Source organism: Schistocerca serialis, chromosome 5 (genome assembly GCF_023864345.2).
Source record: "Schistocerca serialis cubense isolate TAMUIC-IGC-003099 chromosome 5, iqSchSeri2.2, whole genome shotgun sequence".
Classification (NCBI taxonomy): Eukaryota; Metazoa; Arthropoda; class Insecta; order Orthoptera; family Acrididae; genus Schistocerca; species Schistocerca serialis.
Window position 1 is genome coordinate 546,492,843 of NC_064642.1, and position 72,089 is coordinate 546,564,931.

Below are 72,089 nucleotides of genomic sequence, written 5' to 3' on the forward strand. Positions count from 1 at the left end.
GATGTCTTGATTGGGCCCCATGTTCTTCCACCTACGCTCTATGGAGCACATTATCATAGTTTCATACGGGATACTCTACCTATGCTGCTAGAACATGTGCCTTTACAAGTACGACAAAACATGTGGTTCATGCACGATGGAGCTCCTGCACATTTCAGTCGAAGTTTTCGTACGCTTCTCGACAACAGATTCGGTGACCGATTGATTGGTAGAGGCGGACCAATTCCATGGCCTCCACGCTCTCCTGACCTCAACCGTCTTGACTTTCATTTATGGGGGAATTTGAAAGCTCTTTCTACGCAACCCCGGTACCAAATGTAGAGACTCTTCGTGCTCGTGTTGTGGACGGCTGTGATACAATACGCCATTCTCCAGGGCTGCATCAGCGCACCAGGGATTCCATGCGACGGAGGGTGGATGCATGTATCCTCGCTAACAGAGGACATTTTGAACATTGCCTGTAACAAAGTGTTTGAAGTCACGCTGGTACGTTCTGTTGCTGTGTGACTCCATTCCATGATTAATGTGATTTGAAGAGAAGTAATAAAATGAGCTCTAACATGGAAAGTTAGCGTTTCCGGACACATGTCCACATAACATATTTTCTTTCTTTGTGTGTGAGGAATGTTTCTTCAACGTTTGGCCGTACCTTTTTGTAACACCCTGTATATTCCTCACCTCTACGATACTGTGGTGAGCTCCCTCATTCCAAATACTTTATCTGTCCACCTAATTGATTTGTTGTCTTCTGTTCCCTATTTACCATTGTCTCTAATTCACTACAATACAGTGCTGCGCTCCAGATGGACATTCTCAGATATTTCATCCTCAGATTAAGGTTAATACTAATGGAATTGTCTTTGGCTGGGATTGCGTTTTTGCCTTGGTAGTCTATTTTTCATGTGTTGCGTGATTCGTTCATCGTGGCTAATTTATCATCCAAGGTCGCAGAATTTCTTAACTTCACAGACTTAGTGATCACCAGTTTTGATGTTGAGTTTCTCGCTATTCTTAATTCTGGTACTTCTCATTTTTTGTCTTCGGTTTACTGTCAAACCATTTGCTGTATTCTTTGAACTGTTCATTCCAGTCGAAAGACTCTTCACCTTCAAGGAAGATAGTAGTGTCAAAAGCGAACATTATTTTTGATATTTTTTCATCCTGAACTTTAATCCTTCTCTCGAAGCTTTCATTTACTTCCATCATTGCCACTTCGATGGATTTGTTGAACAGAAAGGGAGAAAGACTGCACTCCTGTCTTCCCTATTTAAAACGCTCAGTTCGTTCTTGATCCTCTAGTCTTCATGTTCCCTCTTGCTTCTTGTGCATCTTATTACCTTGTTTCGCCACAGATTTCTCGAATATTTCTCATAATTTCCAACATCTTGCACTACCTATCATTGTCAAACGCTTTCTCCAGGGTGACAAATCTTACGGACGTGCCCTGACTTTTCTTCAGTCTTGCTTCCATTTTCAAGCGCAGTGCAGGACTGTCTGTCTTGTACTTTTACCTTGTACAAAGTCAAATGAATGGCGATGTAACAGATCCACAATTTTCTTTCCAGTTCTTGGGTATGTATTGTCAGCAACTTGGATCCATAATCTGTTAAGCTGACTGTGCAATATTTCTCGCACTTATGAGCTCTTGCTTGCTTCGTAACTGTGCGGATGATGTTTATTTTCCGAAAGTCTGATGGTACGTTACCAGTCTCATAGTATCTACACATCAGCTTGAACAGTCGGTTGCCACTTCCGCCATTGATTTTAAAAATTCCAGTATAATTGTATGTATCCATTCTGCTTTATTTGATTGCTAATCTTCCAGAGCTCCTTCAAATTTTGACTGATATTGGATCCGCTATCTACTCCGTACTGACTCCAATTTCTTGTTTTTCACGCCATCAGACATCTCATCCGCCTCAAAGAAGCCCTCAGTGTACTCTTTTCACTTATCCGTTTAACAGCAGACTTGGCACTCCTCTCCTAACCTTGGAGCACTAGGTTTTAATTTCACGGAAAGTTGTATTGGCTTTTCTACATGTTGAACCAGTCTTTCCGACAATCATTTCTTTTTCTATTTTTTCACTTTTTCCTGCACCCATTTCCCATTGGCCTCTCTGAACTTCCTACTTATTTACTTCATTCCCAATTGATTTATATTGGCATCTTGCCTTCCTCCTTTTGTCTATCAACTGAAGCATTTCTTACAAGGCCTAAAATTTCTTCGCAGTTACCTTCCTAATACCTACGTCTGTCTTTCGTACATCTGTATATGCTCTGTTTAGAGATGCCCGTCCCTCTTGATCTTAACTTCCAACTGTGCTATTCTTTTACACGGTATCCATATCTTAATCGAACTTAAAACGTATCTCGTCATGCCTCAGAACTTCAGTATGACACTTCCTTCTTCACTGATTCTTAAACTTCAGCCGGCTCTTCATCATTACTAAACGGTTTATAATTCTATATCTGCACCTGGGTGCGGGTTCTAACTAGTATCTGACTTCGGACTCTCTGTCGGACCATAATGCAATCCAGGTGGAATCCTTTCGTATCTCCGGATTTTTCCATGTGTACGTCACCCACGTGCGATTTTTGAGCAGAGTAATCGCTGTTCGCAGTTGAAATTTATTGCAAAAGCAGAATACTAAATTTGTATAAAGCCATTATTGAGTCAGTTACCATTTATGTTTCGGAGTGCTGGACGATTCGAGAGGAGAGCCGCAACAAGCTCGAAGTTGTAGAAAGTGACTTTCTAAGACGGGTATTTCGTTGAAAACACAGTACAAATGAGGACATGTGGGTAGTAACAAACACGAAAGATACCATGAAACAGAACGCAGTGAATTTTCCCGTTTTCGGCACTTAGGAGAAGGGGACAAGAAATATGTACTGGTATGTAAACCTGCGAAAAGGAGGCTCGGGAAAAGGTCACCACTCAAATGGACTGACGGGTTAGAAAGGAGTATTGCCAATACACATTTGACAGCTGAAGGCGCACTAAATAGGTTGGTATGAAGGATGAGATGCGGTACGTTTAGGAATACTTAGTGTAGGCCATCTAGCAATTTATCATCATTACTTCCATCTTTCAAAGGGTCGATAGCAAGAATTTTGTAGGTCTAGTCTCATCGCAAAAGTCTCGTTTCAGCTGTTTATTTAGAAGACACTCCGAATCTTAGTCCTCATTTGTTTAAGATGCCGGTATGCGCTATTTAATAAAAAGTATCCGGACATCTACTCATGGACATTAATATAGCGTGTATCTGCCTTTTTTTTAATAACTGCTTGACCTCTGTTCGGAACACTTACAGTGAGGTGTCTAGGTGTCTCAATGTCTATCGAGGAATGGTAGCCCGTTCCACCTCAAGAGCCGAAACAAGAGTAGGTAATGAAGTTGGACGCTGAAATCTGGAGAGAAGACGACGTTCTAACTCAACCCAAAACTGTTCCATTCGGTTCAGGTCAGGACTCTGTTGGGCAGGCCATTCTATTTCAGGAATGTTATTGTCCACTAACCATTGCTTCATAGATGCTGCCTTATGACAGGGTGCATCGTTAAGCTGATACACTCATCGTCTCCGAACTGTACCTCGCTGTATACTGTGCACAATACTGTACAATGTGTTCATATCCTTCCGCAGTTAGCATTTTGTTGAACGCAATAAGGGGACCAAATAATAACCATAGAGAAACACATCTTGCTTAGACGATGGTCAACAGCACGTACAAATTTTACAAAACGCATTACACTTTGCTCTCTGTGATTATGTTATTCATGCTGCCACCGGTTTCGGTTCTAAACCATCATCAACGGCCGAAAAATTATCACAGATATATTGTGCCATTATATTTTAATCTTTTTACAATTTTAGATTTTAATTGGCAGTTATAATTTTCAGTAGTCATATGTCAAAACATGTATGATATGTGATATATCTGTGATAATTTTTCTGCCGTTGGTGACAGTTTAGAACCGAAACCGGTTGCAAAATAAATACCATAATCACAGACAGCACAGAGTTATTCACTTTGTAAAACACAGAAAAACAGCTCTGCATCGTAACACCACAAGCTCTGTACCTCACTGTTGGCACTACATGTTCTCAGGCCATTCACCAAACTCAAAACATTCCATACGACAGCCTCTGGGTATAATGTGATTCATCACTCTATATCAGTTTTCTACAGTCTACGCTGTTCAGTGATATCGCTCTTTCCACCACTTCAAGCGCCGCTTAGTTCTTACCGCAAAACTGAGTGGGCCATAAGGAGCTGTTCAATCGTTCTACCCCATTCATTTTAACCACCTACGCAGAGTAATTGTGCCAGCACAAGTGCTGGTAGCAATTAAGAACTCAAGAGTTTTTCCTTGTAATGGAGTACATCGACTCTTTTAGAACTATGCTCCGCAATGCCCAACGCTCTCTGTCCGTCAGTACATAAAGTCTAAATAAACATTCAAATGTGTGTGAATTCCTAAGGCTCTGAGCACTATGGGACTTAACATCTAGAGGTCATCAGTCCCCTAGAAGTTAGAACTACTTAAAACTAACTAACCTAAGGACATCACACACATCCATGCCCGAGGCAGGATTCGTGAATTCCTAAGGGACTAAACTGCTGATGCCATGGGTCCATAGACTTACACACTACTTAAACTAACTTAAACTAACTTATACTGAGAACAACACACACACCCGTGCCCGCGGGAGTACTCGAACCTCCGGCGGGATGGACAGAACAGTCCGTGACATGGCGCCTCAAAACGGGCGGCCACTCCTCGCGGCTTACATAAAATCTGCCTGGTTTAGCAGGGAGTACTAATTCTTGTTTGCACCTCTCAGTCATATTACCAACAGTCGAACTGGGATGCTTTAGAAGCTTTGATAAGTTCCTAATAGCCGGCCGTTGTGGCCGACAGATAGTAGGTGCTTCACTCCGGAACCGCGCTGCTGCTACGTTGGCAGATTCGAATCCTGCCTTGGGCTTGGATGTGTGTGCTGTCCTCAGATTAGTTAGGTTTAAGTAGTTCTTAGTCTAGGGGACTGATGACCTCAGATGTTTAGTCCCATAGAGACAGTTGAACCATTTGAAGTCCCTAATGGCCGGCCGCGGTGGTCTAGCGGTTCTAGGCGCGCAGTCCGGAACCGCGCGACTGCTACGGTGGCAGGTTCGAATCCTGTCTCGGGCATGGATGTTTGTGATGTCTTTAGGTTAGTTAGGTTTAAGCAGTTCTAAGTTCTAGGGGACTGATGACCACAGATGTTAAGTCCCATAGTTCTCAGAACTATTTGAACCATTTTGAAGTCCCTAATGGATAAGTTACTGGGAGGACATCCGATGACTAGCCCGCATTCGGATTCAGTGAGCTCTCCCGGCCTATCTACTATGCTACCACTGTTCCTCTATTGACAACAGATCACTCGCTGCCTTCTTTCATACTGCACGTAGTACACACTCCAGATGGCTCTAAGCTCTATGGGAGTCAACATTTGAGGTCATCAGTCCCCTAGAACTACTTAAACTTAACTAACCTAAGGAGATCACACACATCCATGCCCGAGACAGGATTCGAAGCTGCGATTAAGAACTCAAGAGTCATTCCTTCTACTGGCGTCAAACGATTTTTTTAGAACTACCCTTCGCATTGCCCAATGGTCTCTGTCTGTCAGTACGTAAAGTCTAAATAAACGTTCAAATGTGTGTGAATTCCTAAAGAACCAAACAGCTGATGTCATCAGTCCCTAGACTTACACACTACTTAAACTAACTTATGCTATGAACAACACACACCCCCATGCCCGAGGCAGGATTCGAACCTGCGAACGTAGCAGCAGTGCGGTTCCGGACTGAAGTGGCCGGCTACACACCCTAGGAACAATCTCGAGCACGTGGTATGAGACAGAACCAGAGATCATACTTTTACCAGCTAGTAGCTCCCTCTGTCCCTCTGTGCACCACATTGATGGTGATGGAGGTGGTGATGATGCTATCCTCTGAGTTGTGCCACAGCACAAAGTTGAGTTAGCAACACCGAGTAGAGAAGAAACTACTAAACGATCCGAGTAAGCGCACAAACAGCAAGTAATGGTAGTGTTTGTGTTTCAGGCGGTGGTCGATGGCCCGCAGCCATGTACACGGTAGCGGCGCACCAGGGCTACGGCCGGTCGGAGCGGCGGCAGCAGCAGCAGCAGCGGCAGCAGCAGCAGCAGCAGCCGGCGGCGGCCCAGCAGGCGGGCTCCCCCACCGGCCAGGCGGGCGCCGGCGCCGCCAGCCCGGGCCAGGAGCAGCCGCAGGGCGCGCCGCGGCGCAGCAAGCGCCAGCGCCAGTCCCTCACCGCCCGCCTTCTCACCTACATCAAGCAGCGCTTCAGCCCCGAGGAAGGTACGCTTCCATGCAACGCCTCACTAACATGACAATCGAGACTTACCCGATCCTCTCCTCGCAGCAGTTCAGGGTAGGACCTCAACCTCTCCACGGCTGCCACCTTTATCTTCATCAGGAACAACTGACTGTCGAGTAACGTACATTAAATTTGGCTTCATTTCACTCACCTTCATCTTATCCTCGTGTTGATGACGTTTTTGTCGTCTGACCACACGGCGTCGAAGCCCCTGAGCAGTTCCTTGAAAACATCATCAACACGCATCCAGTCATACAGTTCACTGTGAAAGCAGAGAGAGCAGTTTTAAAGATATTTATGTACAGGGTACGTACTCGTGGGATACGCATTGTGTCCCATGTTCGAAATCAGCCATGTTGAATAAAAATTGTCAGCGATGTCAGTGGAAGACTTCCTTCTGCCAACAGGTGGAGGAGAGGACAGAGATTCAGTTTACCCATACCCTTCGGGGGGGGGGGGGGGAATTCACCCTAAAAGAGGGATGAGTCTGCAGTGATCAATCCATGAGGATGCAGAAGGCAGTGGAAACCACAGCAGTAAAGATCCATGATGCGGGGTTAGTGTACTTACACACATGTGGCATGTAATTTGGAAGTGTCATGATGATCTCTCCATTGGCAAAAGATTCCGGAGTTGTTTGTCAAACGGATCTCCGTGAGAGAACTGCCAAAGGGGAGGGGACCATGAGAAAAACAACAAAAAAGTAACATTTTACGATTGTGGGTGGGGGGGGGGGTGGTTGAGGTGGGGGTGCGATAACAAAACTTTGAACGTGATAGGGAGCCTAGAATATATATGAAATGGGAAATGGAAGGGCTCACGCTATATGTATTCAGAGTCCGTCAAATGGAAAGGAAAGAGGACAAGTTCTTCTGTTCAGACGAATATAGGGTAATAACCACAGCGCAGAAAATGGTATACAGGGAGTAGGATATTTAATGAATAGCGAATCAGGAGAGATATCGACATATTAAGACCAATTCAGTGATATAATTCTCATCATTAGAATCGACAGCAAAACGACACTGACAACAATATTTCAAGAATGCTTGCAAGCGTCGCAAACAGATGATGAAGGGACAGGCATGTCAACTAGGTGAGGGAGGGAACAGAAGAGAGGATTTCGCGGAAATATGGTGTAAGCAGTTGTAAAGAGAGACGAGAAACACTAATTCATTTCTACTACAAATTTCAGTTGGTAATAGTGAATGTTTAAGAAACACAAGATGAGGAGGTATACTTGGAAAAGACATAGAGGGAGGGGAAGATGTCAGTGCCAGGGATGTGGTAAACTGATGAATGATGAAACGTGTTTGAAGTTCACTAGGGTTGTGGATACTATGATAAAGAATACAAGAGTAGGCATTTCAGTTGAAGAAGGGGGACACCTCTAAAAAGGGGTATAATAGATGTTGGACAGGCAAACAGTAGTACAAGGAAGGCAACTGACAACAGATCTTCGGTAACAGAAAGACTATTTCAATTGATTCACAAAAGCAAGTACGACAATGTTTAGGAGACGACAGGAATACAGCAATATAAATCCCGTAGGAAATAAATAAATCAAAGAGCAGCGCAGCCGAGGCGATGAGACTAAATGGTAAATGTGTAGATATCAAAAAGGAACAAAAACAACCTTCGATGAAATTAAAAGGAAGAGTGGTAACATTAAAATGTAAAAGGGAATTCCACTGTCAGATGCTGAGCAGATAGCGGTTAGGTAGAAAGAGTACATTAACGGCCTGCATGAGGGAGAGAACTTGTCACATGACGGGATAGAAATAGAAACTAACCAATATGGAAGATATAGAGGCTCCAGTACTAGACAGTGAGTAGATTTAAAGAGTTCTGGATGACTTGAGATCAAATAAGACAGAATGAACACTCCATCGGAATTTCTAAAATCATTGTGGAAGAGGCAGTAAACCCAGTATTCACGTTCGGGAGTAGATTAAATGAGACTGGCGATATATCATCAGACTTTGAGGAAAATGTCCTCCACACAATTCTGAAGATACCAAGAGCCGCCAAGTGCGAAAATAATCTCACAATCAACTTAACATCAAATGCATCCAAGTTGCTGACAAAAGTAATATATAGAAGAATAAAGACAAAATTTACGGCGTGTTAGATGACGAGCAGTTGGGTTTTAGGTAATGTAATAGCACCAGAGAGGTTATATTGACAGTGGAAGCAAGACAAGAAGTCGACGTGGAAAAGGCATTCGACGGTGCGAAATGGTGCACGATGTTAGTAATTCTGATGAAAGTAGGAGTAAGCTATAAGGAAAGACGGGTATAAGGACCAAGAAGGAACAATAGGATTGTAAGAGCAAGAACGAAGTGCACGGATTAAAAAGGATGTAAAACAGGGATGCCATCTTTCGCCCGTACTGTTCAGTCTATACATCGAAGATACAATGACGGAAATAAAAGAAAGTTACAAGGGTGAGCATAAAATCCAGTTGATGATCTCCTCTCCTAAATAAAAGTTAAGACGAATTGCAGGATCTGTTGAATGGAATGAACAGTATAACGAGCACAGAACACAATTTGAGAATAAACCAGAAAAAGAAAAAGGTTATGAGAAGTTGCGGAAATGAGAATATCGAGAAACTAAAAATCAAGATTGGTGACTACGAAGTAGACGAAATTACCTTGGGACAAAAATAATTCATGTGGACGAAGCAAGGAGCACACACGAAACACATCATCATAGGCAAAGAGGGCAATCCTGGTCAAGAGAAATCTATTCATATCAAACTTGGCCCTTGATTTGAGAAAGAAATTTCTGAGAATAGACGTTCGGAGCACAGAATGGTATGGAAGCGAACCATGGGCAGTGGAAAAAGCGAAACAGAAGAGAATCGAAGCGTTTGAGATCTGGAGCTACAGAAAAACGTTGACAATTAGGTAGACTGATAAGATAAGGAAAGAGAAGGTTCTCTTCAGTTTCGACGAAGACTGGAACATAATGAATTAACTGACAAGAAGAAGGTACTGGTCGATATACCATGCGTTAAACATCAGAGAATAACGTAAATGGTACGTGAGGGGGCTTTAGAGGATAAAAAGAAAAGGCTAAGACACAGATTGAGATATATCCGCCAAACAATTGAAGACACAAGGGGAAAGTGCTACTCGGAGTCGCAGAGATCTGCCTAGGAGAGGAATTCGTGGTGGGCCGCATCAAAACCATTCAGAAGACTGACGACTCAAAATAAATAAAATACAGAGCTAATACCGTTTCTGGGCGAGGACCACTTGAACTCCGAAATTAACCATCTGAATTACGTGTCCGACAAAACGGCTACGGTTGAAGTGATATAAAATGGACTCTCTCCAAGAACTGAAAGGAGATACTATTCAACAATCACTCGGCGAGCCGCCGATACTACACTACTGGCCATTAAAATTGCTACACCACGAAGATGACATGCTACAGACGCGAAATTTAACCGCCAGGAAGAAGATGCTGTGATATGCAAATGATTAGCTTTTCATAGCATTCACACAAGGTTGACGCCGGTGGCGACACCTACAACGTGCTGACGTGAGGAAAGTTTCCAACCGATTTCTCATACACGAACAGCAGTTGACCGGCGTTACTTGGTGAAACGTTGTTGTGATGCCTCGTGTAAGGAGGAGAAATGCGTACCATCACGTTTCCGACTTTGATAAAGGTCGGCCTATTGCGATTGCGGTTTATAGTATCATGTTGGTCGAGATCCAATGACTGTCAGCAGAATATGGAATCAGTGGGTTCAGGAGGGTAATGCGGAACGCCATGCTGGATCCCAATGGCCTCGTATCACTAGCAGTCGAGATGGCAGGCATCTTATCCGTATGGCTGTAACGGATCATTCAGCCACATCTCAATCCGTGAGTCAACAGATGGGGACGTTTGCAAGACAATAACCATGTGCACGAACAGTTCGACGACGTTTGCAGCAGCATGGACTGTCAGCTCGGAGACCATGGCTGCGGTTACCCTTGACGCTGCATCACAGACAGTAGCGCCTGCGATGGTGTACTGAACGATGAACTTGGGTGCACGAATGGCGAAACATTTTTTCGGATGAATCCAGGTTCTGTTTACAGCGTCATGATTGTCGCATCCGCGTTCGGCGACATCGTGGTGACACCACATTGGAAGTGTGTATTCGACATCGCCATACTGGCGTTTCATACGGCGTGATTGTATGGGGTGCCATTAGTTACACGTCTCGGTCACCTCTTGTTCGCACTGACGGCACTTCGAACAGTGGACGTTCATTTCAGATGTGTTACGAACCGTGGCTCTACCTTTCATTCGATCCCTGCAAAACCCTACATTTCAGCAGGATAATGCACGACCGCATGTTGCTGGTCCTGTACGGGCCTTTCTGGGTACAGAAAATGTTCAACTGCTGCCCTGGCCAGCACATTCTCCAGATCTCTAATCAATTGAAAACGTCTGGTCAGTGGTGGCCGAGCAAATGTCTTGTCACAATACGCCAGTCACTACTCATGATGAACTGTGCTATCGTGTTGAAGCTGCATGGGCAACTGTACCTGTAAACGCCATCCAAGCTCTGACTCAAAGCCCAAGCGTATCAAGGCCGTTATTACGGCCAGAGGTGGTTGTTCTGTGTGCTGATTTTTCAGGATCTATGCACACAAATTGCGTGAAAACGTAATCAGATGTCAGTTCTAGTATAATATATTTGTCCAATGAATACCCGTTTATCATCTGCCTCAGGATCGCCGGGGTGTACAGTATCCCCAGTGAATGCAGCAGTAAGTAACAACATCAGTGAATCGATGCGTCGATTTCCGAGCGCTGTTCACAATATCTACAGTGCACTAAACGTCGGAAACTAGGAAACCAGCAATTGCGGAACACAGCCTCACGAATAAACGCGAAATAAAGCTTGATTAAACATTTTTTGTCCCTGGTTTCCTCATATAGCGATTCAGCTTTTAAAGATGCGTTTGAAATAGAAATGGGCGAGAGAAGCTTCATCCGAGACAGTGGATGTAATCGTAGTAACCCGCTGAAGCGAGCTCTCGACGATGATAAGAAAAAGAAAAACTGCATTATTAATCTACAATGGCAACGGTGGCGCCATCAGCGCAGACGGTGGCTCAAAATATGGCAACATGACGTTACTGCCGACCAACCACACGCCTTCCAGGCGCTATATAGGGCCTGAACAGCAGCGGCTGAGATTGTCAGTAGCTCTTGAGAAAGACGAAGATGGTAGTCGAGGTTTTACCCAGGACTGACGCTGCAAGAATTTGGAAAATAGTTCACACTTACAAAAATAAAGATAATGGGTAGAAAAGGTGGATCTAGAAAAAGAGTCCCGTTAGTCATCCACACACTTTTTCCAGAGACTCATCCCGGACTGCAACGACAAGTGGTTTCTTCATGGCGCTCTGGATCACTTCGATTGCAGAAAACGAAGTCATTTCTCTTGCGAACAGGATTATGACTTCTGGAGCCAGTTCACGATTGTAGGAAGTTTATGGCAGCTTCGCCAAGTAATCTCCGCCAAGGTCACCCGGGGTGCGAAGAGACATCCATCTCATTTCGCGTTTGTCTGGGCTCGCCACGGAGAATCATCTTGGCTCTTGGGTATGCCACAATCGGTTTCTAGCACTTCATGTAAGGGAGCTTTGACCAACTTAGTGTGATGGGTCTGTCTTTTTGTCATCCATTCCAAGAGATTTCTGACTGCAGTGAACGTGAGTGAGAGGTAGTGACCTTCCTATGACGATAGACGTTTTCCAGCCCATCGTGGAGATAACATTTTCCAAAAGTTTTTTGCGGTTAAAGCAATATTCGTATAGAAACCACTACTGCAGTTTTGGCCATTTAGCTTTCTGTAAGCGAAGTATTGTGAACGGTAGAAACAGGTGCAGATAACGATTCCTATCTCTTAACTTCCACTGCGTCACGCATTTGTGTAATAGAATGACAAATTCTCACATTTTGACATTTTTTCAACAACAAAATATTAGTAAGACCTCCATTTGCATGTTTTTGTATAAGTTAAATGATTCAGTTCTGTATTTGTACGCTGTTGACTTGAAATTGCGAGAGCGGCTTTTAAAAATATAGATATATTTCAAAATTAATTCTTGGAAATAAAACTGCAAAAAGAGGCACCACTTTACATATCAGTACTATTAGTGGAAGCAAGATATGACGAATTAAAGATACTTATATTTTGATAGTGAAGCTTAATGACTGAAAGGTCAGAATGGAAAAATGTTCATGGAACATCCAGCATCTTGGAGATTTGGGGAAACTCCTGTGCCATCTGAGGAGGAGCTTCGGTTTATAATTCTGAAGCAGTTAGTTATGCTTCTTGTTGATCATAAAAATTACTTTTTCACTACGGATGTGCTATAGGAATCAGCGGTACGCTCCAGTGTGTGTGTGTGTGTGTGTACAATTTTGCTATTATCGGTGAGTGTTGTGATTCAGTTCAAATGGTTCAAATGGCTCTGAGCACTATGGGACTTAACATCGATGGTCATCAGTCCCCTAGAACTTAGAACTACTTAAACCTAACTAACCTAAGGACAGCACACAACACCCAGCCGTCACGAGGCAGAGAAAATCCCTGACCCCGCCGGGAATCGAACCCGGGAACCCGGGCGTGGGAAGCGAGAACGCTACCGCACGACCACGAGATGCGGGCTGTGATTCAGTGTTCACATTCTCTCTACGAAGAGGCTTTATATCAGAGCATGAAGAAAGTAGTCAGTTGAAGATGGGCAATAATTACGATTAGGAACGTAAGTCAGATGGCAGTGAGGGAAATAAATTACATTTATTCCTGAACAAACATCGACTGTCGTTTTCTGTATGAGGTCCTCCCTGTTGAATTTAAAGTTTGCCGTGTTATTGGCAGAAATTGCTAGGAACCAGCTGGAGGTGGTGCAGTAACACCTAGGGATGCGTATTTTTCAAACTAGTGGTGAGATCATAATATTGGGTTTGGAAACACTCACAAGTTGTCTCACACATTAAAACTTGTGTATTTATCCTACTTAAGACAGTTTTTGGGTGTTGCAGAGGGTAGAATTAATCCAAGTCCACATATAAACGACAAGCACCTAATCTTCGGAACGAGGCGGTAGCTAAAGTGTTTAAAAACCCTTATAGTATGTTGATACATAGACAGGGAAGTATCTCGCCAGAAAATAGATCTACAGGATACATAAACCAAACAAATGTATTTTTAGCTCTGTTGATCTCCAACATAATCGTAATTTGTGCAAGAGAATGGCGCTGGTTTTAACTTCACTTGTAGGTGTAATGCCTGATTTCGTCTGGACTATCAGGAATCAGAACGTTCCTTCCCCTCCTCCCATGTGTTCAAATATGCAGGTTCAAAATCTCTTGCAATGAATAATGCAGAAAAACCGTCATAAATGGTCTTTGGCTGTCCGTCTGCATTAATTTAAATGATGAGAGGTATGAATTAATTACTTATGGAATAGATACAATAGGTCCAGATCTACTTAGTTTGATATCCGTCATTAGAACAGAAATAAAACAGAATTCTGCGGGATATTGACATATGAAAGAGATACCAAAACTTTAACGAACATGGGATAGAACCATTTGCGTTATTCGTTAAACGGTTGTGGGTGGGTCACGTGGAAACTGGAAAGACAAGACTGAAAGGTAGCATCTATGATTATCTCGGTCACATTTATATTCATTAGTGGCAAAGAAACGATTTCGTCTATCATATCTGGCAGGTATGTTAATCAGACATGCAAGAAATTAAGTGCATGCACTTAGGATGCTTGAGCAACGTTGAAGAAGCTTGTGGACCAAATTCATCAAGATGGCGTCCACTTGCAGATCGGACGACGGAACTAATGGAATCATTGCTGCAGATCTGAAAAGATCTCGCGTCTTCGTAAAAATGCTTTCAGGATTACGAATACCTGCTCGACGCTACATACTATCGAGCAAAATTGCGCTTAACAAACCGAAAGTCGGGTTCAGTGCCAGAGAGCAGCATCAAACCCGTCAGATTTTGATGTCGGAGGGTCCCAGAGCTCGCCCTTGTGAAACTCTGACCCCACAGCCTCACAGCATCTACATTCATGTAGATCTGCCGCGCAGGATTAGCCGAGCGGTCTCAGGCGCTGCAGCCATGGGCTGTGCGGCTGGTCCCGGCGGAGGTTCGAGTCCTCCCTCGGGTATGGGTGTGTGTGTGTTTGTGCTTAGGATAATTTAGGTTAAGTAGTGTGTAAGCTTAGGGACTGATGACCTTAGCAGTTAAGTCCCATAAGATTTCACACACATTCGAACATTCATGTAGATTTGATTTCGAAGATCAAATGACACTAAAGCTTTTCTTCTCTATCCTCCTAAGCACTCCACGAAATAAACAGGACCGCCTAAACTTAATTAGCCAATCAAAACGGGTAACTAGTGACCAGGCATTGAGATTATCAGAGATCGACTCTTCGAAATCTCTTCCTAACAAATTTTTAAAATGTTCCAGCGTAAGTTTCCACACAAGAAAAGAGAGACAGAGAGAGAGAGAGAGAGAGAGAGAGAGAGAGAGAGAGAGAGAGAGAGAGAGAGAGAGAGCTGTTTAATGTTCTGCATGACGTCACTCACTACGTGCCTTTTCTTAGAAACTACTACATTCCATAGTCCAGTTACTTAGACCAACAAGCGTGTCTCATCTTTTGGTGTGGCAGCTGCCTCAAAGGTATCAATGATGATACCTGCTCTTTGATTTGAGAAAATGGCTTCAAATGAACAAGAGCTTTTATTTATTTCATTACAAACTACTCAAAATATGACCGACCCAGTGTCTCTACAAAGGAAGGAGAAAGACATGGGTAACTGTTTATCTCAGTGCCGCTGTGTCATGCCGAGTCTATTTGTAATTAATTCTCAAATGTGTATGCCACAAATTCTTGCAGCACACACAACAGGAACGCATGTCCTAGGTTTGTATATGATGCCATAGTACTCCATAGCAAGCTATCTGTTGCAGAAGTGGTGTCTTTCCTTTGAAGCTGCCCTTTGTAAATGCAAACTAAACAAGGTACTCTCTGTGAAGACACACATAAGGACTTTGTGGTCAAAATGATGCAGATGCTAGCGGTTGCTGAATTACATATTTTGAGAAAAGAAACTTTGTGTCAGAAAAAGTATTTAGTATTTTATGAAACAAGCAACTTACAATTTGTAGCAAAACTTAGGCTCATGGGAACTGTTCAAGTAATGCATTAAAACTGCAGATGAAATGTTTTTCATATCCAAAAAAATCACTTTTTGTCTGTTGTATAATGAGATCTGCATCTAGTATCGCTACATGCAATTTCTCTTCATCGTTCTCTAACATTTTCTACGCCAATGACTTTAAACAGTCCCTGGAAAAAAATCTATAGGGAATAATATCCAGTGATCACGAAGGCTATGGGACAGGATCTCTTCTTCCAGTTCAACAATGAGGTACCTATTGTTAAGGTGTTTACAGATCGAAGAGAGAAGGGCTGTTATTATTTGTAACGTATAATTGTTGAGGCAACGCATATCGAATAAAGCTCAGGAAACCCGATTTTTCATAACTGACGTAATATTTTTAATTTTTGATATAGAAATTGCACCATTCACATGACTTAGCAATAAACAAGCGTTAATTCGTCTTGTAGTACTTTACCTTGTAAGATGCTTGTAGATCGTTGTTGGTAGTCTGAGACGAGTGTGTTGAATGTATTTTCAACTCTATAGTCATGGTTACTGAGGCAGCCGAAACATAATCAGCATTTGAAGCAAACGAAGAATACGAATTGTAGAAACTATGTCCGGTGTTGCAGTATAAAATCCAGGGACCAACTGAACTATGAGTTCAAAATTACTTGCTATCAAGGCATGCACACGTTGTTTATGATAAGGTGACGAAGTTATTTGATACGAACGCCTGCACACGTTTTTGTGATAAAGGTGCAAAGTTATTTGACTCCAATTTGTGCACACGTGAAAAGGGTGTAATTGCCGTCTCGCCACTACCTTTAACGCTGGATTCCTGTGTCAAGTACATAGCTCATTTCTGATAGTGTATTACTTATCGAGAAACGTCTACCAACTATGTAATTTTGAAGCTTTCGTGTAGTGTTACACTGCGGTCACCTTGGTGCTTAACAGCTGTCAGTTTCCGTAGATGTATTGGTTTCCTGTGTTTGCCCGTTCATAACAGAAAGGGTTCATCTATGTATAGTTCCTCCAAAGCTCTGGAGATTTTACATCCGGGCAAGGATAAAAAGAAAATGATTTGATGTAAATCACTGTTGATAGAACAAATATATAGCTACTTTTCGTCCTGCTGGAGATCAGATATTTTTGACAGATAATGATAATCCGTGGCAGGATAGTATTATACAGCTGTTTCGATAGGAAGATGGTCAACAAACTGCGAGAGAGATTGATCTATTTACGTACATAACAAGATACATAGTGACTACGATTCATTTCTATCATCACCCAGAGATTGGAGAAAGTGATGTTTGACTTGTTTATAACAGTGTGATGCTGAATGTCTCTGCATCAATTGCACAATAGCATGAACAACTCTGCCGTTCCAAAATAGTGGCTCCTGCCAGATGGCGTAAATTAATGGCTTTGTGGTATTGTGGTCTGCTTCATTTATTTATTTACTGTAGCTCAAACGTCAGATAATGAGTTTAACCAAATATATGAGGCTTGTGACAGCAAAATGATTAATATACAGTAAAAAATTTTCAAATGGTGATAGGGAACTTGCAACAACATAAAATGTTTGCTATTTGCAACATAGAGGGCCTTTTACCTTAAACAGATAATTATGAAAATCAAAGTTCTGCTCATGTACTGTGCGAGACTCGATAACTGCCATGACACTTATAGACTATGGTGCATATAAACTACTTAAACGTATGATAAAAACTTACACAGAAAATATATAAAGCAAATCAATGTGTAACACTGTACAGTGTAATTTATATATCCATGTATTCACTTAGTGAGTAGAACGAGTGACTCTGCAGACATTGTTTAAAGGAATTTGTGCCTTGAATAGCTTTTCTTTTCACAGGGAGTATTAAAACTTTCAGCTCTACGTGCGATGGAACATTCTGACACATTCTAGTACTTACATGGGTTACATGAGTCTGGTGGTACGGTCATTGACATCACACTTCCTCTGCAGATTTCTGTTGTTATCTATGAAGTACGTACTATTTGGATTACTGGAGGAAGTACATCCTGATTTCAGAGATAGTGTAATTGGATACCATCCATAATGAGAAGTATCAGACGATTCGCTGCGATATGCTTCTCTACTTTTTGTCCATTGTTCAGCTTGGTCGTTGGGTTAACAATGAAATGTGACACAACGAACAGTGATCTTACAGATGCACAGTGACTCCTTTGCGTCATCCACAGTAACAGGCAATTAGCGGTCCTGCACCAACATAATGGTTAGAACGAACCGTAGTTCTTCGTATCTATTAGCAACAAAAAGTCACGCGGGCCATTGGAATCTGTTCCAGCTGAGTACTGTAACGGCTGATAAGCCGGTGCATATCCGACAGAAGGGAACGCCTCCAGTTAAAGCTATAACCCCATAAAACTCACTATTAAAAACAGGAAAGTACAAGGTATTAACTCCCGTAAGTGAGGTACGGCTTGGGACAAAAGAATTAAAAAATGAGCGTGTACATCGAGCCGTGCAGAACCAATTCATACGTAAGTAACGAGACGAGCATTCATAAATGGACACTTTCTTACAATAATATTAGGATTTTGGGACTGCATATCACATTCGATGAGAAGAACCTCCTGTAACTAAACAGTACGCAGGAATGTCAATCATTTCTGTCTTTAATATTTCCTTCAAGAGACGCACATTAATTTCGAATCAAGCTGAAAATGCCTTGAATAAATTAATTCAGATTCTGATTACTACACAAGCGTAAATAAACATCGAGGAGTAATATTCTGGTGAGAAATCGAAGATAATATCCCCCGTAATGTATTACATCACAATGTATTCCTATTTTAACGTAAACTCTGCCCTCTAAACATCGAGAATTATTAATTGAAGTTTTGGTTTCTCTGTACCTGACTGTGTGAGAATGGTCACTGGAGCAACACAACAAATGCCATTACTAGATTATGGGTAGCAGCTCTGTGTTATACGGGCTGTTTCACTAAATGCGTTTGCCTCTGTAAGTTACGAAGTAATAGGCGACGGAAATATTTGTTGCGGTAGGTCACCATAAGAAACGTTATACTATCTGCATAGCTATGAGCATAAATGGTTCAAATGGCTCTAAGAACTATGGGACATAACATCTGAGGTCATCAGTCCCCTAGAACTACTTAAACCTAAATAACCTAAGGACATCACACACATACATGCCCGAGGCAGGATTCGAACCTGCGACCGTAGCAGCGGCGTTGTTCCGGACTGAAGCGCCTAGAACCGCTCGGCCACAGCGAGCTATGAACATAGTTTATTGTGATAGTATCCAAAGAGTTCCAGCAAAAATATACAATTTTTGAAATGGAACAATAGTTTTTTTCTATCATGCACTGGAATCAGTAACACCAGCTGTGTATACATCAATTTAAATTTCATTCCCATCACTTTTAGTTTGGAAGCTACAAACCTTCAAAGTTTCAGGGGAAGATACCACACGCCGTACATAATACATGACTGTATGGTGGGTGATGGATGTTCTGGTGGTGGGAAGTTGATTTAAATGAGATGTTCAAATGTGTGTCCATGTTCCTGAATGCACAATGCAATGCGCCTTCTAAAGGATCTGTGGACGATATGTAACGTAGCGGGTGTCACGGAGCAACATGCGTCCTCGATGCGCCGTTTTAGATCATCTGCGGGCGACCTTGTGGGCCATGAATGAGGATCATGGCGCCCCAACCACCATCCTGCAAACCTTTTGTTTAGTTCTTCCACAACAGCACACGCAGAATGGGCTGGGTGACAATCGTCCTAAATCCACATACGGACTCTAGTGTGTAGACACACATGTTCGAGGAGTCCACCCAAACTGTCGACTGTAGACGCGCGGTATGACTCACCTGTCAGTGTACCTGGGAAGTAGGGTGGACCGATGATTTCATCCCCAAGAATTCAACACCACACATTAATAGAACACCTAGGTGGTTGGTCGTCAGGTCGTACCCACCGAGGATTGTCTGCTGCCCAGTAGTGCACGTTAAGGCGATTCACTGCACCATAATTTGTGAACGTGGTCTCATCAGAGAATATAACACCTTGTAAAGACTCCAGCGTGAAATTAGCCATGGCCCATTCACAGAATGTAATTCTCCCACGGAAATCGTTCCCATGCTGCTCCTGGGTCAATGACAGACGGTATGGGTGAAACCTGTGGCCGTGTGCTATACGCCACACATATGTGAGACTCACACCAGCGACTGCAGCAACGGCTCGTAAACTGACACGAGGATCGTGGTGTACTGCATCTAAAACAAACACCCTCTTCTTCTCAATTCTTGCAGTGCTTTGTCTGTTACTGCAGCGCATTACGAAGCTGCCTGTTTCCCGAAGTAGTCGTTCGCCACGTCAGAACGTTATGGCTGCCGGAGCTCTTCGCACAGAATATCTCACGGAGTACGCCATGGCTGCTTCAGTGGCATCGTTACGGCACTCACCGAGCATCAGAAACATGTCATCGTACTTGTTCGTGTATGCCATTTTCATCCGATGTCAGTAAGTGTGGTCCATTGAGCCCCGTTTTTTTGTGTGGCTCGAACTGACGGGTATACGGCTGTGTGCGGCGACAGCCGGCAGTCTTACAGCGCTTCGAGGAAGCTTCTCCCTCCGTGACACCGGCGACGTTACAACTTAGCTGCACCACATTTGGAAGGCGCATTGGGTTATGCGCAGCGTGTGTGGTATCTGCCCCTGAAACTTTGATGGGTTGTAGCTCCAAACTAAAAGTGATAGGAATGTAATTTAAATTGATGTATAAACAGCTGGTGTTACTGATTACAGTGCATGATAGACACAACTGTTGTTCCATTTAAAAAAGTATCTTTTTGCTGGAACTCTTTGGATAATGTCACAATAAACTATGTTCATAGCTCCGCAGATAGTGTAACGTTTCTTATGGTGATCTAACGCAATAAATATTTCCGTCACCTATTACTTCGTAACTTACAGAGCCAAACACATTTAGTGAAACACCCTGTATATACGAAGAAGACAGTGGCGAAATATCCTTCGTCACACACCGATACTACGAGAAGTCAACGCTAGTGACTTCGTTCTTGATCTCAGAACTGCAGTGTTTTTTGTGACAACAATATGCGTTTGTATATCTCCCTCATGTTGTACTTCTTATCCGTCTTTCGCCGGGATTGGGGGGGGGGGGGGGGGGGTTCAAAAATGGTGCAAATGGCTCTGAGCACAATGGGACTCAACTGCTTAGGTCATTAGTCCCCTAGAACTTAGAACTAGTTAAACCTAACTAACCTACGGACATCACAAACATCCATGCCCGAGGCAGGATTCGAACCTGCGACCGTAGCGGTCTTGCGGTTCCAGACTGCAGCGCCTTTAACCGCACGGCCACTTCGGCCGGCAGGGGGGGGGAGCGCAATGTGAATAGTTGCAGTGAGTAGCTACAAGACTATTCACTGTGACACGAGCATTCAAATTTTGTAACCACTCTCACTTGCCTCCCCTGAATCTGTAATTATAACGTCAATCTGACAAAAAAGCTGTCTGGAAGTAACAGATCACTATGGAATACAAGCGTAACAGCGTCTCACAGGAATCCAATTGATAAAATTGGAGAGACCACTGGAACAATAGTGAGCCGTATCAGAGTTCACCCAAGTTGTACAATTCACTTTAATCTGATTAGAATTACGCTTCATGCCTTAGAACGCAATTTCACTAATCATAGCTCTCAACACCTCTCCAACCATCACAGGAGAACTACTGGCCGTTGCTAATGCACCATTGGCAAAGCGTTAATTGACTTGCAGTCTTCGAGTGGTGTGATACGTATTCGTAATCCTAAGACTGGTGCACCATTGTAGCGTTTTGGATGAGAGGAAGACGCTTGAGTTGGTACCTGCGAAGTACTCCGATAGGTAAATTTGGAAAATTTTGACGCAGATTGATGCCAGTTGGATCACCTCGGTAGTTGTTGAACGCCAAAAGTAAAAATTTTCCATTCTAACTGGTTTCTACTAAACAGTTGAAAGAATATAGCAGCGTATTTTAGTGAGTCACAACTGGTCTTAGAGTTTCATAGTCATTGAAACAGACACATGATATCTTTCGTCTCAGTCGTGACTGCCGATGCAACTACGAAGTGACTCCATGTGTTGCGCTATTTTTAGCCAGAAATTTTTTTTTTTTGACAAGGCTGATCCGTGTTGCCGACAAATCCAAGTTTCTCACATCCATGTGTCAACGTTGTTGAAGCAGCTCTAGTGTTTCCCGTGAAAGATTACGAAGGATGTGTACGTTGGTAGTCGGTTTATAACGAACTATTAGCATCCAACAGCGATTCGGATTCCCCGCCCACCCCGGGCATCGATATGGAGAAAAGGACAGAGACATTCAGTCTACACGCTTCGGTCGTAGTGTGCTGACATGCGAGGCACCGCGACAGCAGCGTGTCATGAGAGGCCAACCATGGATTATAAATATTTATGGAGCGAGCATTCGGATGCACGGAACGAGAATTTTTTCCGCAGCATCTGACTTTGGGACAGTGAATTTTAGCCCGTATAGCTCTTTAGAGGAGTGCGTTTACTTCCCTGCTATGGAGAGATCACCTTCAGTACTACCATGAAGCTTTGTGTAGACTTTTTACAAACGTCTTAAAAATTTGATAGCAGCAAACTAAAGTTGGCTTAAGGACGTGAAGAGTAATGGTACTGTTACTGTGGATGTTCGTCACAGTATCATAGCTCCGATTGCACTTTAGATTTTTGGTAACAGTGTAAATAGTGATAGCCAATAATATTTTTTTTACGTTTTTTGTTTCACTTATATACATTGTCGAATCTCTTTTCCAGTTAATTACGTTACAATGACAATGTACACGCCGTGTAAGTGCCACAAAAAATAGCGCTTTTGAAACTGTGAAATTGTGACAGTAAACAGAGTAAGCGATTTTCAACACCAGCTTTTCCATTGCCATTTTCAATTTTTCTTTATTTACCCTTCTGCTTTTTATAAAAAAGTAAAATATCTATAACATTTTTCCGCTATCTCATCAGAAAAGCAATACCATCCACTATGCACAAAAAATAAAAAATACAAGCTTACTGTTCGAATTTAGGAGTAGTAATAAAAGTGACAACCTATAACTCTTTTAACCTTTTTCTATTGCACTGTTTCATATTGTTTTAATCTGTTACAGTTAAATATGTTACAGTGACCCTGAACAGGAAACCGTCTCAGGCAGAACAAATGCTTAGTTACACACAAGGGTTTGATAATCTGTATAAATTAGAAGAAATTAAACGGAATACTATGTACAAAATTTATCTGCATGTGAACATAGCATCAGTATGTATACAGTGACCGGTAGTTTACTCAGACACACTTGCAAATATAACTAACACTTGTCTCGTAAGCACATGACCATGAAGTCGTAGAAATTGTTTCTACAATACTAGACTTCGTAATAGTGTGTCTCCATATTTCTTAAGATACAAAGTGCATCATACCAATATGACATTACAGTCCTACATTTGTTGTACGTGAGTACGAAAATAACTGGTCCTCCTTTCACGTACTTCTCTGTACATTCGTACTAACGACAATACTGCGCCACAGCAGTCACTAAAGCTCAAACGGGCAGATGCGTATATAAAACAAAGAAAATACTTCTAATATTCTCTTTTACCGCAAATTTTAGACAAGCAGCTCCGTCCAGCAATCAAGTGACTAGCTCGGTTTGGAGTTCGTAACATGCATAACATGAACAGTCGGTTATGATCAACCCATAAATATATACACTATGGGTGGTCAACTGACGCGAGGCTACATGTACATACCGCGGCCCGACGCTTGGCAGTCACTCTCTCTCTAGTCTTTCGAGCCTTTAGCTATGTGACATCAAACAGTGGAGTTTTGATGTTGCCTATACCAAGCTTGGGATTTGGATTGCTCTCCGAACTGTTACACATGCTTGAGACGGCTTGTATTGGTTAGCTATTAACCAGTGAACTCCTCCCTCATCGACCTCCGGAACTGACTGTTGCTCCAACAGTCTCTGCGTTACTAACAGTATGAGTGTTCATAAACTGTGTTCTACCTACGCAGAGTAGGATAGAACAGAAATTGTAATCTATGAGACCCTGCTGCAACCGACAACGATAGTGACGTCAGTGTCGCAGATATGATTTGCTTGCTAGCTCCGTGGGCAGCAGAGAGAAGCTGGATTCTAGCTCTTCGCTGGACGTGTGTATGATTTCGGTTTTGTGGCTGGTTAAATTCAGAAACGTGTTCTGTAATTGAGAAAGTGTCCCGATGATCTCTCCTTGGCAAAATATTCCGGAATAGTCCCCCATTCGGATCTCTGGAAGGGGACTGCCAGGAGGAAGATGACCATGAGAAAAAGATTCAATAACCGACGGAAGGATAACATTCTATGAGTTGTGGCATTTAATGTCAGAAACTTGAACGTGGTAGGGACGTTAGAAAATGTGCAGAGGGTAATGTAAGGTTTCAATCTACACTCCTGGAAATTGAAATAAGAACACCGTGAATTCATTGTCCCAGGAAGGGAAACTTTATTGACACATTCCTGGGGTCTGATACATCACATGATCACACTGACAGAACCACAGGCACATAGACACAGGCAACAGAGCATGCACAATGTCGGCACTAGTACAGTGTATATCCACCTTTCGCAGCAATGCAGGCTGCTTTTCTCCCATGGAGACGATCGTAGAGATGCTGGATGTAGTCCTGTGGAACGGCTTGCCATGCCATTTCCACCTGGCGCCTCAGTTGGACCAGCGTTCGTGCTGGACGTGCAGACCGCGTGAGACGACGCTTCATCCAGTCCCAAACATGCTCAATGGGGGACAGATCCGGAGATCTTGCTGGCCAGGGTAGTTGACTTACACCTTCTAGAGCACGTTGGGTGGCACGGGATACATGCGGACGTGCATTGTCCTGTTGGAACAGCAAGTTCCCTTGCCGATCTAGGAATGGTAGAACGATGGGTTCGATGACGGTTTGGATGTACCGTGCACTATTCAGTGTCCCCTCGACGATCACCAGTGGTGTACGGCCAGTGTAGGAGATCGCTCCCCACACCATGATGCCGGGTGTGGCCCTGTGTGCCTCGGTCGTATGCAGTCCTGATTGTGGCGCTCACCTGCACGGCGCCAAACACGCATACGACCATCATTGGCACCCAGGCAGAAGCGACTCTCATCGCTGAAGACGACACGTCTCCATTCGTCCCTCCATTCACGCCTGTCGCGACACCACTGGAGGCGGGCTGCACGATGTTGGGGCGTGAGCGGAAGACGGCCTAACGGTGTGCGGGACCGTAGCCCAGCTTTATGGAGACGGTTGCGAATGGTCCTCGCCGATACCCCAGGAGCAACAGTGTCCCTAATTTGCTGGGAAGTGGCGGTGCGGTCCCCTACGGCATTGCGTAGGATCCTACGGTCTTGGCGTGCATCCGTGCGTCGCTGCGGTCCGGTCCCAGGTCGACGGGCACGTGCACCTTCCGCCGACCACTGGCGACAACATCGATGTACTGTGGAGACCTCACGCCCCACGTGTTGAGCAATTCGGCGGTACGTCCACGCGGCCTCCTGCATGCCCACTACACGCCCTCGCTCAAAGTCCGTCAACTGCACATACGGTTCACGTCCACGCTGTCGCGGCATGCTACCAGTGTTAAAGACTGCGATGGAGCTTCGTATGCCACGGCAAACTGACTGACACTGACGGCGGCACAAATGCTGCGCAGCTAGCGCCATTCGACGGCCAACACCGCGTTTTCTGGTGTGTCCGCTGTGCCGTGCGTGTGATTATTGCTTGTACAGCCCTCTCGCAGTGCCCGGAGCAAGTATGGTGGGTCTGACACACCGGTGTCAATGTGTTCTTTTTTCCATTTCCAGGAGTGTATATATAGTAGGGGTCAGCGAGGTGAAGTTGAAAGAACACTTTGATTTTGGTCAGATGAGTACCGGGTAATACCAACAACAGCAGAAAATGGCATAACTGGAGTAGAATGCGTCCATGAATAGGAAGGTAGGGCAGAGTGTGCTAGTGTGAACAGTTTAGTTGTAGGGTTATTTTTCTCAGAATCAGCAGCAAACCAATGGCAACAACGATGGTTCAGGTATACATGGCAGCGTCGCATACTAAAGATGAAGAGAAAGAGAAAGTATATGAGGATATTGAAAGGGTAATACGATACATAAAGGGAGATGGAAGTCAAATAGTGATGGGGGACTGGAATGCAGTTGTAGAGGAAGGAGCAGAAGAAAAGGTTAGTGGAGAATATGGGATTGGAACAAGGAATGAGAGAGGAGAAAGACTAATTGAGTTCTGTAATAAATTTCAACTAGTAACAGCGAATACTCTGTTGAAGAATAACAAGAGTAGAAGGTGACTTGGATAAGGTTCCGGTGATAAAGGAAGACTTTAGTTAGATTACATCATGGTCAGACAGAGATACCTAAATCAGATACTGGATTGTAAGGCGTACCCAGGAGCAGATATAGACTCAGATCATAATATATTAGCGATGAAGAGTAGGCTGAATTTTAAGAGATTAGTCAGGAAGAATCAACATGCAAAGAAGTGGGATACGGAAGTACTACGGAATGATGAGATACGCTTGGAGCTCTCTAAGGCTATAGGCAATAATGAATAGTTCAGTAGGCAGGACAGTTGAAGAGGAATGGACATCTCTAAAAGGGGCAATCATAAAAGTTGGAAAGATAAACTTAGGTACAAAGACGATAACTGCTAAGAAACCATGGGTAACAGAAGAAATACTCCAGTTGATCGATAAAGGAAAGAAGTTCAAAAACGTTCAGGTATATTCAGAAATACAGAAATGCAAGTCGCTGAGAAATGAAATAAATAAGAAGTGCAGGGAAGCTAAGACGAAACGGCTGCATGAAAAGTATGAAGAAATCGAAAAATAAATGATAGTCCGAATGACAGAATCAGCATATAGAATAGTCAAAACAACCTTGGTTAAATTAAAAGTAATGGGTGCAAACGGCTCTGAGCACTATGGGACTTAACTTCTGAGGTCACCAGTTTCCTAGATCTTAAAACTACTTAAACCTAACTAATCTAAGGACATCACATACATCCATGCCCGAGGCAGGATTCGAACCTGCGACCGTAGCGGTCGCGCGGTTCCAAATTGAAGCGCCTAGAACCACTCGGCCACTCCGATCGGCTCAAAGTAAATGTGGTAACATTCGGGATTTCCACTGTTAAATGCAAAGGAGAGGGCTGATAGGTGGAATGAGTACATTGGAAACCTCTATGAGGTGAAGGATTTGTCTGATGTGATAGAAGAAGAAAAAGGAGTAGATTTAGAGAAGATAGGGGTCCAGTATTAGAATCAGAATTTAAGAGAGCTTTGGAGGACTTAAGAACAAAGAAGGCAGAAGGAATAGATAACATTCCAGCAGAATTTCTAAAGTCATTGAGGGAAGTGGCTACAAAACGAGATGTTTAGAATGTATAAATCTGGCGAGGTACCGGCTGAATTCCGGAAAAATATCATCCACACAACTCCGAAGACGGCGAGAGCAGACAGATGCCAAAATTATGGCACAGCCAGCTTAACAGCTGATGCAACCAAGTTACTGACAAGAATAATATACAGACGAATGGAGAAGAAAATTGAGGATTTGTTAGATGACGATCAGTTGTATTTTCGAATAGGCAAAGGCACCAGAGGGGCAATATAAAATGGTGCAAGATGTTCGAAATTCTGAAAAAAGTAGGGGTAATCTGTGGAGGCGGGGGGGGGGGGGGGGGGGGGTAATATACAATACGTACCAGAGACGAGAGGGAATAATAAGAGTGGACGACCAACATCGAAGTGCTCGGATTAAAAAGGGGATAAGTCACGGATGTAGACATTCACCACTACTGTTCAATCTGTACACCGAAAAAGCAATTATGGAAATAAGAGAAAGGTTCAGGAGTGGAATTAAACTCCAAGGTAAAAGGGCATCAATGATAAGATTCGCTGATGGCATTGCTATCCTGAGTGAAAGTGAAGAAGAACCACATGATGGAATGGAATGAACATCCTAATGAGTACAGAATATCGGCTGAGAGTAAATCGAAGAAAGGCGAAAGTAATGAGAAGCAGCAGAAATGAGACCAGCGAGAAGCTTAACATGATGATTGACGGTCATGAGTAGATGAAGTTAAGGAATTTTGCTACCTAAGCAGCAAGATAACCAATGACGGAAGGAACAAGGAGGACTTAAAAATCTAGCACTGAAAAAAAGGGCTTTCCTGGCCAAGAGAAGTCTACTAGTATCAAACTAAGCCTTAATTTGAGGAAGAAATTTATGAAAATGTACGTTTGGAGCACAGCATTGTATAGTAGCGATACATGGACTGTGGGAACACTGGAACAGGGGACAATCGAGGCATTTGAGATGTGGTACTACATAAGATTATTGAAAACCAGGCGGACTATTTGAGTAAGGAATGAGGAGGTTCTGCACAGAATCGGAGAGGAAAGGAATATGTGGAAACCATTGACAAGGAGAAGGAACAGGATGGTAGGACATCTGTTAAGATATCAGGAATGACTTCCATGGTAATAGAAGGAACTGTAGAGGGCAAAAACTATAGAGGAAGATAGAGATTGTAATACATCCAGCAAATAATTGAGGACGTAGGTCGCAAGTGCTACAGTGATATGAAGAGGTTGGTACAGGAGAGGGAAAAAATATTCAGACCGTTACATCAGAGTAGCACTTCATATCATTGTAGCACTTACAGTCAACGTCCTCAATTATTCTCCGTACATTCATTTTCCGATGAATTTTTGGACGACACCTATTCTTGTGTCTTATATGTAGTAAGGAGAAAACCGTCTGTTGTATTTACTTGTTTTATTCATACATTTATTCGTTTTATTCATAGGTTTACTGGTTTTGTTCATACCCAACTAGTTCTGGTGTTACAATACACCATCTTCGGGCCCCTCTGTACTTCCCGTTATGGAACACTGATTTTTGAAACTTCTATAAAAAGCATAATAACGACTTCCCGCTATCAACCTGAAAAAGAGGGTGATAGAGGGTCTGAAGATGTTGCACTGCATAAGAATAAATCCGGTAAATACAGCTGATGTTACTTTGAATTATTTTCTGTACATATTAGTATGTAATTTATTATACATTTCACCTCTGTCAGTGTTAATTAATGTAAAAATTTCAAGTTGCACCATGCCTGGGTAAATCATTCCAAAAGTCGGAGGATAGCATATGTCATATGTAATGAAGCACTGCGATGATCAAACCAAATTTTGGGTTGATGAGAAAATTTACTATTTACCTAAATGTATCCAATCTGTCTTCTCCTTACAGTTTTTGCCCATTAGTACTATGGAAGCTATACCTTGATAACTTAAAATGTGTCACTCCTCCTGTCCCTTAATCTTATCAGTGTTTTTTACATATTCGTTTTCTCGTCGATTACTGGGAGAGACTCTTTTTTATGTATGCATTTAAAATTCAGGGTAGTTCTGTCCCATCACACCATTAAACGATTCTATTCTCTTATGTTTCACTTTTCCCATACTCCATGATTAACACCTATCCACTGTCATGATCCTAGCCTAATTTCTCAGAAATTTCGTCCTCAAATTAAGGCATATGTTTGATACTAATAGATTTTCTTTGTCGAAGAATGTCCTCTTTACCTGTTCAACTCTGCCTCTTACACCCACCTTGCTTTGTCCACCATACGTTACTTTGTAACGTAGGTTGATTCTTTCATCTACTACGTGGTCCACTAATTTTCGGGTTGAGGATATCGCTGATTTCCTATCTTTTAATCCACATTACTGTTATACTGCTTTCGGTGAAGTCTCTACAAATATCTCGTGTTCATTAGATAGTTAATTCCATTCAAGTAGTCCTGTGACCTTTTTTCATTTTCACTTTGCACTTCCAACTCAGTATATTATATTTGTGCGTACTGTACCAATAGATATTCTTCTATTCATAACAATATTGAACAAAAATTTTCTTCCACAATTATCGCTTAAGATGTTAGTAAGATTTATACTACATCACTGGAACATACTTTGTTAACTGTAATATAGTTATAGTTACGAACGTGCGAGTATTTCTGGAAATAATATCTGTAGTCCGTTGTAATTGGTGGTGGTGGTGGTGGTAGTAGTAGTAGTAGTAGTAGTAGTAGTAGTAGTAGTAGCAGTATTCGTAAGTAGCGATGATAGGAGTTCAGTCCTATGGCAAGCAGCATTAAAAGAAATATATCATGGTGCCGATGTACTACATACTTGTTAGGAGAGACAATCCAGTTCCCTGGAAATTTGCGGTAGTACAGTTGTCGAATAGGGTATGGAATTACCGAAGAGGTACTTCTGCTTGTTGTACTGGGTCAGCTACTCTGTAAACACGACTTAAGCAGATTGCTGGATTCCTCATCTCACTGTGTATACTGCCAGTAGTCCAGCCTCGAGTAATTACGACCACCACGTCAAAGCTTTACACAACAGGTTTTATCATAGCCCTAAATCATTCCATTTGTCTGTCATTCTTCATCATTTTCTTCGGATTGCTATTTCACGACCGCATGCTTATGGCTTCCGTAAATTCTAGGAGAGTATTAGTGGATGGAGGAGTATTAGCGGATACAATGTCTGACCAGGGCAACGAAGTTTGCTCGATACGGGATTATCGCAATAGGCCAAGATCGTCGTCGGGTTATTAGCCAAGACAAAAACGTGAACGTGTCAGGAAGTTGAACATTGTACCCCTTTTCTCAACAGCGGCATGGTTTCCAACATTATGGTCTTGGTTGACAAATTGTTTGCCGGTATGACAGTCTAACGCTAATAAGGACAAAAGTAGTTTTCTAAAAGTGCTTTACAGTCTGGAGCTCACATTGGCGCAAAAGCAGAGGAAGTCTCTGTAAAGTTATATTTCGTTGCCACTGTGGACCCTTTGCCTACGATGCAGACCAAAACATGTTACAAGACATCCTGCAGGACGCCATTACCGTGGCTTCCTTGTGCGTGTCAGATGTGTAAAAAATGGCTCTGAGCACTACGGGACTTAACATCTGAGGTCATCAGTCCCCTAGAACTTAGAACTACTTAAACCCTACTAACCTAAGGACATCACACACATCCATGCCCGAGGCAGGATTCGAACCTGCGACCGTTGCGGTCGCGCGGTTCCAAACTGACGCACGTAGAACCGCTCGGCTACACCGGCCGGCTTAGATGTGTAGTTGTAGGTGATTATAATGAATGCGTGTGCTGAATAGAGTCTCATGTTTTTACAGTTGGTAAAAATAGTGCTCACAATTAGTATCAAGTACATCCTATTCTATCTCACTATATACTGTCAACGCTGTCGCATAATCTCACTACGTGAGACTTCGTTGAGACTGGTAATATTTGCCATATGATCAGGAACCAACTGTCAGATTATGGTAACAAAGTAGAAAGCCCCATTTGGCAATAAAAATTATTGATCGACCAACTCAGGGTATTATGTCAGTATTCAAACCACATTCGGTTATGAAATCGCCCCTTGCAGATGTCTAGAATTTCGCCTACGTGATGGTTTCAAAAATCGCACCCTCTTTCATCTTGAATGTGGATTAGGAACCGCATGCTGGCTTCCAAGTGCGACATTTTTCTTCACGTTGTATAAAACATGTAGTATCATCAACGTGGTAAACTTATATACAAAACTGACTAATAACAGGCTGTCAGCAAATAAATAATTCACTTCAGATGAAATTCATGCTGTAACTGGAATCTATTCTATTTTATACAAAATCAGTTGGGATTAGCACTTTATAATATGTGCAATGGCAAGGAAAGCGTTTCTGAAGAAGAGAAATTTGTTAACATCCAGTATTGATTTAAGTGTCAGGAAGTCATTTCTGAAAGTATTCGTATGGAGTGTAGCCATGTATGGAAGTGAAACATGGACGATAAATAGTTTAGACAAGAAGAGAATAGAAGCTTTCGAAATGTGGTGCTACAGAAGAATGTTGAAGATTAGATGGGTAGATCATGTAACTAATGAGGAAGTATTGAATAGGATTGGGGAGAAGAGAAGTTTGTGGCACAACTTGAACAGAAGAAGGGATCGGTTGGTAGGGCATGTTCTGAGGCATCAAGGGATCACCAATTTAGTATTGGAGGGCAGCGTGGAGGGTAAAAATCGTAGAGGGAGACCACGAGATGAATACACTAAGCAGAGTCAGAAGGATGTAGGTTGCAGTAGGTACTGGGAGATGAAAAAGATTGCACAGGATAGAGTAGCATGGAGAGCTGCATCAAACCAGTCTCAGGACTGAAGACCACAACAACAACAACAATATGTGCTATCTAAGGAAGAATATTTGCATTTAATTTCTAATAGATGACGCTATCAGAACTATCGTTTCTCAGTTGGGCATGAATACGGGAGCTAAGACAATCTGATTGAGATATGATTACCCAAATTCCCATTAAAAGGCATCTTCAAATCACAAATCATTGAAAAAACGACCAGTTTCTAAAAAGAACTATTTCACTGCGCCAAATGTTGCCATCTTTTAAGTCAAACATTGGCAGGAAATGTAAATAAAGCTGTATCCACCTATTTCATTTTAGAGTTCAGAAGTACACCGTTGTGTATTGGATCATCTTTCGGAGGTGCGTCCGAGACAGCATTACTGCATCTTACCATACTTCGGTTTCAGTCGTACAGCCAACATCAGGGCCAGTCGGTGACTGAATTAAAACTACTTGACAGAGTGACATTGTGTGTAGTACTCGTAAAATGCGCAAGCGTCAGTGGTAAGACAGTAACCAGAATATTGACAGTCATAAATGAAACTTATAAAACTCTTTATTTTATGTATTAATTCGTTCATCCGGCGATTATCGTATAATGACTCAGGATTTGTCTGAAAATACATGTAAAATTCTTAGCTCAAAATATTTGCATACAGACATTATACACTCCTGGAAATGGAAAAAAGAACACATTGACACCGTTGTGTCAGACCCACCATACTTGCTCCGGACACTGCGAGAGGGCTGTACAAGCAATGATCACACGCACGGCACAGCGGACACACCAGGAACCGCGGTGTTGGCCGTCGAATGGCGCTAGCTGCGCAGCATTTGTGCACCGCCGCCGTCAGTGTCAGCCAGTTTGCCGTGGCATACGGAGCTCCATCGCAGTCTTTAACACTGGTAGCATGCCGCGACAGCGTGGACGTGAACCGTATGTGCAGTTGACGGACTTTGAGCGAGGGCGTATAGTGGGCATGCGGGCGGCCGGGTGGACGTACCGCCGAATTGCTCAACACGTGGGGCGTGAGGTCTCCACAGTACATCGATGTTGTCGCCAGTGGTCGGCGGAAGGTGCACGTGCCCGTCGACCTGGGACCGGACCGCAGCGACGCACGGATGCACGCCAAGACCGTAGGATCCTACGCAGTGCCGTAGGGGACCGCACCGCCACTTCCCAGCAAATTAGGGACACTGTTGCTCCTGGGGTATCGGCGAGGACCATTCGCAACCGTCTCCATGAAGCTGGGCTACGGTTCCGCACACCGTTAGGCCGTCTTCCGCTCACGCCCCAACATCGTGCAGCCCGCCTCCAGTGGTGTCGCGACAGGCGTGATTGGAGGGACGAATGGAGACGTGTCGTCTTCAGCGATGAGAGTCGCTTCTGCCTTGGTGCCAATGATGGTCGTATGCGTGTTTGGCGCCGTGCAGGTGAGCGCCACAATCAGGACTGCATACGACCGAGGCACACAGGGCCAACACCCGGCATCATGGTGTGGGGAGCGATCTCCTACACTGGCCGTACACCACTGGTGATCGTCGAGGGGACACTGAATAGTGCACGGTACATCCAAACCGTCATCTAACCCATCGTTCTACCATTCCTAGACTGACAAGGGAACTTGCTGTTCCAACAGGACAATGCACGTCCGCATGTATCCCGTGCCACCCAACGTGCTCTAGAAGGTGTAAGTCAACTACCCTGGCCAGCAAGATCTCCCGATCTGTCCCCCATTGAGCATGTTTGGGACTGGATGAAGCGTCGTCTCACGCGGTCTGCACGTCCAGCACGAACGCTGGTCCAACTGAGGCGCCAGGTGGAAATGGCATGGCAAGCCGTTCCACAGGACTACATCCAGCATCTCTACGATCGTGTCCATGGGAGAATAGCTGCCTGCATTGCTGCGAAAAGTGGATATACACTTTACTAGTGCCGACATTGTGCATGCTCTGTTGCCTGTGTCTATGTGCCTGTGGTTCTGTCAGTGTGATCATGTGATGTATCTGACCCCAGGAATGTGTCAATAAAGTTTCCCCTTCCTGGGACAATGAATTCACGGTGTTCTTATTTCAATTTCCAGGAGTGTATGTAAGTACGTCTTATGAGGATCGCATAGGTGGTGGCCGTGGGATTTAATGAGGGAACCATCTCAGCACTTGCATGAAATGAGTTAGAAAAACCACGGAAAACATAAATCGGGATGACCAGGCAGAGCAAGCTTCCTCCTCCAGAAAATGAGACCAGCGTCTTAACAACCGCACATCCCCATTTGGTTCCTATCTGATGTGTGTTCTTTCATGTAAACGTAGTTTTATTCTTCATCACCGCACGCATCAAGGACACCCGTTGGTGACTTCGGAACCATGATCTTGCTGTTATACACCTTGTACTGAATGCAGTCCGTTCGGAGAACTGAATCCAGGCCAGTAAAAGTGCCACTATTGACGATACTGTTTCTCAGTGTAATTGTAAAAGTAAATAGCAAACGCTGGGTCACAAAACTGGAGGTGTTTACAAACTATGTGGTTAAATTGGATGGTACGAATTTGAATGTCCTCCAGTGATCATTTAGATCAGAAATTTCTCTGATTGTTTCTATGAGTAATTGAGCTGGAAACCCTCGCCCACATTGATCATATTTCCTGTAGGTTGTATTTCCACAGCTCCCTTGATCACTTAAACACAACACAATGAGTTTGAGCCATAATCCTGACATTACGATAATACTTAGAATGACCATTGGAAATAAAACGTCCGGCCACTGAAAGTTTGTTGGGCTGTAGGAGTCGGGTGTGTCATTGCTGTTCTATGCACCATCATTGTATATAGCATGTAGTTTGTATCGTGTAACCTTTAACACTATAAGGAATTTCAGAAACGCTCTCATTACGTAATAGCCGGTCAACGTTTACAGACCCTAGAAGTAGCGCCGCCTAGGCCGGTGGAGGGAAGGTCACATTCACTTTACGATTTTTAATTACTCCAACAGTTTTTGAAGAAACATTTCCCACTTACGGAAGAAAGTCTGTTGGCCTTACGTCTATTTTCGCTTACACTTCCCTTGGTACTTCTGGCGTTTCCACATACACAGCTGTCTTAATCAGATGTTTCGTATATGCAGTTTAACTGAATCCCTCTTCCAGTTGCACCATTTCCTCCTTCCGTCTGACAGCGTTAGACACTCCATGGACCCTATAAATGTTTACCATACAGGTACCAACAGTAGTAAAAGTGCATTTTTTATTGGATTCAGGTACAGAAGCAATATGAACTTTATGTTCGTAGCGATGCCCTGGTTGCTAATCTGGAAAGATTAGACTAGTGTGAAAGAATACATGCCAACGTAATACAAAGTGGTTGCTAATTTAATTTCTAGGTAGCCACCCTCGCTGTTAACGTTTTCCTATGAAATTGTATGGATCACTTGATGCTAGCGAAGCTACAACATTGATATGGCGTGGAATTCCATTTGGGAGGACTGGAGTTGAAATCCCTCCACTCTAAGCCAGATGTAGGTCTTGCGTGTGTATGATATTCTGTATAGTGAATGAGACACAATATCTGTAACTAGACGAACAGAAAGACCATTTCTAACATTAGCATTTAAAAATACTGAAATATTCATTTTGTCCGATTTTTTGATTGCAGTCTAACCTAAAAAAGACGCAACAGAGGCAAATTTAGTTAGGTGAGAGCCCATTTGTTCCGTTTGCGAAGTCTAGGGACCGACGTCTGGCCATATCTTTTTGCATCCGAGCTTATACTTCATCTCTAATGACCTCGACGTCGACGGAGCCTTCAGTCACTAGTGTATACCAGTCCTACAGTTCCAGATTGCAACATTCCAAAATTTTAGTGGGAGCCGGTCATAGGAAAATAAGGCAATTTAGATGACAGTTCTTGTATGTTTGTAAGTTTTACGTCTTGAGGACCATAAAATTCTTGAAAGTGCATGTTGTATGAATTCTTCGTCTGCTATAGGCTGGATTTACTGCTTTGTTTACCCCATATGCGGAATCCACAGAGTGTCATTGTTTATGTTAACAGCAGAATTTAGAGGTGACATTTATGTGGACTAACGCAGTATATATGGGCAATACACTCTCGCTTTATCGCACAGTGTAGTAAATCAGTGGATAATCGTCACTCGCGCGCAAAATAATGCTAACACTTTTCATTAAAGGTCGAATGTACAGGAGAAATTGCCAGTTTCCAGCCTGCCTCCCGTAACTGCGTGGCAGTCAGCATCTAGATGTGTCAAATAACGCAACGTACTATCGTTAATATACCATATTAATTTTTTAAAAAAGGAGGGAAAATTGAATGTATTTCCGACGCCGATAATATTACCATATTTCACTTATTCATTTTTATTAATAAACAGAATCACCAAATCATTTCTCACACATAAATTTTATATATCGACTGTGGGTTTACATTTACTGTGCAGTACATTCAATTCCCTCGTATATATAATGGCACAGAACTATTTTTCGGTAGCAGAATGGCCTCCCTTTTGATATATACGAGTACACATCTCCGGGGACCAGGGGGATGAAATATGGCAGCGAATGTAAAAATGAGCACGTGCTAATCTCATAAATTCTGCTCTTGCCTAACATAAATCCTCTTTCTCGCCTGCCGTATTATTATTCCACACTGTGAACTAAATTAAATACAACGTGATGAAATTCAATGCTGCGTGTGAGGTACATTTAATGAAGAGCGGGGAATGTGGGCTGCTGCCTTTGATCTGTACTACACCACAACATTAATGGCCCTTTCATGCACTAACTCGCGTGGCAGCGGTAATTCCGAATGCGAAACGTCGGCGCGAATTCGTTTACGGCGTGTTTACCGCAGTTGCTCGCGCCCCAGCGCTGCTTAACAACCCGGCTTTGTCTGCGACCAAGTGGGAAGGTCACGTGGTACGGCCGGGGAGCATGCCGGGAATCGCGCTTCTCCAGTGTAGCTCCGCACTGCGGACGGCTGCCAGCGGGCACAAATAGTTGCCGCGTTCGCCGCTAGGTGGGATGTGCGGCGGTATCTGTAGCTCTTCCCCAGCGCGGCTTTCTACTCTCTAAAAAATGAATACTCGCCGATCTGCATTTCCTTGTCATGATTTCGGTACTAGTTAGTAAAATTGGCAGATTAGATCTGCTTTCCATCTCTGTTCAGAAGGAAAACAGTTGCAAGTTTTCATTTGTAACTAAGAATATTACAGCGTGCTATTGGAGAACCTCAACTGAACAAAAGAAATTTAACCCGCAGTTCTTTTTATTACATTTGTAGTAGTATCTTTACAGTTACGCACCATTTCTTCGAAGAATGAAGAGAAAATATACTCCATTTTTTGTGTTTCGAACGTCTATCGGTAAAAAGGGAACTTCGTTTTCTGTATGTCTGTCCGAGAGTTGAGGACGCTTTTTACTCAGGATGGGATGGACATGTCATGTTAAAATTTATGTCGCATACTAATGCATATTCTCCACAGGGTGGAAAAACGCCGTGCTTTTAACTTGTTATAAAAACTTGAAATTTGTAAAGCGAACAAGGGTGCTTAATTGGCAGATCGATTTTGTGCCTAATGCCTACTTCCCTTTGTTTTATCAATACTCTAATCACTGAACTCCTCTGTTTAATATATCCCGCAAGGCTACACCTAGTATAGACTGCTTTACATATTTACTTCGTTTTCTTAAGTCGTACGTGTAACTCTAGTGTTTCCTTGTCCCTTCTCTCTTTATATAATATACTTCATTAAGTAGATAATCTTGTCCTTGCACTGGTACGGTGTTTTACCCTTCTTTTCTTGGAGCGGCAGTCCGCAGCGTACAAGGACCCATATGGCGGACTCGTTCCTTTAGTTTAACCACTTCTCGCTTATGTGGCGTTTGAGAGTTAGCACCAACACATGACGCAGATTATGTGCGGCAGTCTGTTTTCATTCATTGGGCTTCTTTAACTATTTTTTGTAATTTTATATTATTCTGTATAGCCGAGGAACTGTTATTATTTATGTCATTATCTAAAATATCGCCACTTGAGCGTATGTCAGTTATTTTCTCTCAACTATTTCCTTTTTAACATTATAACTTCGGTCGTGTTTTATTTGATCGCTTTCTACGAGGGTGAGTCAAATGAAAACCTTAAATATTTTTAAAATATTATTTAGTGTGCGGAACTGGTACAAAGCTGTATCACTTTTCAACATAATCTCTCCCACGCTCAATGTAAGTCCTCCAGCGCTTATAAAGTGCATAATTTCCTTTAGAAAAAGTTCATTTGGCAGTCCGCACAAGCACTCATGCACCGCGTGGCGTACCTCTTCATCAGGACGGAACTTCTTTCCTCCCATTGCGTTTCTGAGTGGTCCAAACATATGGAAATCACTTGGGGCAAGGTCTGGTGAGTATGGTATATGAGGAAGACACTCAAAATGCAGGACTGTGATTGTTACAACTGTTGTACGGACAGTGTGGGGCTTGCATTATCATGTTGCAAAAGGACACCTGCTGACAGCAATCCACGTCGCTTTGATTTGATTGCAGGCCGCAGATGATTTTTTAGGAGATCTGTGTATGATGCACTGGTGACATGGTCACTCTAGGCATTTAATGCTTCAAAATGACGCCTTTTTCGTCCCAAAAGAGAGTCAGCATAACCTTCCCTGCTGATGGTTCTGTTCGAAACTTCTTTGGTTTTGGTGATGAGGAATGGCGCTATTCCTTGCTCACTCTCTTCGTTTCCGGTTGGTGGAAGTGAAACCAGGTTTCGTCCCCAGCAACGATTCTTGCAAGGAAGCCATTGCCTTCACGTTCAAAGTGCCGAAGAAGTTGTTCATAAGCATCAACGCATCGTTGTCTCATTTCAGGAGTCAGCTGCCGTGGCAATCACCTTGCAGACACTTTGTGAAACTGGAGCACATCGTGCACGGTGTGGTGTGCTGACCCAACTGCAATGTGATTCAGCGTCCTCGGCGGTTTTCCTTCAATATGGCTTCAACTGCTGCGATGTTCTGTGGGTTCACTACTCGTTGTGCCTGACCTGGTTGAGGAGCATCTTCCACTGAAGTCACACCATTTGCGATCTTCCTACTCCACTCGTAGACATACTGCTGTGACAAACATGCATCACCGTACTGAACCGTTATTGGTCGATGAATTTCAATAGGTTTCACACCTTCACTACGCAAAAATCGAACAATACGAGGTGCGGCTAGGAAAAAAACCGGACTGACGCTGGAAAAAAACATTTATTTACAATTATTTACAATTTCATGTTATCTCCTTCAATGTACTCTCCTCCTCGGTCTCTACACCGCTCCATAAGAATTTTCCACTGTTCATAGCAATGCTGCAGATCATTTTCGGTAAGTCCATACATTACTTCCGTCGCTTTTTCTTTTACTGCTTCAACAGTCTCAAATCTCGTTCCTTTCAAAGCTGACTTGACTTTAGGGAAAAGAACAAAGTCACAGGGGGCCAAATCAGGTGAGTAGGGTGGATGATCTAAGATGGGAATGTTGTGTTTTGCCAAAAACGTCTTCACTGACAACGCACTGTGAGCTGGGGCATTGTCTTGGTGAAGGATCCATGACTTTTTTCTCCACAAATCGTTCCGTTTTCTCCGTACTCGCTCACGTAGGGTAGCCAGGACGCTAATGTAGTAATGCTGATTCACTGTTTGTCCCTCTGGTACCCAATCAATGTGCACAATCCCTTTGATGTCAAAAAAAACAATCATCATTGCCTTGAATTTCGATTTTGACATTCGTACTTTTTTTGTCGTGGAGAACCAGGAGTTTTCCAATGCATCGATTGGCGTTTAGTTTCGGGATCGTAAGTAAAAAACCACGATTCATCGCAAGTAATAACATTTTGTAAGAAGGTGGGATCACTTTCATGTTTTCCAGGATGTCAGAACAAATTATTCTTCGGCGTTCCTTCTGTTCAATTGTGAGACACTTTGAAACCATTTTTGAACATACTTTGTTCATGTTGAAACTTTCATGAAGAATCTGCCTAACACTTTCCTTGTCAACTCCTCTTGTCGAACAAGTTTACCGATTTTTTAAATGTTTGCATCAGTTTTTGCTGACAATGGTCTGCCAGTGCGAGTGTCATCACTGGTGTCTTCGCGGCCATCTTTAAATCCTTTAAACCACTCAAACACTTGTGTTCGCGATAAACAATCATCGCCGTACACTTGTTGTAACATTACAAACGTTTCACTTGCAGATTTTCGTAGTTTGAAACAAAATTTGATATTAACACGCTGTTCTTTCTGTACACTCAACATTTTCCGACGCACAGACAAAACGTCAACTACTTAAAACAGACGCCACGGGCAGACTGAGTGCAGGAGGCAGATGAAACTCGAGCAGTAGGCGGAGTGAGAGTCACGTGACAGGCCACGCGACTTTCAGCCTTATTGCATTCGTTTTATTGTTTCACCAGTACTAGTCCGGTTTTTTTCCAGCCACACCTCGTAGAACGCTTTTCTTCCCTGGTACAAGTCACAAGTGGGGCGGCCATCTTTATAGTGATACTGCCACGGTAAGTGCGCATCTGCACTATGCTGCCACCTACAGGCCATTCTGCATGCTGTTTGTAGCAGTCTTACCATCTTACAGGATAACGGCGCGAAATTTCGGTTTGTTATTACAAATTTCAGGTTTTCATTTGACTCACGCTCGTATTACTATGACGACTTTTACACCTTATGAACCCACTGCAGACTTTACTGATTGTATCCCTCTTTCTATTTTACATCTTAAATTATTGTTGAAGAAAATGATTACAGTAGCGACATCTGGCGAACTTGCAACACAAACATTTTGTGGCCACTGTACGGCAGTTTGTTTCTAAGTGCTGCTGACAAGATGGTTCTTGTGTATACTATTACTCATACAAGTTTGACGGTGGTAGCGCTGATTTTGTGTTTAACATTTGACGATGCCACTGCGGCTCCAGTTGTAACAGTTGCGTTACTAAATGTGACACTTCTGTCACTCAATGTAACTGGTTTTTCTCTTTTGATGCTGTCAATTGTCAGGATGAGCATTCTAAAGCATTCTGTCAGGGTGAAAATATTAAATAAATTAACTTTTCTCTCTTAACAACATGTGGGCAGGGTGGGTTCTTCCTTGGCTCGGGTATGAGGTCGAATGAAACATCATTTGTACATAAGATAACTTTTATTGAAGATTTGTACAACTGTATCTTACGGGATGTTCTGGTTCGGAGAGCGGCAGCTGTGACGTTTGTGAAGTCTTCTGCTGCGGCGGCGGTGGCGGCGGCGGCGGCGTCTGATTACGCGTATCGGTGTGTATCTCGTGTCGCCGTCTCGCCCAGTTGACTGGAGACGCGCAGCGCGAGGTGGCCCGTTTAATTATTGCGAGCGAAGTCGTGCATCGGATGGTGATACCTTGGATGTGGCGTCCCAGTGTTTCTCTTCTCTAAGCGGCCGCGTGTGTTGTGCGTCGACCAGCGGAGCGGCGCGGCGGGGCAAGGCCAGTGTCCCGAACTCGAACCACGGACTCCCGCTTGCCAGTCTTCGGCTGTCAGGTCTTCATCCCAGCTCACAGGTGACTGCTGAGGTGAGGCCGTCTCCTTCCCATCCTCACGAGTCACCCGGGTACGTAAAAATCAGACTTCAAATACATTTTATCTTCTGTGTTCTGGCGCCGCGGCTGCTGCTTGCTATTCCATTACAGCAGCGGACTTGGTGCGTCGGTGCATGATGCAGTCTCTTCTTGCATGACGGTCTTCAGCACCGAAACTGACTGAAAACTACTGCTACTCTTCTTTTCTTCCTTCGTCTCTCGTCTTCGTCTCCATCCCCGTCTCCGTCTTCGTCTTCGTCCCCGTCTTCATCTGTCGGGCCCACCGCATCTCGCGTATTTATTCACTTCAGTTCACTGGAGGTGAACGACTTCACAGCCATTGCCTCTTCTATCACGTTAAAAAGCTTCTCGAAGAATCTTCTTGACCTCGGTCATTGGCTCTTGGAATGTAGGCGGGGGCCTCTGATCGCATGTGACGACTGAGAAACACGTGAGCCGGTCATTGCCTCTTCCGTCATGTTGAAAAGCTTCTCGAAGAATCTTCTTAACGTCGGTCATTGGCTCTTGGAATGTAGGCGAGGGCCTTTGCTCACATGCGACAACTGAGAAACACGTGAGCCGGTCGGGCGATGCCCTGACGGCTGAATCGACAGCGATCGCTTATGTGGAACTTGCTGACTTCACGGTAATTGTCTCTTCTGCTCTGCTGTTGTGCCCGCTGTGTGCCAGTATGTAACTCTCCAAACTAAACCAAGTTTTCCATTTATATTCTAATTTCTAGTTCACTTTGATTTCACTAATTTATTTACTTAAGTACCACTCAACACAGCATATTACGATACGTTTTTATAAAACGGGTACGCTTTTCATATTTAAAGCGTATAAATGCACATGTATGTCATAATACTTTTCTTAATGGTCTATTTTATAATTTTAGGCTGAAGACAATCTGCTAGTTGTATTTGGTTTTTTTCCATAATTAGTAGCAGATCGGACAATGATCATTGCTGACCGAAACCGGTAGACTGAGGACTTAAAATTTTGTGGAAATGGAAGTGAAATAAAGAAAATTTATAAATTTTTAGAGTCACTGTTCAATTCGCTACCATGTCGCTACCATGTCGCGGCTTCGTAAACCTGTATAATTTCAAAGACTGGCAAAAACAGTTAACCTAAAAATCTACTTCAGCTGCAGTCTACTACTCCTAACCGACATCTCTTCTTCGATTCTAGGAAAAATGCGAGAAAAAAATGTATCTAAGGAAACCGGTTTTCCTTCTCACTTTGAAAATCAATATCCAGATCGTATTGTCCTTTTATTGTATCACATTCTGAAAACTGCTTACAACGTTTTACATTTGATGGATTACATGCTTTCTTGTTATTGATTATTTACTTTTCTTATGAGAGATATATTCTTGGTTTTGTTTTTATAGATATTGGCTCAAATGGCTCTGAGCACTATGGGACTTAACATCTGAGGTCATCAGTCCCCTAGAACTTATAACTACTTAAACCTAACCAACCTAAGGACATCACACACATCCATGCCCGAGGCAGGACTCCAACCTGCGACCGTAGCGGCCACGCGGTTCCAGACTGAAGCGCCTAGAACCGCTCGGTCACACTGGCTGGCTATAGATATTGTTTTGATGAATGTTGTAGTCGTAAATGTACTTAGGTCTCAGTATAATAAGAGCAAAATATGTGATTAAATACTCTTTGGTAAATCATGTAAAGCCCCAAACACCTGTTAATTGATGATTGATTCACACGACCGATTTCGCTACGTTACGGCAGCATTATCAGGTTATACTACATAGAAAGGAAAGCATCCTTTTAACGTACTTAGCCCGCAGCTCGTGGTCGTGCGGTAGCGTTCTCGCTTCCCACACCCGGGTTCCCGGGTTCGATTCCCGGCGCGGTCAGGGATTTTCTCTGCCTCGTGATGGCTGGGTGTTGTGTGATGTCCTTAGGTTAGTTAGTTTTAAGTAGTTCTAAGTTCTAGGGGACTGATGACCATAGATGTTAAGTCCCATAGTGCTCAGAGCCATTAACGTACTTAATTAAAAATTAAGGGCATCCAATAAAAATAAAACTACATGCGAAGTACTTACATTGGTGTCAGATAGATTAGTATAAGCAGACGCAGCCGGCCGGTGTGGCCGAGCGGTTCTGGGCGCTTCAGTCTGGAACCGCGCTACCGCTACGGTCGCAGGTTCGAATCCTGCCTCGGGCATGGATGTGTGTGATGTCCTTAGGTTAGTTAGGTTTAAGTAGTTTTAAAATCTAGGTGACTGATGACCTCAGATGTTAAGTCTCATAGTGCTCGGAGCCATTTGAACACACAGACGCAACCAAGGTTAGTAGTTACAGAATCCAACCCAATGAGGAGAGAAATGCTCAACAAGTTATAAAAGTCAGAGCACTAAACGGAGTAGTGCAGAGGATGATGCACTCGGACAAAAAGAACGGCAGTGAACGTAATAAACGTGATTAAAATGTAATACAAGAAGCACAGGATAATATACGACCAGTAGAACATCATTCTGAGAAACGTAATAAGTTAACTGGCCCCGTTAACACAAAGAAAAATTCCCAGAGAAGGGAAAAGTTATGCAGGTTTAATGATCGAGAAGCGAGAACATAAGATATTGAGCCTAAGGGTACATCCATGTGGAAGTTGAATAAGGATGAAGGATTAAAAGTGTTAAAGGACCTTATCAGATTATAGATTTTATTTAAGACACACGCCAATAACAAACTAATCGGAACCGAGAATGAACCTACCAAATAGTAAGAGACCCCATTTATAAAGATAAACCCAGGAAACTAGAAGAACAGATTAATGACATGGTTAACATAACTTGAATGACCAAATATACCAATTCACGAAATTTACTTACCCTGTAGTTGGTTGTCGCGAGGGTAAAGCACTGGAAGGGGTCATTTGGCGGGGAGGGCTAGTGAACGATGAAAGACCACAACACTCCTAAGCTTGGTGTGGCCCCTTAACAGTGTCTAGGATCTAAAGATGATATCATGGCGGCTGCAGTGTAACACGTGTTAAGTTCGGCTCGCGAAATTTAGTTGATTTCGAAGGTGTTCTCGCAGGTGGTGCTGTCTAGTACAAGTGGAAATCGTGTAAACAACAGTGTTCTGTGCAGTAGTGCTATTTTTTTCTGTGCTCCGGCAATATCTTCGAGAAAATGGTAAACAGAAGAGTGAACAGCAGCGCGTCCAGCAGCGGGGAAGCCGCAGGTGCGGCGGGCCCGCTCTTGGCGGAAGGTGCGGCCACGGCTCCCCGTATAGCGGAGCTGGTCCGCTCTGAGGTAAACGCTGCGCTTCGCGACAAAAACAATCTCGATCTGATAGCAGGCACTATATCAGATACTGTAACGGCAGCAGTACTGGCCAAAATGCGTGAAACTGTTAAGGCCAATACTGCCGAAATTACAGCACTAAAAAAATCGGTGTCTGAATACGAGAAAAAGACACGAGAGTTAGAGGTGAAACTATCTGCCACAACAGACGAGCTAGAACAGTACCAAAGGCGAAATAGTCTACGACTGTTTGGAGTAGCAGAAAATAAGGAAGTAGACACAAACAACCTGCTTATAGAGGTTGCGCGTGAAAAATTAGGTGTTGAAGTGACCAAGGCAGACATTGACAGGAGCCATCGGGTGGGACGAAAACTACCAGGTGCTACCAAACCTCGTCCAATAATAATTAAATTTCTCTCGTACCGGAAAAGGGCAGAGATCTTTACCCAGAAGAAGAAGTTAGCAAGGACAGGCCCCTCGCGGCAGGTAGTGCCTAACAAAGGGACAAGGACAGGGAAGATCTGACACACGAACGGCTAAAGATTTTAAACCGTGCCATATCCCATTTCGGTCTTCAGAATGTGTGGACTCAGGATGGCAGATTATTCATTAAGACAGCAGCCGGAAAGAAGACAGTCACAAACATGACAGAACTGAATAGTATTAAGTGAAGCTACTCGAGCCAAAAGTGCAAACTTAACACCATTTGCAAATTGTAACAGCCCTATACTTAGATATACACTCCTGGAAATGGAAAAAAGAACACATTGACACCGGTGTGTCAGACCCACCATACTTGCTCCAGACACTGCGAGAGGGCTGTACAAACAATGATCACACGCACGGCACAGCGGACACACCAGGAACTGCCGTGTTGGCCGTCGAATGGCGCTAGCTGCGCAGCATTTGTGCACCGCCGCCGTCAGTGTCAGCCAGTTTGCCGTGGCATACGGGCTCCATCGCAGTCTTTAACACTGGTAGCATGCCGCGACAGCGTGGACGTGAACCGTATGTGCAGTTGACGGACTTTGAGCGAGGGCGTATAGTGGGCATGCGGGAGGCCGGGTGGACGTACCGCCGAATTGTTCAACACGTGGGGCGTGAGGTCTCCACAGTACATCGATGTTGTCGCCAGTGGTCGGCGGAAGGTGCACGTGCCCGTCGACCTGGGACCGGACCGCAGCGACGCACGGATGCACGCCGAGACCGTAGGATCCTACGCAGTGCCGTAGGGGACCGCACCGCCACTTCCCAGCAAATTAGGGACACTGTTGCTCCTGGGGTATCGGCGAGGACCATTCGCAACCGTCTCCATGAAGCTGGGCTACGGTTCCGCACACCGTTAGGCCGTCTTCCGCTCACGCCCCAACATCGTGCAGCCCGCCTCCAGTGGTGTCGCGACAGGCGTGAATGGAGGGACGAATGGAGACGTGTCGTCTTCAGCGATGAGAGTCGCTTCTGCCTTGGTGCCAATGATGGTCGTATGCGTGTTTGGCGCCGTGCAGGTGAGCGCCACAATCAGGACTGCATACGACCGAGGCACACAGGGCCAACACTCGGCATCATGGTGTGGGGAGCGATCTCCTACACTGGGCGTACACCACTGGTGATCGTCGAGGGGACACTGAATAGTGCACGGTACATCCAAACCGTCATCGAACCCATCGTTCTACCATTCCTAGACCGGCAAGGGAACTTGCTGTTCCAACAGGATAATGCACGTCCGCATGTATCCCGTGCCACCCAACGTGCTCTAGAAGGTGTAAGTCAACTACCCTGGCCAGCAAGATCTCCGAATCTGTCCCCCATTGAGCATGTTTGGGACTGGATGAAGCGTCGTCTCACGCGGTCTGCACGTCCAGCACGAACGCTGGTCCAACTGAGGCGCCAGGTGGAAATGGCATGGCAAGCCGTTCCACAGGACTACATCCAGCATCTCTACGATCGTCTCAATGGGAGAATAGCAGCCTGCATTGCTGCGAAAGGTGGATATACACTGTACTAGTGCCGACATTGTGCATGCTCTGTTGCCTGTGTCTATGTGCCTGTGGTTCTGTCAGTGTGATCATGTGATGTATCTGACCCCAGGAATGTGTCAATAAAGTTTCCCCTTCCTGGGACAATGAATTCACGGTGATCTTATTTCAATTTCCAGGAGTGTAGTATTGTAACTGTATTAACTTTTCAATTATACCCATATTTGTACCTTCAACTAATTGTTTTTGTAACTGTATTAACTTTTCACAATTTTTGTGTCTGTAGCTCGAACCATTACTTAATTTTAGTTACTGCTAATACTTTTTTCATTTTCTCAGTTTATTCTCTTCCATTCTGTAATAGTTCTATTGCAATTATTAGTCTCTCCTTTAGTTCATTAATCACCCATCTCTTCGGTTTAAATTGTTCATAACAAAAATCACCATCAGTATCACTTTAGCAAATTTCAATCTAATTGTAGCTTCCTACGATAATCACTACCAGTATCACTTTAGTAAATTTCATTTTAATTCTAGCTTCCTACGATAATCTATTAATTATTAAGCTTACTTCTCTCTGCTGGCAGCATCGGCCTCTTAAATCACTCCCCTTTCCCTTATTTCCACCCTAACCTGTTTCAAATACGCTAATTACATTTCTCCTCTTACGACATTGGAGACACAGTGACACACAGCCGTCACTATTATTGGTCATATTTTCCTTGCACCGAATACCACTAATCCATTTTCTATACTCCCGCAACCTCAGGAAATCTCTTGCAGTCGCCTTTCTTTTGGCACTCGCGGAGTCACAAACAGGGCGCGCAAAATCTCGGACACCCCTGTGTTATGTCACTTGGCGGAAGCAGCGGCCAGTGCCCCTCGCGGCAGGTAGTGCCTAACAAAGGGACAAACCAGTCTGCCACCCTACTCCAGGCTGCTCAGCGGAACGCGTCAGAGCTTTTAGCAGCTCACTGCAACATCCAGTCTTTACCTGCAAATTACGAAGAACTTAGCATCCTCTTCAACCAACTAAACTACCACGTAATCCTCTTATCCGAAACGTGGTTGAAACCACACATACCCACTGCATCTATTCATCTCCCAGGGTACACATTTCTTAGGGCAGACAGATCAAAAAAGCGAGGTGGCAGGGTCGGCGCGTATATACGAACAGATCTCAAAGCGAAAGTCTTATGTACGTCAAATCCTGCTGCAGAAAAAGAGGCTGAATTCATGTTCATTGAAATAAATATACAAAGTCGGAAATTCTTGACTGGCGTCGTGTACAAGCCGCCAAAAATAAGCTCAATGAGTTCCTTCCAATCGGAATTACATTCACTTCAGTGTCAATACGAACATGTCATCGTAATGGGTGACTTGAACATAGACCTGCTAAGAGACACTCCCTCCGCAATAAACCTAAGAAGATTGTTTAGTTGCAATAGCATGAACATTCTTCCGTTACAACCTACACACCATACGGCGCACAGTCATACTCTTATAGACGTAATCGCAACGAAACAGACTGACAAAGTAAGAGATGTTGGTCAAACATCGGCCCCTGGCCACTCAGCACATGACGTAATATTCCTGGCCTACTCTGTGCAGCCCCCAAGGATCAAATCGCGTTACATAACTTGTAGGAACATGAAACGTATTGACCTTGACGCTCTAACAGCCGATTGCTCAGAAATCTCATGGCATCAAATAATCAGAGAACGTACAATCGACGGCAAAATTAATGAACTTGGTGATAAACTGCCCTCTATGACAAACATGCACCTGTGCGCACAATCCGTGTAAGAAAATCTCCTGCTCCATTGCTGACAGCTGAATTACGTCAAATGATGACTAATAGGGATGCTGCCCACAGGCGTTTCAAGGCAGATCCGAAACCCGAGCGTTTCGAAGAATACAGAAAGCTACGGAACAGAGTGAAACAATGCATTCGCAATGCTAAAATCAGGCACGCTCGCTCCCTTGTATGCAGCGATCTGACGCCCACGACTCTATGGAAGAATCTCCGTAGCTTGGGGGTCGGAAAGGCAAAATCGGAAACTACTTTTCATGTGTCAGCTAACGAATTAAATGAATTCTTCTCAGCACCTCTGAATACCAGCACGGCTGATAATTACCGTCCACAAGAATCCCCAAACAGGATAACTAACAACGATAGCTTCCATCTAAAACATGTAACAACATATACGGCAAGAAAAGCAATAATGAGAATCTCTTCTGATGCAATAGGCAACGACAGTATCGGTATAACCATGATTAAGAATGTTGCCGATATCTTAGTACCTGTCTTAACTGACATATTTAATTTTTCCCTCGTGAACGGAGTATACCCCACTGCATGGAAAAGAAGCATAATTCGACCCATCCCTAAGATCGAAAACCTGCAACTGCCTAGTGATTACCGACCAATTAGCATACTGCCTGCTGTTTCCAAAGCACTCGAATATATTATTCATGACCAGGTCACTGAACACTTGCATGAATTCAGCCTATATGACAAATTTCAATCCGGTTTCCGTAAACATCACAGCACAAACACTGCTCTAATTAAAGTAACAGATGACCTGAAATGTGCCATCGACAATCGAAAGGCGACAATATTGACGCTACTGGACTTCAGCAAAGCTTTTGACACTGTTAACTTTGACATATTGTTCAGAAAAATGTAACAGCTTAATTTCTCTGATAGTGCAATGAGATGGTTTGAAAGCTACTTAAAAGACAGACAGCAATGTGTTGTCTGCGTAAATGAAAAATCTTCCTGGAAACATGTTTCCTCGGGAGTGCCACAAGGATCAGTCTTAGGACCACTTTTGTTTTCTTTATATGTCAACGATATTTCGTCGGTTCTGTCCTCCTGTAAATATCATTTTTATGCCGACGACCTCCAGCTCTACCTAAGCGTCAGACCTCAAGACGTAAACACTGCAATCGCTCAGATGAGTGATGATCTGTCTTCGGTTGTGACATGGGCGAAATGCCTGGGGCTTAAACTAAATGCAAAAAAGACGCAAGTAATCTTAATAGCCCATCAGAAATTAATAAGTTCAGATTTCCGCTAACGGCTACCTCCTATTCTACTCGACGATACTCCAATACCATATCAGAAAACAGTGAAGAACTTGGGTGTAACCTTGGATGAGCATCTCAACTGGGCGGAGAATACAGTCGCAGTGTGCCGAAAGACGTCTGCTTGTCTCTATGCTCTCAAAAAGTTTCGGAACATATTTCCACAGGACTTGAAACGCCAGCTCGTGCAAGCACTCATTCTACCGAACCGCCACTATTGTGATGTGATTCAACAAGGCACGAGTAGTGAAAACAAAAGACGGCTAGAGCTAACCATGAATGCCTGTGTGCGTTACACCTGCAACATTCGCCGATATGATCATGTTAGTGCTTCATACGCCGAGCTAAAGTGGTTGCGGCCGGACAAATTGCGTGACTACCACACTCTATGTCTACTTCACAGACTCCTCGTCGCGCAAGCACCCCAGTACCTTGCTTCAGAGATTAAAAACCTGTCATGCCATCATAATCGAAACACGAGGTCACTCTTATTTGGTATCCTAACTGTGCCCACTCACAAAACAAAAACTTTTGCAAACTCCTTCTCAGTTGCCGCTGTCCGCCTCTGGAACAAACTGCCCCTTTCCTTGCGCAAAATTCAATCTCCTGCTGCCTTTAAGAAGAAGTTGAAGCATTTCCTACTATCATCCTCATAAAGTTCTCCACAAAATTAATGTACCAGGCCAATCCTCCCATCTGTCAAATAGCAAAGCTAGCGTCTTCTATCTTGCTCCTGAGATGCCTTCCCCTTCATCTATCTCTATTAGCCAGGCAATCTTCTTTTCCTTTATATTTCCTTAATTATGTTTCATCATGTCTATTCTTCTCCTCCCTTCACCATGAGTCTCCCTCATACTCCCTGCTGCCAGCACTCCTATCTAAAATTTGTCTCTTCAATAATGTCTAATTATAACAGTACTTATGATCTACGAATATAAACTCTATATGTATGTATTTTTCCAGGTGTACCTTTCTAATTGTTTATTTCGCTTTTTGTACTAGATGTAGTTTAACATGCCTACTAAAACGTATGAATGTAAAATAAGTAGAATGCCTGGTTAGATGTAAGAGAGGGCCTGATGGCCCTAATCTTGCCAGGTTAAATAAATCAATAAATAAATAAAAATAAATAAGTAATAAAAGCGGAGACGTTAGTTTTGCTTGTTTTATTTTGTTTTAGGGCGCAAAAACAAAATAGCTCATACGATCTCATGTCTAAACTGATAGAACACGAAGACAGTGAGAGGAGATAAAAACGACTACACGGCTGTCCCAATCGACGGAGCAGAAGACAGCTAAAAACAGGGACGTGGAGAAAGGTCTATAAAATACGCCATAGAGAGGAGGAGGTCCAGAAATGAAACCTAAATGGCCTTCGCCATATTGCTACGACGAATAGAAAATAAAACGCGGTCGACAACCCGGGTGTTGTTCACTAAAACGACCGAGAACAGAGGCGGCAAACACAAACGGGAACGTAAGAGGTTGAAAAAAGGTCATTCCGTCAGGAAAATAACGGACTGTCAAAAGCTGCACAAAGTAGTAGGGAAGCACCACTTAATAAATGCCAATGGCGGAAAAGACAGTGCACAGTACGCAACCTAGTTGAAGTGTTCTAGCTGCGAGAGGGCGGAGAGGAGGTCGTCCCAGCCGCTGGGAGAGGCTTAATAATACGGAGCTTTTTCCGTTAAAGGGACGATTAGTGGTGATGCCAAAATGACACCACCTCCTAAGGCTGGTATTACGCTATCATATTTCTTTGACAAAGGTTTGATCAAATACATGATCAAATATTCGCCAAATTTGTTTGACGAAGACATTTGACGTGGCGCTAGGGGCTTTATACTGTCATCATATTTTTCGTCAAAAGTTCAAGGTGGCTGATAACTTGTTTTTACGCGCAGCAGTTGCACGTACCACAATTGCATTTGGAAGAGAAACGGGGTGGATGGGGGGGGGGGGGAGGGGGGGGCGGAAGAAACGTACGTGGGTGGAACCGTGGGTTTTACGACGAAACGATAAAATCATTCAACAAAATTTGTTACGTGAGCTTCTAGACGTGAGCTTCTAGTGGAGGACGTCAAGTTGTACATAAATTACTTAAGAATGGAGGAGCATACCTTTCAGTATTTCCTCTGTGAAGTATCTCTTCATATCACAAAGCATAATACTCACTTAAGAACTGCTATATCTGCAGAAGAGAGGCTCACAGTAACACTTCGATTTCCTGCTACAGGAGAGGGCTACTCCAGCTTGCAGTATAGCGCTCGAGTACCACAGTGAACTTTAATTAAAATAATGCTTGAAATGTGTGAAGCAATTTATAAAGCATTAAAGGACCAATATCTGAAAGTAAATAAATGTTCAGTACACCATATGGGCATTAAGAACAATTTTTACTGTAGATCAAGGTAGTAATCACATTTTGTGTCCCACAACTACACAATTAATAGAAATGTTTGAAGTTGATGAGGCGCTTACTTTCGCTTTCTCATGAGAGTAGCTTGAGCCGCGGCCATTAACTTACTTTTTCATGTCGTCAGCCGTGCTCCCTATCTTACGGGCAATGACCTCCACAATGTTTTTTGTAGATCTCCTGTCTTGCTAATCTATTTTTGTACTCAGGGTTTCTCAGGTTGTAAAGCGCCTCATCAGCTCCACACATTTCTATTAATTTTATAGTTAACGGCACACACGAACTCCGTAACCCTTCCCCTGATGGTGCTCATTAGATAAATTGGAGGCCATGTACGTAACTGCATGTCCCGTTTCACGGAGCTGTGTGCTTAAGGCTGGCTTCGAAATGACCAAATTAAGATGTTCTCGGAAACGTGTATTAAGTGACCTATCAGTCTGGCCCACGCGTCTCTTTCGACTGTAGTCAAATTGTATATTGTAATGATCAGACGCATCAAATCTACGAGCTGTAGATCGTTATCTATGCGAATATTTATAACCAATGCAGTGAGGTATAAAATGGCTGGGGTGATGATTTTTGCTATGAGACTGGGACCAGTCATCTCTGAAATATTACTATAGTACGTCAGCCAGTGGTAACTATGGCCGTCAAGGTTGTTAGTAATAGGGTGGAGAGTAATGCCATAAATAAGACCTGACCTCAGACCAGAACCACTTTTGTATAAAATTTCCTTATCGGAACTACTAAAAAAGTCGACACTTTAACCGTTATGTAAACTCATGTAATGAATGAGTTGGTACTCTTTATCGAATACCTAGCGAGGTAAGAGCACGTCATGCATCCTATTTAGAATTGTTCTAACAGTGGCCATCTTATACTTGAGAGTACGTTTTGAAGTGCAGTGGATTACTGAGTCAATAAATTTAGGTTTTCTGTAAAAATTATACCAGCAATGTTATCATGAGTTTTAAGTGAGAAAGTGAACAGGACTCACTATATTGTATGGTAAACTGAATCTTCAGGTGGAATTCATTTAATTCATCCAAGAACCGGACACTCTCTTCCCTATTGCCATCATAGACCAGCAAAACGACATCGACGTTTCTACACCAGTACAGGAATTTTCGTCGTGGCATGCGATTTTTTCCGTGAAATCCCATTCAAAACTAGTCATAAACATGTTAGGTAAACAAAGGCAGAAGGAGATCCCATTGCCAGTCCATTTTTGTGTGTGTAGCAAGTACCGAAACCTATAATAGTCAAACTACAATACTATGACCTCATGTGTTTTTGGCATATCTCTCAAATCCAAAAATTATTGGAAATAATACTCGAGACTTGCTAAGTAAGAATACTGGAATACATGTTACACAAGTCACAGGACACTGTACATGTACCGATGTAGTTTCGCATGTACCTCCTCCTTGTTATCCACAAAAAAATCAGTAGCTCGTCTTTCTTGTGTAGAGTATTGAATATTCCTCCCGGCCCCAGCACTAACAATGAGATGCATAGGCTGCTGTTCCTTATAAAGCTTTAAAGTGGCCTGTAATCTAGGGGCGGTTGGTTGCATAGAGGGTAGATGCTTTTCTGATGTCCCTCAGAAAACATTCGGTGGAATTAAATGATTACTTTAGATTAGATACATACCCTATGTGATCAAAAGTAACCGGATACCCCCAAAAACATACATATGTTATATTAGGTGCATTGTGCTGCCACCTAATGCCAGGTACTGTATGTCAGCGACCTCAGTAGTCATTAGACACCCGTGAGAGAGCAGAATGGGGCGCATCGCGGAACTCACGGACTTCGAACGTGGTCACGTGACTGGGTGTCACTTGTGTCATACGTCTGTACGCGAGATTTCCACACTCCTAAACATCCCTAGGTCCACTATTTCCGACGTGATAGTGAAGTGGAAACGTGAAGGGACATGTACAGCACAAAAGCGTACAGGCCGACCTCGTCTGTTGACTGACACAGACCGCCGACAGTTGAAGAAGGTCGTAATGTGTAATAGGCAGACATGTATCCAGACCATCACACAGGAATTCCAAACTGCTTCAGGATCCAATGCAAGTACTATGACAGTTAGGCGGGAGGTGAGACAACTTGGATTTCATGGTCGAGCGACTGCTCATAAGCCACACATCATGCCGGTAAATGCGAAACGACGCCTCATTTAGTGTAAGGAGCGTAAACATTGGACGATTGAACAGTGAAAAAACATTATGGGGCGTGACGAATCACGGTACAGAATCTGATGATCCGATGGTAGGATGTGGGTATGGCGAACGACCGGTGAACGTCAGCGTGTGTAACGCCAACAGTAAAATTCTGAGGCGGTAGTGTTATGGTGTGGTCGTGTTTTTCATGGAGGGGCCTTGCACCCCTTGCTGTTTTGCATGGCACTATCTCAGCACAGGCCTACATTGGTGTTTTAAGCACCTTCTTTCTTCCCACTGTTGAAGAGCAATTCGGGGATGGCGATTGCATCTTTCAAAACGATCGAGCACCTGTTCATAATGCACGCCTATGGCGGAGTTGTTACGCGACAGCAACATCCCTGTAATGAACTGACCTGCTCAGAGTCCTGACAAAAAATGAAATGATCGTGTGACACTGTTGGCCAGGAGATCCCATTCGGGATCGGCCGCCAAGTTCAAGTCTTATTTCAGTCTGCGCCACATTAGACGACTTGCGGCCGATAGGGTCCTGACCCGAATCCTACAGCACACCCCTGTGATGTTTTTGAACGCAGACTTCGTGCCAGGCCTCACCGACCGACATCGATAGTTCTCCTCAGTGCAGCAGTCCGTGAAGTATGGGCGGCCATTCCCCAAGAAACCTTCCAGCACCTGACGTAACCTATGCCTCCGAGAGTGGAAGCTGTCATCAAGGCTAATGGTGAGCCAACACCATACTGAATTCCAGAATTACCGATGGGGGAAGCCAAGAACTTGTGAGTCATTTTCAGACAGGTGACCGGATACTTTTGATCACATAGTGTACATGGCCATTGGGTCAAATCTACTTTTGACAATATTGTCCAACAAAAAAGAAATGTTCCACTTTTTCAGCGTTATCGTTCTCCTCAATTACAGTCACTGTCATGCTCTTATCAACTTGTAGAATTATAGCTTGAAACCGATGCAGCCTATCATTAATAGATGTCAAAATTAAGATCTCAGAACATCCATCGCCGACAACCCAGTCCTCCATATTTATAGAGATAACTTTGTTGACACCTCCTTGCGCTGTTCAGTGGTAAGCTTAGCGCAACATAAGGCCGAAACAATGTTCGAAATTGTATTACTTGGCGGGCGCCACGAAATAACAGTATAAGTATCAGAAGAAATCCCCTATCATGTACCTACGTACAAAACAAAAATTAAGACTGTGTTAGTTGATCTTCACACAGACGGTTACGGGACCTCGGCTGTTCAACATAAAATGTCCAATCAAACACCTTCAGCCGCCTGAATTGCACCTGTTATTTTATTTGTGCAACCAGTGATAGCGCTACATTACGCCATCTTCTGCTCTCCTAACCGATGTGTAGGAAGAATACTATCTCTGGTCCAGTCAAAATAGGGGAAAGCATTCAGTGACTAGTATCTGTAGATTTCTTTATGATACAGCGAACCCTTCGATCATCACTTGCCGACTGTACTGCAGTACAATGACATCGGTGTCAAGCGCAGGAATACACGCAAAATGTGTATGCAGACGACGCTTCCAGATTTTTTAATAGTTACAAAACGGATTGGAGATACCTTCTTATACCCTGCGAAGACCTGCTTTCGAAGATTCACGAACGATTACTAAGTAAAGAATCTAGGAATATACTACAGCCTCCTATTTAACGATTCAGTAGTGAGCACGAAGAAGAATGCGCTACTTAAAGCGCGCCCAGAGGTATTTAAAAAATAACACATGTCGCCATCGTCAAGTTCATTCACGAACTGGGCTCCTTAGTGTGCACAGTCAACTTATTTCCCCCTCCCACCGCAAGCCGTCCCCTCCATTATACGCGTCCAACGGCAGGCGCCGGCAGTCTCGGAGACACTTGCGTCGGCGTCTATGTTAGCTTCGATGTCATTGCTTTATCAATACCAGACCGTTGTGTTTGCTGAGTGTCTTCCTAATTAGACCCAGTGCATGACTCGCCCGGTCCTGATTGGTAAGATTGTCCTTGGTGCGAATTCCTATGGCTTCTCTAGAGACACTGACCCTGTATTTGGAAATGTGCGCTAAAATCCTGGTACGTTTGTATTCAATCGCATGATTCTCTGATAGACAGTGCTCTACGATCGCCAACTTTAGGAGTACGTTAGCAGAGTGTTGCCCTGATGTTCTCGGCATCGGTCTTAGGTGGTGCGCATTGTTCGTCCAATATATGTCTTACGCAGTGGCACGGAATGTGTTATACTCCGGACATCGTCAAACCGAGGTCATCTTTGACACTCACTAATAATACCCTTCTTCATTCGGGCAGGCAAAAGACTGTACTTATGGGGTATTTTTTCAGTATGCGCCTGACTTTTTCCAGACAGCGTGCCGATGTACGGTATAAGGGTTGTGGCTGCGTCTTCCTCGATAATTTCTTCTGTCTCAGTAGGTTATATCGTAGTGCTGGGTTGAAAAGCACGCTTAAGCTGACATTATGAGTATCTGTATTGTCGAAACAGTTCTCAGGTGTTCCAGTTCCTGGGGCACTCTCTCTACGTCTGAGATATTGAGCCCCTTGTGTATTAGGGTTTCTTAGTGCCCCATTTTTCTGTGCAGGGTGGTGGCAGATAACTACGTGAGCTTTGCATGTTCTCGGTTTATTCCTTGTGGGAGAAAACAACAGTAGCATTGCCGTTGTCATCAGATAAGGTAACAAACTCAGGGCAGTCTCTGAGGTTCTAAACGGTCACACCCTTTTTTCTGGTAATGTCTGACTTCGTAGTCTTAGTTATCGCCAGACTTTGGCAAGTTCCACGACGCAGTTCTGCCTCAGGCGGTAGTCGCACGGCAACCTGTTCAACTCCACTGACGATGTCTGCGACCGGTGTGAACATGGGATGGGGGGAATGTTAAGTCCTCTCTCAAGAACCGCAACCACGTCATCACTGACCTGCATGTTAGTCAGATTGATGACAGTCTTGCACTGGCCTCCAGTGGTTGCATACTTGTATTTGGAGCACTTCAAGGAAGAGCTCAATACCGGCGCACTGTCGGGAAGAGTCGAGAGCGTACTGGAAAAACACATGAGAATGTCTCTTGCCTGTACAATATAACACGGGCTTTATTAGTGTTTGTCAAAGATGACTTGGATTTGCAGAAGGCCGGGGTGTATCAGATTCCGTGCCATTGTGGCAAGACATATATTTGACAAAATACGTACACCAACGAGGAACGATGCCGAGAACACCAATCGGCACACTCGACTGTTGTACTCACACAAGCCGGCGGTCGCAGAGTATTGTTTAACAGAGGGTCAGGTGATGTAGTACGAACGTACGAGGATTTTATCACAGATTTCCAAATACCGGTATAGTCTCGTTAAAGAATCCATAGAAATTCACACAGGGGAAAAACTTATGAGTCGCGATTGCGACAGTAATCTCAGCCAGTATTTTAGCACAGTCTTCCAATTACTGGGACAGTGTCGCTTAAGATGCCATAGAAATTCGCACCAGGGATTATCTTATCAATCGGTACTCCGGCTGTAATGTTAGAAAGGCTTAGGACCCAGCGCTAGATATAATTAGGAAGACGCTCACCAAACACAACGATCTGGCGATCAGGGCGGACAGAGTGACTGCATGGACGCTGTAACACACGGCGACGTAAGCATCGCCGCGACGGCTGAAACGCGTCTTCGGGCTCAGATCCCAGAGGGGACGGCTTCCGGTTGGAGGGGGTGTAAGTCGGCCGCGCGCCCTTGGGAACTCAGTTCGCCACTGCACCTGACGATGGCAACATGCATGATCGCCGAAGTACTATGACCGTTGGACACTATGGACCTGCAGTTCAACCGTGGACTGTTAGATCAACAAAATCACTGGGAGAAACTGAGAAATCACATTATACAGAATGTATCAAAAAGAATCATCCGATTTGCCACGTCTATATTTCTGAAACTAATGAACATGTACCATGAATTTTGTTTTTCGATTAACCTGAAACTCAGAAAGCTTTTCTCATACCATTTCATAGATGTTCAGGACGCTCCTCTTGCGATGCACAGCATATGTCAATGCGGTATTCAAATTGTTCCCACACTGCAGCGAGCACGTCTTGAGTTACAGGTTTCACAGCTGCTGTTATGCGATGTCTCTTCATTCATTGTTGTTGGTGACTGAGGCACATAGACATCCACAAGAAATAATCACATATAATCAGATCCGGTGACTTTGGAGGCCAGTAATTTAAGGCTGAATCATTTGGTCCATTGCGAGCGATTCATGGTTCAGTAACCCTTTGATTTAAAAATTCCCGCACTTCAGATTCCAGTGTTACGGTGTTCCGTCCTGCTGGTAAACGAAGTTGTTCGAATCAGACTTCAATATGGGAAAAGCAACTTCTCAAGCATTGCAGCGTCACCCTCCAGTACTGGTGGTGGTAAAAGTCTACCTATGTAGGTAGATTACCGTCGCTTTGACATGTCCTACCGCTCCTGCAAGCTACCGTCTGTAGTAAATGGTTTCTGAAATTCGTGTGATCCACGAAATTACTGGCCGCTGCGAGCTATTGCTAGGTATTAATAATTTATAGTGGAAGGTTTTAACGAACCGGTAGAAATTTGAACGCAACAGATAACGCATTTTTTTTAACCACTACAGAAGACACCAATACAGGGCGTAATAGGCAGTATATAGCTTTTATTTGCTTTCATGACCCAGAATTCGACTGTGGTACTGACTGCCACCTATTCTTTATGATGGAAGGAGTAAATAATCAGTCGAGGGTAGAGATTAATTGATATTTATTCAGTACCGATGGTATTTCAACAAGTAGTCGTGATTCTCTTGCAATGTACATCATCAACATCGGTCTCTAGTTAACATGGTTCAGTTTCGCCACGTAATTATGGAATGACACCAACGAGCGCAGACCTGGCTTCAATGTAATTTTATACAACCGCACAATTATACCTAAACCCTCGGTTATTACATTCAGTTGCTATAGATTACGTAGAACAAGTTCCGCAAAGACAATACATGTAAAACTAGGTCAGGGTGGAAGAGTATTTCGCAAATCTTTATCAAATCAGTGGGTATTAAAATCCGATACTCTTCCCAGTGGCACGAGTATTTTACTTAACGCACAACATCGCCAACAAATAAAATCGTTATGGGGGTGCACAAGAAACATCACTTCAATGCTGTTCAACCCACATGGCCAAGTTTCAGTAGCCAACAGAAACCCAGAAAAATATGGACACACACGATTATTCCTTCCCTATTTTACACTCGCTCACTAGCGTATGATTATTCATCGTGTACTACACATTTTCAGACCGAAACTGCAATTTATCAATGCGGTGGTTGCTCCAACCGACCACGTGGTGCGAAAGAAAGTTCACAAATAAAACATATGCAGAATAAATAAAAATCCCCAAAATACACTCCTGGAAATTGAAATAAGAACACCGTGAATTCATTGTCCCAGGAAGGGGAAACTTTATTGACACATTCCTGGGGTCAGATACATCACATGATCACACTGACAGAACCACAGGCACATAGACACAGGCAACAGAGCATGCACAATGTCGGCACTAGTACAGTGTATATCCACCTTTCGCAGCAATCCAGGCTGCTATTCTCCCATGGAGACGATCGTCGAGATGCTGGATGTAGTCCTGTGGAACGGCTTGCCATGCCATTTCCACCTGGCGCCTCAGTTGGACCAGCGTTCGTGCTGGACGTGCAGACCGCGTGAAACGACGCTTCATCCAGTCCCAAACATGCTCAATGGGGGACAGATCCGGAGATCTTGCTGGCCAGGGTAGTTGACTTACACCTTCTAGAGCACGTTGGGTGGCACGGGATACATGCGGACGTGCATTGTCCTGTTGGAACAGCAAGTTCCCTTGCCGGTCTAGGAATGGTAGAACGATGGGTTCGATGACTGTTTGGATGTACCGTGCACTATTCAGTGTCCCCTCGACGATCACCAGTGGTGTAGGGCCAGTGTAGGAGATCGCTCCCCACACCATGATGCCGGGTGTTGGCCCTGTGTGCCTCGGTCGTATGCAGTCCTGATTGTGGCGCTCACCTGCACGGCGCCAAACACGCATACGACCATCATTGGCACCAAGGCAGAAGCGACTCTCATCGCTGAAGACGACACGTCTCCATTCGTCCCTCCATTCACGCCTGTCGCGACACCACTGGAGGCGGGCTGCACGATGTTGGGGCGTGAGCGGAAGACGGCCTAACGGTGTACGGGACCGTAGCCCAGCTTCATGGAGACGGTTGCGAATGGTCCTCGCCGATACCCCAGGAGCAACAGTGTCCCTAATTTGCTGGGAAGTGGCGGTGCGGTCCCCTACGGCACTGCGTAGGATCCTACGGTCTTGGCGTGCATCCGTGCGTCGCTGCGGTCCGGTCCCAGGTCGACGGGCACGTGCACCTTCCGCCGACCACTGGCGACAACATCGATGTACTGTGGAGACCTCACGCCCCACGTGTTGAGCAATTAGGCGGTACGTCCACCCGGCCTCCCGCATGCCCACTATACGCCCTCGCTCAAAGTCCGTCAACTGCACATACGGTTCACGTCCACGCTGTCGCGGCATGCTACCAGTGTTAAAGACTGCGATGGAGCTCCGTATGCCACGGCAAACTGACTGACACTGACGGCGGCGGTGCACAAATGCTGCGCAGCTAGCGCCATTCGACGGCCAACACCGCGGTTCCTGGTGTGTCCGCTGTGCCGTGCGTGTGATCATTGCTTGTACAGCCCTCTCGCAGTGTCCGGAGCAAGTATGGTGGGTCTGACACACCGGTGTCAATGTGTTCTTTTTTCCATTTCCAGGAGTGTATTACTGTAAGTGGAAGAGCAGATTCAAATACATTGAATGGTGAATTTCAGTTAGGCACAGAGCAATAACGAGACCGTGGGCTTAAGGCACATGGTACGTTGCCTGAACAAGGCACTAACGCGTGGTCTACTGAAGTTCGAGTAAATTAAGAAAATCAATTCCCTTATGGGGTTCAGTGGTATTTCGCACCTGATTTCAACATCTGGACTTCATTACAGAGCAGATTTCAGACAATCTAATACCTAAGTTAACATTACCAAAACGAGAGCTGGGTCTCCTTGTCTGTCCAGCACCACGACTCAGGAACAGGAACATGTGCTCTTCCAACCGAATTCGTCTAACCGTTCCGCTTACAAATGTGGTGGGGGTGGCGCGCCAACCTGACAGAGTCAATACGCGCGCCTACGTGTCATCTTTGCCCTGACCTGCAAACTTGGTCTCTGCTAAGCTTGTTCACGCTTGGGGGGCTGGTACTACCCTACTCCAGAACGACCATTCATGCAGTGTTACAATCTGTGCCTGAAGCTTTCTGCTAGTTCACACTCTCCCTCATTTATACCGTCCAGGCCGCACAAAGGAAAGGAAAATGGGAAACGTGGTACACAACAGAAAAAAATTCAACAAGTAACACTGTTTAGTCCATTCTCTCCTTTTGGACACCAGCTGAGGTATTACCTGCAAGAGAAGAAACTCTTGCTAATAATTTCTGCGTGCTAGCAATTTAATAAAACATTGGAACGGTACAACAAGTTCCGTTTCAGCATATCGAGATATGTGCTTCCTGCAACAGTGTTCTCGGCAAAGAAAAATGGACCATACAGCTTTTCCCTAGAAACTGCACAAAACACATGAAATATTGGAGAGTACTTCTCATGTTGTACAACTTATGTGGTTTTTCCGTATCCCATGTTCTCACACTGCGATTGTTCACCTTTCCATTTAAATGGAATGTTGTCTCGTCACTAAATAGTAAGTGTGGAAGAAAACTGCCATCCTCCATCCTGCAAAGAACTAAATTATGGAACTCCATACGTTGTTGTTGTCATCTTCACGAAGAGCTTGCAGTAGCTGAATTTCGTATGGTTCCATGAGTAAACGTTGACGCAACACACGCCAGACGGACATCGGGGGCATGCTGAGCTGTCGAGCTGCACGGCGAACGGATCTCTGCGGACTCCTTGTGAAACTATGGCGGATACGTTCAACGTCTGAGTCAGACTGCCCGGCGATATGCCTTTACACAAACAACCTGTTTCCCGGAATTGTTCAAGCAATCGTCAATGCTCTGTGCTGTAGGAGGATCCACACTATACCTCGTACGAAAGCCACGCGAACAATTATTACTGACAGGCACTGCACAAAACGTAGAACACAAAACACTTTCTGTTGTTTGGACACCATTTTTACAAGAACTGAAGTGGATGCAGACTGCTGCTTCCTGGCTGGAACCATGTAGAACTCGAGAGTCTGCTCTTTTCAACAGCACGCTGTTCACGCACATATCTGAAATAGTGTAATAGTTGTGATGTCTTTAAATCGGATGAGTCTTTTTGATACACCCATTATTGTTAAGGTTACAAACTCTGGACTGGAATTTAATATGACAATCTGGAGGTACACAACGACTGTTCCGTTTTTAATCTAACAATAACCACTCGATCTAATTCCCATAGGTGTAACTAAACTTGTTTCTAAATTGAACTGTTGTCTGAATGATATGATGGGTATACGCTCACTCATACAGATAACCATCGACAACCTTAGCATAGACCAAATGTGCCAAATGTGATTTCCTGTTAATCCCCTCCTTTTAGAACAGAGTATATTACCTCATTCTTTACAGTAAACAACATGCAATACCTTAGGCCTCCAACACATAGTAAACTGCCTGTTGATCGTCTGGTTCACATATCTGAGAACACATTCACTCCTGAAACACAGTTTATTGAAAAGAATGTTGTTGTTGTGGACTTCAGTCCAGAGACTGGTTTGAAGCAGCTCTCCATGCTGCTCTATCCTGTGCAAGTTTCTTCATCTCAGAGTAACTACTGTAAACTACCGCCTTCTGAATCTGCTTAGTGTATTCATCTCTTGGCCTCCCTCTACGTATTTTACCCTCCACGCTTCCCTTCAATACTAAATCGGTGATCCCTTGATGCCTCAGAACATGTCCTACCAAATGATCCATCCTTTCAGTCGAGTTGTGACACAAATTTCTCTTCTCCTCAGTTCTATTCAGTACCTCCTCATTAGTTACGTGATTCACCCATTTAATCGTCAGTATTCTTCTGTAGCACAACATTTCCAAAGTGAATGTTATCTTCTTGTCTAAACTATTTATTGTTCATTTTTCACTTCCATACATGACTTCACTCCATACAAATACTTGCAGAAAAGACTTCCTGACACTTAAATCTATACTCGATGTTAACTAATTTCTCTTCTTCAGAAACGTTTTCTTTGCCATTGCCAGTCTACATTTTACATCCCTTCTGCTTCCACCATGATCAGTTATTTTGCTCCCAAATAGCAAAACTCATCTACTACTGTAAGTGTCTTATTTCCTACTCTAATTCCCAAAGCATCACCCGATTTCTTTCGACTACATTGCATTGTCCTCGGTTTGCTTTTGTTGATGTTCATCTTATATTCTCCTTTCAAGACACTGTCCATTCCGTTCAGCTGCTCTTCCAGGTCCTTTGCTGTTTCTGACAGAATTACAATGTCATCGGCGAACCTCAAAGTTTTTATTTCTTTTCCATGGATTTTAATTCATACTCCAAATTTTTGTTTTGTCTCCTTTAACGCTTGCTCAGTATACAGATTGAATAAAATCGAGGATAGACTACAACCCTGTCTCACTCCCTTCCCAACCACTGCTTCCCTTTCATGCCCCTCGACTCTTATAACGGCCTTCTGGTTTCTGTACAAATTGTAAATAGCCTTTCGCTTCCTGTGTATGACCCCTGCCACCTTAAGAATTTGAAAGAGTGTATTCCAGCCAACACTGTCAAAAACTTTCTCTAAGTCTTCATATTCTAGAAAAGTAGGTTTTGCCTTTCCTTAATCTATCTTCTAAGATAAGTCGTAGGGTCAGTATTCTATGCGTGTTCCAACATTTCTACGGAATCCAAACTGATCTTCCCAAAAGAGTCTAAGCGTCAGTTATTACAAGTGCTTTGCGTAAATTCAGATATTAGAAATGCACGCTTTTTGCGTTGCTAGGCAATTGATTGCATACAACTCTACGGCACGGGAAGAAACAGCAATTGGAATTCATGGTAAACTGAACTGCAATAAAACCGCAAATAGCTCTTAATTGATGTATTGTCTGAAAACGTTGCTTTCAAGCAGCGAAACAGGTGTTGTGAACAAGTCATCAATTAACAGGTCTTTGTAGTTTTATTCAAGTTCAATTTATTATGACTTTGAAAGGCTGTGTCTGTCCATGTTATAAAGCTATACGTAAATAATTTATGTTATGAAATAAATTAGCCCATTCCTATTCACAAATAGAGAAAAAGCTTCTACAAGTCGTAGTTCCAGTAGAGAAAAATTATCGTTCCAATAATATAAATCTTTCGTACAATTCGCCAGTGCCCCAACACTCTTAGGCACATTAATTAATTTTTTTGCTCTTTTTAACTTCATTACATGATGACGTCATGGGTTGTGTAGACGTATGATGTAAGCAGGTTCAGTACTTCCTGTCCTTGGCATAATTATCTACAGTAATTAGGAAGAAAGGAATTCTTCGAAAATATAGGAAATTAATAAATTTGTATAAATGATGAACGACCAAGCATTTACTTGAAACCTAGAGAGTATGCGATTAGCAACATGTCTAGCAAACGGTCAACCAGAATGGGAGACTCTAAAAGCTGATAATGCTTTGAGATTACTGGTGTAATATGTCTATTACAAGGGATTTGTATTCAACTATCCCACCATCTCAGCCCAACTCGCTTCCTGATAATCGTGCAGATGATTGTAGGTTGTCCCATATAAAAGAATGAAACGTAAGATCTGCTCGAATACAGAACTTAAACAGGATGAAAAAAATAAAAATCACAGTCTGTGCCTGCAGACTGCTTACTTGGAAGAAGGAAAGTGGTGTTAAATGCCCTTCTTTTACGTTACGTTGTTATGACAACTGCATTGCAGAGAATTCACACCTGAGAAAGTTTTAGCGCACACCAGGATGACCCTCTGGTTAATTATTTTACATTTCCACATCCTAGATGATCTGCTTGATAAATGCATCAAGGGTAAAGGGTTTTTCTCTAAGGGGGCTACTCACAATGGGAAATTTTGGTGTTGTAGTATGCCACAAACTGTTATCCTACGAAGAGTTAGAGTTATAAGCAGGAACTGCATTAGTTCTATTTCTTTTCCAGGAATCCGTATTATTACAGAATTTTTTTGTTGCAACAAAGAATTATCACGTAACAACAAAGGGTGACCAAAGACCAAAAAGGTACACAGAAGACCTTGTGGCGTGCAGTGGTATCGGTGTTCTGCAATTCTCGGGCACGACTACAACAAAAGCAATTGCTTATAGTTAGCATACATGAGATTTCATTTAATCGCTGTCTCTCCCGGTTAAAGATAGTTATCCTGTTGAAGAAATCTCCACCTGGGAACGTGCAGCAATGTTGTTTGTCAAACAGTGTAAGTGGCACTAAGTTCACAAGAGTGATCTCATACAATTTACCGCTACTGTTACTCAAGGTGGCAACACTTTTCCTTAAGCAAAATTAACAGTTTTTAGACACAATACTATACGCGCACATTAATGTATTCTTTCTGTCAAAAATATTTCGTAAAAGTTCTTTGAAATAATTAGTCTTCATACATTATCAGAGAACCATTTCTATCACGTAAGATACTGTTTGCGCTATATTTAAAGATTATTCACAATCTAAGTGGAATTTATTACCTCTGAGTGGGTTCTGGGCCACCAATACACAATTATTATAAATAACTGACCATCAAGGTTTTTTACTGTTTAAAAATTCAGTTTGAAACTACCGCTGCATTATTTCACTACGATGTCGGCTAACATAAGACAATCACTTATCGAATCTGGTTCAGGCATTGTTTTACTATTAACAAAAATATATTAAATCTTGTCTACACCTTTACTATGTCCATTAACATTTAAAAGCAATTTTCAATGTTAATCACTTTTCATTCAGCATTCTACCAATAAACCGCGCTGTAGATCAATAGCCGCTAATGTCCGCGCTCCATTGTAGCTGAACAGAAAAACTTAACACTTGTATAGGACGAGAACCATATAAAAATAACATTTAAACGCACGTATTGATTTCCATGACACAGAAACTCTATTATATTTGCAAATACTATTTAAAAACATTACAGTTTTTACAGACCTCAGTGCTACAAGACATCAATCACGTCCGACCAGTACAACAGTTCGAAAAAAAAAGGATTATTCTAGAAGAATTATGGATAACAAAAGATGGTGATTTTCTTTATCTTCTCCCGTAGGTGTTGTCTGAGATACAGGTTTTCACAGGATACTAAATTGTGTCACTGACAATAATTATTTATTATTTTAGTAAAGATGAAGTCCTTTTTTATTAATACCACGAGAATGTTCACTCAGATTCCACGCACAACGATTTCGTATTTTCTGAATAAATATGTATGTGGATATTACAACCTCGTGACCTTGTAGTTTAGCGCCCTCAGCGATAAATCACCACCACCATCGTACATGTATAAGCCATCGGAGGGTATCAGTATGACTGGTGCTGCAATTATCCGTGACAAGTTTGAACATTTTATTGTTAAGAAAGCTGGTAAGGTATATAAAGGGTGGTGAAGATTTCAAATAAACGATGACTTCGAAAGACACGAAGGTGCCCCGTAACCGCGTGAGACACCGTTATCAGCGCCTGGCACATTATTAAGAGGCACCATTTTGGGTCTCTTTTCGGTCATCTGGTCGAATCTTGGAGTATGCAGATTTGTTGGGCATTTTGATGCACGGAGCGCAGTGGCGCAGTGTTTAGCACACTCGACGCCCATTTGGGAAGACGCCGGTCAATCCCGCGTGCGGGCATCCTGATTTTTGTTTTCCATGATTTTCCTAAATCGCTTCAGTCATATGCTGGGTTGGTTCCTCTAAAAGGATACTGCCGAATTCCTTTCCCAACCTTCCCTAAGCCGATGGGCTCGATGACGTCGCTGTTTCGTCCCCTCCCACAAATTAAGCAACCAACCATTACGGTGTAGGAATGACCTGATGTAGGGTTGCGCGGGAACGGGAGGGTAGGTGTACTCCTCGCCACACACGATCACCGCAAGGGGAGTGGGTCGCCCTATTTTGCAACAAGCCCATCTGCGCGAAGCTTTAGAGAGCAAGTAATGGACTCCCTGCTACATTCGATACCATCGGGCCCCAATGTGTGGAGACTAGTAGCAGAAGAACTGGGATATTACCGTCCTATACGTAGGCTGCCGTTAAGGCACAGCACAAACGACTGTGTATGGAGCTGTGACGTTAGCGGGAGCATGCACTGTTGATGAATGATGTCACATTGTGTTCAGACATGGATGACGCTTCTGTACTGCCCTGGGAGACAATCATCGGTGAGTATGGCGGTGACTTGGGCAGTGTTCCCATTCTTGCAATTTTTTTGTAAAAGGCACAGAGGTATTTCTGCTGGCGTCTTGCCGTGGGGGATCGGGTAAGTCTTTAGTTCAGGGCTATTGGTGATTGATGGAACTCTAACACTACGACGGTAAGGGACTGACATCCTGTGTCGTCGTATGTTATCTCTTATGCGCCAGAATCTTGGTCCCATCTTTCAACTGGACAATGCTCGACCACAGACGGGACGTCTCTCTATCAACTGCTTGCTTGAAGGTGGGGTACTCCTGTAGCAAGCAAGTTTCCTGATCTGTCCCTAATAAAACATGAGTGGGACCAGCTCCAACGTTCCAGTGCCATCATACAGGGACTCAAGGACTAGTTAAACATTTGTAGCCCAGCTGGCTTCGACAGAGGACACACGACCTCATGTCACACTTCTAACCGACTCAGTGCATGGATCCCGGCCGGCGCGTGTGGAACGTCATAGTGATAAGTAGTTAACACAGACAAATTTGACTCGATATTGTGATCACTGAAATAACGTCATACGCCCAATAAACACGTGAAAGGTTTCTTTTCATTAATTCCTCCGTTTCTGGTGCTTCCCTTTTTTTATCAGATTAGCGTACTTTCTCTTGCACTAATCGGTGTTGTTTCGCAAATTTTCCATTACGAAACAATCACGTTACTATTTCAGTACTGCACTTAAAACCCAGAAGAAGCAAGAGTGTGCTCAACAAGGGATAGACAGCAAAATCTTCTTCTGCCCCTCCCCTCACCCCCCCCTAAAGAAAAAAAAGAAACCTTCGCAAATCTTGGCAAATTGAACTCGCATCCTTGTAGCATATGCACCCAGAATTGTTAGACGTGGATCTAAAGACTATTACGCAACTTGCCGTCCTCCGTCCTCCGTGAAACTGAATATACCAGATGATACGTGCTGCCGGCCGGAGTAGCCGAGCGGTTCTAGGAGCTAGTCTGGTACCGCGCGACCGCTACGGTCGCAGGTTCGAATCATGCCTCGGGCATGGTTGTGTGTGATGTCCTTAGGTTAGTTAGGTTTAACTAGTTCTAAGTTCTAGGGGACTGATGACCTTAGAAGTTAAGTCCCATAATGCTCAGAGCCATTTGAACCATTTGATACGTGCTAAAGGCTTCCAGCAACGATGTGTCTACTTCGCGATAATGTGTCCCGTGTTGCCAGTCAACGTCAAAAACTATTTATATTATGCAGACCTTAAATGTAAATCTAGGCATCCGAGGCCGCTCTCACAGTCAATAAAATTCTTCCGGGTTTGTGACAGCATTGTTAACTATAAAATACACCCTGAGGAAGGCATCTTGCAATAGTCGCCGAAACGTCGAAATTTTATAGTTGACAATGCGGTCACAAACCCAGAAGAATTTTACTGACTGATACAGACCTTACTAGATTGTATCTGAAAGTTACCTGCCTGACACCACAATAATATGTGCAAATCTGATAGCAGTTATCCGCTTCACAAAATCATAGGTTGTTGGTAAGCATCAGGAGATGGCTGTTTTTGGATATTTGGTGAAAATAAACAAAATTCTCCAATAGTTTTGTGGTTTAATTTGTAAGAAATTGAGGTTCTTTACTTCCATCCCTTCCATGAAATTAATACGTGTAGGCCAGGTATATTTGACATGCGGTTAGCTGCTTCAAAATTTCTGAAGATGCTCGCGTCTAACGAGGGAAGCATTTCAAATAAAAGAATGTTGTAAGCGACTTGTGGGTGCTAAAGAAAAAGTAATAAGAGTTTCTACCACTCTCCACCAAGCTCAAATCATAGTAATGGTTTTACTCTACGTAGTTACTCATCTGTATCACTTGGCAAGATTAGGGTTCAAGTCTTCTTTTACATCTAATCAGACAAGATTAGCGAGTGAACGTTACCATATTGACACTAAATGAGGACTTCAATAATTAATATGATAATAATAATAATAATAATAATATAATAATAATAATAATAATAGTAATAATATTAGATGTAGTAATTAGTATACCGAATTTCCTCATTAACACGAATTATTCATTACGTCCTTGTCGAATGTGGGTAATGACATGTAACAGAAATGCGTGGCAGACGTACGGAAAGCATCAAATGTGAAGAAGGCATTGACTGTTCTGGAGAAGATCGAGAAACAATAGAATAACATTAGCGGGGGTTATGGAATGAAGAAAACAGAAAGAGATGAGAAAAGCGTGGGTAATTTTCAAAGTGGCAAATGCTGGTTCCGTGTTGGGCAGAAGGAAAACAGCTGAGGCATGGTGGGAGGGAAGCTACGCCGATCGAGACGAAACTTTAATATCCTCTTAACCGGAGACTGAATTTGGGTAAGACGTCCTTTGCCGAGTAGGTCGTACGGCTGAAATAGAGGACGTGAAGAAAGATTTAGTGTTATGCAAAGTTAATGGCAATATGATGGAGATATTCGGAATGGTATTGGGGTTATTGAATATGATAGTTACCTGATAGGTGAGGAGAGGCTTTGAGGAGACCAGGGACTAAACCGATGAAACAAAAACAGAAATGCGAAAATCATGTTGCCTTTCCGGTAGCATCGGTCCTAATACAATATTAATGACTTTGATCAAAGGACTCTTAACTGACAAGCTATTATGAGCCTTTCAATCGACTTAAAAATCCACCTGTAATGCAGATCGAAATTATGTTGTGTGAAAGTGGTTGCAAATAGTTTATTTGATGGCGTCATATCACTAGCTGCAGTTGTGTAACGTTTCAGGAGAATCAACGAACTTTTCAGTAGGTGATACACCAGACGAATTCTAGTAAAGCATACCATATGACTTGTGTCCAATCTTTATTGATAGTAGAGGTAATGCTGATAGAATTTAACCCAAACAAATACATGCTATTAATAAGTGATTAAGTTCAAAGTTATCTATTATAAATGACGGGGAGGGAGGAGGACGAGGAGGGGAAGCCCAGGGATAATTTAAGCCAGGACACTAGCACAAATGTCTTTTTATTAAGCCATTTTCGTACAAAATAACAAATATATAATATTTTTGAAACTTATTTACACATGTCATCATAAAAGCATTTACAGAATTCAATAATAAAAAGCATTATCTGTAAAATTAATAACAAGTGCAAACTTCAGCTAGCTGAATCCATAAACACCCTTTACCTCAAGTATCAGTGACTTTATTAAACAATAAAAAATTTAACCAGCTGTATTAATTAATCACTCTTGTCTCATACCAGTAAATGAAGTATATTTCCGGTTCGCTGGTGGTGGAATAAGAAGCAGACTGGTAATAATAAATGGACAAGGATGAGAAATAACGAGTTACTATGACAGAAAGCAGCAGAACTAAAAACAGCATTTAGACAATTAAAACATCAATTTAAACACCGATCAGATTTTTCCATTGTAATCGCGGCTTATGCACAAACATACTTACCTAAAACTTTGAAACATTTAAAATTACAGCAAAATTTAAAGAAGGTAGTAATGGTTAAGTGCCGTAAATTATATTCTGCTTTGGCACTCCCAGGATCAACACAGCTTAGAAACAACAAACACGAGTTATATTAAGGCATGACTTCACAGTTGAGATAATGATAAGAAAGAAATACAAAAGTCAACCGTTATCATTCGACTCAGAGGACTATCAGTAGGTGTTATCACACAAAATAAATGACACTGGTGACCACAAATTTCAGTGCCAGTATCGTGTGAGACCCGAAATACAACGTTTAACATTTTCTCACGAAAATAATTGTCCTCCATAACCAGACTGGAATAACGATTTCGCTGCTGCTACGGTCGCAGGTTCGAATCCTGCCTCGGGAATGAATGTGTGTCACGTTCTTAGGTTAGTTAGGTTTAAATAGTTCTGAGTCTAGGGGACTGATGACCTCAGATGTTAAGTCCCACAGTGCTCATATTTTTGTATTTCATTTTCAAAATTTAAATTTCATGTTAATTTTTGTTAAACGGCTTAGGAAAGCTGCCATAATGAAAAGAAAAGAAAGATAAATAGC